General features: G+C 35.7%; 2 protein-coding genes and 2 non-coding genes across 4 annotated transcripts; 2 read left to right on the forward strand and 2 right to left on the reverse strand.

The window, feature by feature from the left end:
* Positions 1–4,174: 4,174 nt before the first annotated feature.
* On the reverse strand, positions 4,175–5,633 carry LOC113874646. The gene is made up of 2 exons (XM_027512861.1): positions 5,523–5,633; positions 4,175–5,446 (listed from the first exon to the last, which is right to left on the reverse strand). Exons 1-2 carry the CDS (start codon positions 5,631–5,633, stop codon positions 4,175–4,177), a joined length of 1,383 nt encoding a protein of 460 aa, XP_027368662.1.
* A 5,070-nt stretch (positions 5,634–10,703) lies between these two features.
* Positions 10,704–11,129, forward strand: LOC113874647. The gene has a single exon (XM_027512862.1). The coding sequence runs from the start codon at positions 10,704–10,706 to the stop codon at positions 11,127–11,129; it is 426 nt and encodes a 141-aa protein (XP_027368663.1).
* A 24,733-nt stretch (positions 11,130–35,862) lies between these two features.
* Positions 35,863–35,969, forward strand: LOC113848718. The gene has a single exon (XR_003501978.1). It is a non-coding gene; the product is annotated as a small nucleolar RNA R71 (small nucleolar RNA).
* Positions 35,970–64,431: 28,462 nt separating this feature from the next.
* LOC113848607 lies at positions 64,432–64,538 on the reverse strand. Its single transcript, XR_003501871.1, has one exon. It is a non-coding gene; the product is annotated as a small nucleolar RNA R71 (small nucleolar RNA).
* Between the last annotated feature and the right edge of the window lie 7,551 nt (positions 64,539–72,089).

Genomic DNA, 72,089 nt, shown 5'->3' on the forward strand with positions numbered 1-72,089 from the left:
ATATTGGTGCTAAACTAGTTTTATGATGCCTATATTTTATGGAACAATTGGATCAACTGGATCACCATGGTCACCAATGATTGTACAAAAGTGAATTGTTTGTTTTATTTATTTATTTTGTTCTTTTGAGTAATGAATGCGGAAGGCCCACACTGTATGATTAGGTTACTACTGAGCAGTTTTGCTCTAGCATTGGGGTGTGTATTCTTTGCAGTTTAGTACATGGCAGAGGGAAGGGACAGAATCTTCCGGAAGGCTTTGTCGGATAGTTCTTTTAATCACCCTGTTTCTTTCTTTTCATTATACTTCACTCAAACCTAAATCAATAATTCCACGTGCTCTGCTTATTTTAGATCAAAGTCTTCACATACGTCAATATTTACTGAATTTCTTCTTCTAATAATGTAATTAGTTTATCAAAGTTATCGATATTTTAAAACTTGATACAATTTTAAAACCAAGCAACACTTTATCTCATCTCTGACATGTTGCTTAAAACAAATTCATTTTATATTTTATGAAATATATTTGATAAAATTTAGGTATCCAATTCAATAAATGGTTTTATTCAACTCAATTTTTTTATTTTTAATAAAATTAAGCATGTATTACTTAAAGAAGTTTATATTGATTTATAAATTTAATTTTAACACAAAGTTAGATTAAATTTTGTATTTTATACTGTCAATCGATTAAGAATTAATGTTAATGATTTAAAAATTTTAACAATTATCAACTTTGTGATAATTTATGATTATATATGTAAATACATAATATTTTAATTAAATTCATGATTCATTATATGATACAAGTCTTTGAGCAAATAAAATAGGAGACATGAAATCTTTTTGCCATGTAAGGAAAATTAAAGTAATGTTTAGCCATTCTAAACAATACCAAAAGCCGTAGAGGAAGCACAATTGTCGAGTTTTGTAACGATGGTGGAGAAACCAAACCCTCTAAAGGACTATCTCAAGAAACACCAATCTAACCTGTCATAGGCCTCTTTTAAATCAACCTTGAAAGTCAACATTAGCATACTTTCTATTGAAATGGGACATAGCATAAATAGTCTATTGCAAAATGTTAGTATTATTAAAGCTACATCTTTCGAACACAAAACTACTTTAAAGAAGGCTAATAATACCAATAATATAAAAAAATCCCAATTTATTCACAAAATACTTTTGTAATAATATTAAAAGTCACATTACAATGACTACATTAATTTTTTGGCCTAAAATCCTTGAAATTACTAGCTTGGTCAAATTTTGGCATAAAGACCACAAGAGTTTCTGTTACGCTAGGATGAAAATCACCACAAGTTAAAAACTTTTTTTACTAAAAACAACAAATCGTAATTAAAAATATGCAAAAAATTTAACTAAAGTCGCACAGAACCAGTTAGGACCAAGAGCTCTAAGGAGTTTCAAGAAATTAAGTGTTCAAAAAGAAAACTTCAACATTAATAAGTGTTCAAGATATTTATTATTTTCTTGCAATATTCTTTCTGTTTTTTTTTTTTTCCTCTCAAGATGCTACGGCTCAGACGTGCACGTATAAAAAAAACATGTTTACCAAAAATATTTATTATTTTCTTTACACGATTCAATCTTAAAATCATTAATTATGCAAAAAGCAATAAAACATTATCCAACGTAATATAATTCTTCTGGTCAAATTGCCCTACGGGGAAAACTGTTCGTAAAGGATACAAAGATGCTCTTTGGGCTTAAGCCCAAAACAAGGACCGACAATACAGCATTGTCTAAACAAGAACTAGTTTGTGGACCAAAATAAAAAAAGATACAAGAGCTAGTTTTGACCAAGAAAAAATCGAACAAGAGCTAGTTGTTCATTTTTTTGGTCAAGAAGAGCTAGATTTTTGAATCACTAAAGGTTCTGCTCCGCAGGCCTGAGTATGGACTATAAATAAAGCTGGCCTAGGCTTCTCATGTTCTATCTCAACCCTAGTTGGGTGTTGACCCAAACAAAACCTTAATAAAGATTGCACGTTATTTTTTATACTTTATTAATTAAAATTAATTTTTACTTTAATAAAGATTTATATTTAATATTTTTTTATATATTATTAAGATAAAACTTTAATATTAATTAGAAAATAACATGAAATATATTTATAATACTGTACGAAAAATTTGTGAAAAAAAGAATCTCTCTTGGGATTCGAATTAGGACCTCATGATTTCAATTATCACTGGCAAGTGGCAAAGTAAGAGTGAAGGCTTGGTGTATGTGACATATTATATAATTTTTAGAATTACTAAGAATGTGTCATAATATATAATTGCTAGAATAAGTCTGACAAAAAAAGATAAAAATATTTAAAAAAAACTTGAGAATATATTATTTGAAGAAGAATAACACAATAGGTCAATAGCATATAAAAAAAGTAAAGTTATATAGGGTTTCTTTTTTCCCTGTTTTTTTAATTCCTCATGTGTGCTTTAAAAGAATGACAAAGTTCTTACCATTAAAGGCAATGTAGAACTTACAAATTTGACTTCCCGGTTTCCAAAAATGTTAATGGCCTTGTTCTTGAAAGTGCCAATACACAGATCACTCTTTTACCAGGTGCCGCTACACATCTCTTTCCTTTTATTTGGTCGAAATCATCTCTTTCATTTTTCTCTCCTTTTCCCTGGGCCCCGTTGCCGCGATAGTCATTTCTTTCGGCTCCTTAATTGTTCCAACGTGGCCACTTCAGTTAGCCATGGCAAAGTGTCAATTTCACTTTGTTAGAACTTAGGTCCACCAACTCCGAATGCAGCTTTCAATCATACTACATATTGGACAAATATTAGACATTCTTTTTTATTACCATTCTTTTCTATGCGTAACCATATTATATGTCTATGTAGATAATTATTTATTTATTTTTTTACAATTTGGGTATAATTTTGATTTTAAAATAATAATTTTAATACATTTGACAATGTAATGTAAGTTATACCGATAATTGTACTGTCAATTATTTTTTATTAAAAAAATACTTTTAAATCAGTAAAAGTAATAACTTTTTATTTTTGACAAAATTTACAGGAATAATTAAGATAATACATTATTTTAATTTCAGTATGAATGGTTTGTATCTAAAACAGAAAATGATGGACAGTGGTTTCTTGTGGGGCTCACACGGCATGACACGGTCGTAGTGGCAACACTTTCAACCTTCTTTTGTCGACGACACTCTTTGGAGTCAAACAAACTTCAAAGGTATCCATCCCTAACAGGACCAAGGAATGTGTAGGGTATTTGTTTGTGTCTTCCTCATTTAACATTGTTTTTTTAGGTTTAAAAAAAGCACGAGTCATTTTTCTCCTATCATATATTTGGCTTTCTGAACATTTCTTCACGAAAAAACAAAATCACAAAACACGAAGAAGAATGCGTGTAGGGTCTACATATAGCATAATTAAAGCTCGCATGGATTAACCGGGTCCATCTTAAAGCTAACCATATCTGCCAGCAAATAAAAACAGCAAAAATTATAGGCGCATCATCAGGAGTGCCAGATTCTTGTCCATCAACGTTCTTTGGCCTTGGCATACATTTTACGACTTTGTTGAGTCAGAGTTATCATTCAATCTGTTTCTCATTATTTTGAAACGACCTATTCAGGCATTTAGGTTAACAATGAAGGAAGCAAAGGGAAAGTAAATAATGGCAAATGATGATCGATTTTCTTTTTTTATTTGTGTTTTCAGTTGAAGATTAATATAATTTCTACGCGCAAATTTTATAATACTCTTTTGTAACTCTTTCTGGTTTTTTTTTTCCATCACATAACTCATCATGGAAAATGTAGGAGCATATCGATAGCCTCACTCCAATGATCATGAATTGAACAAATTATCAATCAAGAGATCTAACACACACAAAAAAGTGTGCATACCGAATTGGTTTGGTTTTCTAGAAAAGAATCAATCACACTCAAAATTCGATATGCTATCTGTTGTGTTTCTAGCATTATTACAATTGATCAACGGCTGGATAGACGGACAAACACAAATCACAAAACGTTATTTTCGCAAATATGCTGAAATATGTGTGAGGGTGGTGTTTCTTTTGGAAGTTTGATCTACAGAAGAGAAATGAATGGAGCTTTCAATGTGTTTCTATATTTGATCTCTTTCAAAATTGAAACAAGCTTTCAAGCCAGCGGCTTAAGTATATGCTGCAACTGAGATTTCTGTTTTCGCACTCTTTCTTCCAAAGGGATGACCTTAGAATCGATTTTGGCAATGCCTCGTGGCCATTCTATGCGTCCTTTCATCCCACGAGTTATGTGGGGATTCTCAGAGTCTGCAAAGTTTCGTTGCCCCAATAATTCGCATTGTCTTAAACCACTTTCACCCGAACCTTCCCCCTTATCAAATGTGGGATCTTCTTGTGCCACAGAAACACAGTGAATGCAACAACCATCGTTTTGATTTTCAAAACATAGATCTGATTCACTCTCCCATATATTCTTGTCTTGGTTAACATTAATCACCTGTAACGCTGTACTATAATCACCGGAGTTGCTTGATTGATGTAGACGTAGCAAAGAGTTATTTTTGAAGCAATCTTCATCAATACTTACAATGTGGATTGTGGATGAGGGACCAATAACATTGGGAGGGTAGTCTGGTTCAACTTGAATCACTCTCTCGTTAATGTTTCCCTTTCTTAACTCCTCATAAATGGAAAAAACATCACTTGACTTTGTGAAATCATATGAGAGTTCTGTAACACAATGAATATTGACTGATTCTGCAGCCTGTTTGATCAACTGAGCATCCCTCAACTCCATGGTGTCTAGTTCATCACCTCTTGACCTTAAGAAACTTTGGAGATGAGAAATCAACTGAATCATCTGATTATACTTATCTTCAAGAGCAAGCTTTGCATCAACTAGCTTCATTTGGATGCTCTCTTCACGCCATAGTTCCGCCATTAGAAACATGTTCCTCTCTTCTTCCATTTTCACGGAATGTCTCTGTAGTCCCTCGAGCTTGGCCCTATCTTCTCCCATTTGCATGGTTAATTGGTTGCAGATTTGCTCTAATAATTGTCTTTTTTTCTTTTCTTCCTCGTAGTTAATCATATATTGGTTTGCACAAAGCTTGGCTTGAGCCAGCTCATTCGCCAATTTGGTGCTAAGTGATTCCATCCTCTCCCTACTTCTCCTTTCCCTTGCTAACTTATCCTTTAACTCCTCTAACATTGCTTCAGTCTTATGGACTTGTCGACGCTTCCAGAGAAGCTTTTCCTCCTCAATCTTTTTCTTATAGGACTTGTGTTGGGCTTTAAGCTTGTTGATGAAGCTTTGAGCGCGAAGGAGTTCTGATATCAGAGCAGAGACAACAGAATCACCTATTATTTTTGAGCGTATCGTAACCTCTTTCTTTGAGAGTTTGACGCGTGGCGGAGAAGACTGAATCTGAGAACAGGGAGCACGAATTCGATTAGAAGATAGTAAAACAAGAGAGAGAGGGAGAGAGAGAGAGAGATGGAACCTGGAAGACACGCAAGTGCCATAAGCGTGCGGCGAGCTTTCTGGCAGAAAGGTGAGTGTTTGGGGGGCGGTGGGGGAAATTGACGGGAGAGGTGTTGGCGACGGAGTTCATTTGGTTGGAGAAGGTGCGGTCATCAACAATAGACAAAAGCAAATTGTAATTTCGGAATGTCTGTGTTGTGGTTGTGGTGTCGTCACTTTACTCACTATGCTTATTCCTTTCCATGCGCTATTTTCATTTTTCAACACATTGAAAGGGTTAAGAAAAAGTCCCTTTTGTTTTGTTACGATTGCTTCAACTTCAAACTTCACTGTACGCGGTAGCAGCCAGCGGGTCACTCGCTCTCCAATTTGTATCGTGGAATAATAATTTACTACCAAGTTCTCCGGATTACACGATTTTTATTTTTTATAAATATTATCAAATTAAAGATTAACAATTTTTTATTATATGAATATAAATAAATTTAATAGATAAATATCTTTAATTTGATATAATAATATTTAAAATCAATTTTTAAGGAATAATAAATAAATAAATCTCAATAAAAAAAAGTCACACTTTACAACAAAGATGATAATTTTTAAGAATGCTTTCACTCAAAGTTAAGAAATATGTATGTATCAAAGAGAAAAGAAGAAGAAGTAAAGATGATTACGTATAACATTAAATGAGGCATTATTTTTTTGTTTAAATAATAAAACTGATGTTTTTCAATCCTTTTAATAATTTTTTAGTATGTTTCTTTTATGTTGGGAAAGGGATGTGTACTTTAGCTGCATATGTAAATTTTCAGAGCGTTTATCTTTGAAATAAAATTCTCTCTCTTTCGATGGAAAGGCACATCAAATAGAGATATCCAAACAGGGCTTCATTGGCTTTTGGTTGCTATATGTCTAAAGGAAACTTATGTAGCTCTCGTTTTTTTAATTGATCTATATGGAGTAAATTTTGTGTACTTTTCGCATAATCTTCTTTCCCATAATTATCATGACTTGAATGTATACTGTAAACTCTAATCTATACTGCACATAAAAGAAATTATGTAACATTTTTATTACCATTTGTCATAACTGAAAATGCTTCGGGAATCTTTGAGATTATTATATTACTGTTTATCTTTTTTATTTCTATTTTTCTTTTCTCTCAGGATATATATACACTTAAAAAAGGTTATATATATATATATATATTACACGTTACTTCAACAATCAATCATTAATATTTATAATCATTTATTTGCATAAAAATAATAAATTCATATGTAAATGCTTAAAAAATAGTTTTAAAAAGAAATTTCAGGGTAGAGGATGATCCCTATTTAAAAGTAGAAAAAATTGTCAAGCTCAATAAATATTTACAGAAAAATTATATACCTATAAAATATGAAACCCTTTTTAGCTCCACTTTTCCTTAAAGTTTATATTTTTATATGTTCATTAATTCAGCCATATATAAATTTATGCGAGTCTTAATATTCCGATTTAAGTAAGGCTGCCTACAAATTTAGTTTTGTTTACTTTGGTGATTTGACAAGACAAATCTCACAAATAAAATAAATAAAAAAAACACGGGAAAAACGTGCAGCTAGACGTTTTCACTGACCGTTTTTTATATATCTGACCCAGCTTAGACATTTTCATTTTCGTTAACCCTCTTAAGTACTATTCCTATAATGTATATTGAACATTGATCGGGCAAATTCTTCTTAACGCGCTCATCATTGATGACTGAATATCAATAGTTGCGACAAATTAATACCTATCGTTTGCACGTACGTGTAATTAAAAAAATGAGAAAAAAAAGAAGAAGCTTAACACCTGTTGTATGCATTGAAGAGGTAACACCTCATCTGTCTGGATAAGAAGATTGACAGAGGCAAATGGCGAATGATGTTTTGAATTTCGATAGAAAACATTAGATAAGAATAAGGGATGATTCAATGTCCAATTATGCTTATCCATAGAAAGAGACGCGCTCTCGTTGGCGACGCAAAATACGGGCATGGTGTCATACCATACGTAGTCGTTCTCCTTTCACTGTTTGATTCAGTGTTCGTCGTGTGCCATCCGTTTTGAGGGCTAAATGTTAAAGTTTAAAATAATACTATTCAAGTTCTGGAGGAAATTTTGAAAGTATCATAATATACTAACAGTTTTAAGTTAAAATACTAACAAGGAAAAGAGAATAAAAATAGTGAGGAGATTGTCAAAAGCTCACGGTGTCTACCCGTTGAAACTGGAGATGAAATTACAAAAGTCAAATGTTACTCCATGAAATTAAATTAAGCTAAATCACGATCACATATTCTAGAATTGCAAAATGGACATCATTAGTTTTGAGAAATCAGGGGCAATCATAACATTATTTTAATGCGCTTTATAGATATCTATGGAATGTGATACGAGTTTGTTTGAAACGATCCAAATGGAGAGATAATATATGGAAGACTGAAACAAATTACTTAAAATATACTATAACAATGTAAATATTTTTTATATTATTATCTAGTTATAAATATGACATATTAGCATGAATAATTATTTTTTATAATATTTGATTTAAAATTTATATTTATTGTATTCTAATTAATTGACAGTATAAAATATTTATAGTGATAGTATATTAAAATTAAAATTTTTAAAAATTATATATTAATTTTTTATTTAAATTACCTGTATCTTTTATTAAAGATTTTTTTTTTGAGTAAGATCACTAAAAGCGATAAAATTTTATTTTCAAGTATTTAATATATTAATTGAAATTTAAATTTAAAACTATGAGTCATTTATTATAATAGTTAGACATATTAAACATTACATATTTTGTAATTTTTTTAATCTAATAAACATTATTATATTGTCTTTCAGTGAGTTAATGGTGACTTTATGAATTTAAATGTCCAAGAAAAAAAGGGCTATGTTTTCAATGAAAAGAATACGATCTACTCTGATTAATGTATGACACGTCTAATACTAAACGAAATTGCTTCATTTTCATTCCCTTTATGGCAGAAAGCTAAGATTACCAAATTTATCCGATAAGAGAATTAAGCTTAGTAGTAACATTTTACATTTTTTAGTGGAATCCTTATAAGTGAATCTTGTACTTTTAACATCCACAAAATCTATGCAAAATCATAATTAATATTGCTTATACAAGAGATGAAATACTGCAAATTCAAAAGGCAAGATATATCCAGAAACCTTCTTGTGATAAGTTAATATGAATAAAAGAAGAACTTTCATGCACATTAAGTATTGTGGGTGCCTTAGATTTCAAAATTTCCATAACAATCCACGTGTTGCACCTAAACTATTCCAATTCCTGCGCAGAGAACTGGCGTGTAAAGTCTGCAGGAATCAGTCTAAAACAACAGAAGAGCGTTAAAAAGGGAGTATGAAAATATTAGGGTACTAACCTAATTTACACACTTTTTTTTCATCACTCGCTATACACGGAGGAACTTAAAAGTCTGCCAATGAAAAAGTTGGCTCGTATTCTATTTGTTGGAGTCGTGATTCATATGATTTTCATAGATGATGGATAATAAGATGAACTGTTTTGTAATTCTTGATACCTTGAATAAGAAGTCGTCTTTCCATCGGTAAAAGATGAAGAACCACAACAAAAGCGTGTTCCCATCGGTAAAAAAGAGAAAAAGAACAGAAGCTTTCACATTTCTACCACGGTCAAAGGGCCAGAAAATTAAATAAGGGACGAAGATTCATATTTCCTCGACCCAAAAAAAAAAGCTATTTTAAATACAAATATTTTTAGGAAATATTCTCTTTCTTACTTACGTCACATGACTTTTTAGCATTTAATATTTTTCAATTTAATCTTAATTTAGATTTTAAAATTTTAATAATTTATATTTTAATTCTAAGGTTGTTATCACTTTAAAGCAATCTTATTTCATATAAAAGAATATTTGTAATTAATAATAAAGCTATTTATCTTTCTAAAGTTATGAAAATTATTTAATTTAAAGGTAACCGTATAATAGTTAAAAAAAAATCATTTGAGATTAAGGTTGACACTGTTGCATAATACAAAACTAGCGGTTGATATGCAGTTTAACACTATTTGTTTATAAATTACACTATTTGTTTATAAATTAATTTAAATACAGCAGTAATGTAAATTTGCAATGTATTTTTAGTAGTTCATAGTATACAAATTTTTACGCCGGCAATGTTTAAAAAATCAAACTCTTCCTTTATTCTCTTAAACCAAAAAATATATTCTTACAATTAAATTGATTAATATGTTGAGTCCTGCCATAAGACTGATATCATTTGTCAATGCAAGATGTAAAACGTTATTGCAAATAATGGAGCATCCCTGTCATGGAGGGAAAAAGGAAAATAATTGTTTGATACTTTATTTTGGAGTATCAAATAGGTGAAGCAAGAGAGACTGAAAGAAAAAAGCGTAAAAAATATAACTAATGATAAAAAAAAAGGGGGGGAAAAAGAGAGAGCGAAAAACAAAACAAAACCAGATGCACTCCACGCAAGTTTGCATTCTGGTTCCACAGTATTTTGTAAAGGAAAGGGCAAAGAAAACGAATTTCATTTAATTGGGAGCATCAAATTCTCTTTGTGAAATGAACAGCGATGTGATAAACACTAACTCACAGTGACACGTGGAGGTAATTAAAGGCAAAGATAGCAATTCCAAGATTCCATTAGCACACATTCACATTCATCACTTTGCTTAGCCAGTCCCCAAGATGCTACTTCACCCCTTCATTTCACACACTAGTGAAATCGGATAAAGCGTAATCGTACACGCAATACATACATTGCTAAAATCACATTTGGTCAACAAAGCCACCTTTTGGGCTGCCATGCACAAAAACGAGACCAGATCTTGCTGCCGTCGTGACTAACAATAAATTAATCACCCAATTGCGAATAACGCAAAGTTAGTATTCCCCATCAATCATCATCCTTTCCCTTGCATCACCTCCCTATATAAGTACCCCAAACCTCCCCACCTCATAATCTGTCACCACATACTTCATTCTTCTAAGACTTTAATAACACATACATCTTCATTAATCATTATATTAATTATATTATATAATATCATATATCTAATTGTTTTAAGGAATTTTAAGGTATAGATTCTGAGCATATATATATAGATAGATCTCATTCATATCTGTAAAATATGGGAAACTGTTGCAAGCCAGCATCGTCAATGGAGTGGGGCGGAGAGGACTGGACTTCTTTGACGTCTAAGAATATTGTTACGAGGAAGACTAGTTCTAGTTCAAGTTCAAGTTCAAGCAAGGTGTTTGATGAAGCTCATGGTCACGTGTTATGTCTAGGGAAAGTGCAGAAGGAGAAGATTTTAGGCACTCTAAGAGCTTCTTCTGATCATGTAAGTGGGAAAGTGAAGATAAGGATGTCAAAGAAAGAGTTGAAAGAACTATTGGACTTGGGAGGGATAGAGAACCAAAAACAGGTTAAGAAGCACGTTGGGCGAGCTTCCGCTGAGCAAGTTCTTTTCCGCTTAATGAACAACGCCAAAGATCATGATGCTCATCACAGATTCTGGAAGCCAGTGCTAGAGACTATCCCCGAGGTTAGTTGATTGATGATGATATCATATCGACTAATGGCGCTCAAGGGTTGTATAGTGTAGAAAGATTGAGAAGGTTTTTGCTGCTTCCGTGATTGTAAGTATAGAACAACTAAGAAACAAATTCAACATTTTTTTCATGTAATTTAATCCTGCGAGTGAATAAGTGATCTTGTCTTGTGTTAAACCAGATAAAAAAAAAAATTTCATATTCATGGTTCAATTATAAACCATTATATATTAACTTACCAAACTACACAGAAAAAAAGACCATATCAAAGATATTTTCATGAATCATGTGACACGAACATACAGCAGCTGTAAATATGTACGTGTGTTTGGAGTATTGTTATTTGTTAACTTGGTGGTTGAATTTCTGTTTGAAAGGAGGAGGATATTCATTATTTTTTTCCCTTTCTTTTTTAGTACTTTCATGGTGGGATAAATGCTCATATAGGATTAGACACAGGATCCAAGCATCTTTTGTGATGAAAACACGATTCAATATCCTTGCTATGTCTATTGAATCAATTCTGCAGAGAACTGTAATAGTAAAGTGACACCTAAAATATTAAACTTATATACTAAAATGAGACGTGTGTTTATATATATCTATATATTAACAGGGATGATTCCATGAGAAATTCTCACAAATGATGTGATGCACCCATTTCACCTATTTCATCAAATATAAGAGGACAAAATAACAAAAAATGTGAGTCATTGAACTTTAATTCATTAGCAGCGAAATCGAGAAACATGAACTCGTTCCTAGTTCAATTTGGTCATTCGTACTTCCCACTACAGATTACTAATTGTTCATCACTAGACTAATTGATTTCAAGATAATATATTCGGCCTGCTAAAGGTATAACAGAATGGACACAAGTATTTGCTCTGTGGAAGAAAGGGTCTAATTAAGTTTGACTCCATTATTTAGACTAAAAAACTGTAAATTTTGAATTTAATTCATTTATTAAGATTTTTTCAACTTATTTTTTATATTTTTTATATCAAATTTTTCTTGAAATATTTTTTAAGTTTTATTAATTTAACATTTAATAAATATATTTATATAAAAATAATTATATAAAAATATTTATATTGTTAAAAATGATTTAAAATAAAATCATGATGTTAAAAATGGTAGATATTTTTAAAATATTTGTTTTTATTCATTGTAAATAAAATTCTAAAAAATTAAGGTCAGTTAAGTGGTAGTTATAAGATAATAATAAATGAAACTATAATTCTTTTACAAATAAATTATTAATATTAAGTTTAGAAAATATTTACTTAATTTGTAAAATATTTGTATCTAACTTCAATTTTCATTAGAATGTATTTATAAAGTATAAAAAGAAATTAAAAGCAAATAAATCATCAAACATATCACTGTTATTTTCAAATAATAAATTAGTTTGTATATATATATATATATATATATATATTTAACACAAAGTTTATTATAAAATAATATCCTTTATTTGTTTTTAAGATAATTTATTAAATATTATAACTATATTTAATAAAATATTCTAAAGAAAAATATTTTTCTTTTGAAAGGATATCTTTTTGAAATAAAAAATTGTTAATTATTTAGAGTATATTTTCATTATTTTCTTTCTTTCTTTTTTTTTTCACATATTTAAGGAAGTGAATATATCTAAATAAAAATATAAATTTTAAAAAAATAATAAATTTTTAGAAAGATTTGATATAATGAAGATATATATATATATCTTCATTATATATATATATTCTATATATATATAAGTTTCATTATTTTAGGTGGGGGATGAAATCTCCTACATAATTGAGGCAACCTAAAAACCTTTGCAATTGGGTTTTATCAAGAATCCTGTCAGGAAATTTATCAGCAAATTCTATGGATCTACTGATAGGGATAATGGTACCTTGGTGGATATTATGTCCAAGGAATCTGATATTGGTTTGAAAGAGACTAATTTTTGATTTTGAAACGGCAAGACCGTTTTGTTTAATAACATTGATAAAAACATTTATATGTTTAAAATGTTGATCAATGGATTGAGAAAAAATTAAAACATCGTCAATGTAGACAATGACAAATTTTGAATACGGATTGAAAATGTCATTCATGATTTTTTGAAATTCAGAAGGAGCATTTTTTAGACCAAAGGGCATAACATTCCATTCGTAATGCCCAAAGGGAACAGTAAAGGCAGTCTTGTACCTATCATTTTCGCAAATTTGGATTTGCCAAAATCCCGATTTCATATCGAATTTTGAAAAGATCTTAGCAGAATTGAGTCTGTTAAGAAGATCTTTTTTATTGGGAATAGGATGCCTAATCCATTGAAGGGCTTGATTGAGGGGTTTGTAATTGATAACAAGTCTGGGAGTACCTCTTTCAATCTCAGCAGGTTTATTAACATAAAAAGCAGAGCAAGACCAAGGACTCTTGCTTTTCCTGATAAGATTCTTGTCTAAGAGGTCTGTAATCTCTTTCTGACAATAATGGAGGAGTTCCTCATTCATCTGAATTGGTCTGGCTTTAGTGGGAATTTGGGTATCTTTGAATCCTGATTCATAAGGGAGACTGACAATATATTTTTTCCTATTCCAGAAGGCGCTGGGTAGGTCAGAACATATAGAAGTTTGGATTTTGTTTAAAAGAGACTGGATTTTCTTTTGAAGTGAAAAATTACCTAATTGTTTTTCAATATTAGCAAAAGAAACTTCTTCTTTTAAAAAGTTAATCTGATTAACTTTGTTTTGAATAAAATTAATATTTTTTGTAAAGGGCTTATTAGAAAATTTGAAGGTTATTTGTTTCCCTAAATGTCGAGTGGATATACCATCTTTCGAAATTTGCAAAGGGAAAAGAGCTTTTATAAAAGGTGTTCCCAAAATCACTTCATTTTTTAAATTTTTAACAAGAAGAAAGTTTGTTTCAATCTTAAGTTCTTGATTTTCAATTACAGCTTTAGAAAGCTTATAATTAATTTTCAGTTTTGAACCACTAGCAGTGCTGAGTTTTTCAGAGGTTTTTTCAAAATATTTTGTAGGAATTAAACCTTCTAAAATACAATTTGAATCAGCACCTGTATCAAAAAGGGCCAAAGTGTCAAGAACAAAATCATCAATAATGATTCTGATGTTAATGTAAAATTTTTGTATTTTGACCTTGTTGATCAAACACATAAAAGTTTCTTCTGGATTACCAGAGTCAACCTTTACAGAATCATTATCCTCAGGAAGTTCTACTTTCTCAATGTCAGAGTCATCATCTAACTGAGAAAGAATAACTTGGTGAATTTGTTGTTGATCTTTGATTTCCCTGATTTCTTTCTTGAGATTATTTATCTCAATCTGGAGATCTTGAATAGTGGTTGGTTTAATATTAGAATTCTTTTCTAATCTTTTGAAAATATCTGTAATATCGAATTTGTTTGAAGTAAAATATTCTTTAGGTTTAGGTTTATTTTCTAAAACCTCTTTGAATTTGTTTAAAAATTCTTTTCTTTCTTGAAAATCCGAAATAGAGCTTATAGCTTCAAAAAGAAGATCTTGTTCTTTTGTCAAAACATTGATTTCTGGAGTTTCATCACTGTCAGAAGAAGAAGCTTGATCATCATTTTGAATTTGGTTGACCTCTTCTTCAGATTCTTTATTAGAATCTTCCTCTTCATCAGAGGTATTAGCCAGGAGATTATTGATTTGGTCCTCTAAAGAAGGCTCTAGATTGAGGCTACTAATCTTTTTCTTTAGCCTGCAATACTTACTAATATGACCAGGTTTACCACAATTGTAACAGGTTACGCCTGTTCTGGGTTTTTTGGGAATATTGGTAGGGATGACATTATCGACCATAATCATAATTATCATAATTGATTTCTCCAGTAGAAGAATGACTTCGGAGTTTACTTCTAATAAGATCTCCGAATGCTTTAGGAAGACCATCAAGATATTTTTCTTTCCAATAGGCTTGGTTGCAATCTTCCCTAGTAAGGACCCTAGACATAAAGGTATCTTTATACCACTTGAAATGTTCTAAGGAATCACATTTGAGTTTTGAAAGTAACTCACCAGATCTTTCTCTCCAAAGAGAAGGATCACCCAGGAAATGTTGGGATATTGTGTATAATAACGTATACACAGCATCAGGGAGATGCTCATTGTCACTGACAATGGTTTTACCTTTATCATTAATTTTAACTGCAGAGAGAATGTTATCTCTGTCAGCTTCAGTGAGATAATTATCCCACCAACCTTTGAGTTGGCCAGTAAAACCAGCAACAAGAATATAGACAATGGTGTCTTCAGGCATATTTTGGTTAGTAAAATAGCCCATAGCGACAACCGACATATTTTGAAGTTTGGCAATGATATTATATTCAGATAATCCATCGATATTCCAAATATAGATATCATTAGAATTAAAACTTTGAATAAAATCTTGTTTTTCTTCTAAAATAAGATCAGGAGCAGTAGCTCTATTATAATAAAGCTTGGAAGAATTTTTCCAATTATTGATAGGATTAATAGCTAAGACAGAGTCTGTTTCAGAACAATGTTCTGAATCAGTCTTAGAGATGGCATTGATAGTTTTGGCAAGAGACCTAGTTCTGGGTTTAGCACTAGATTCTTCAGAAGGTTGAGGAGTGTCTGGAATGGTAGTGAGGAGACTAGTAATTTTACTAAGTAACTCATTTTGATTTTCCTCATTTATTTTGGTTTTCTCTTTTTGCCTAAGTTCTAAGATTTTCTGCTTAGCTTTGGCGCTGATCTTAAAAGGTTTAAAAAGAGGTTTTTCTAGTTGTGGTTGGGAGGATGAAGAAGCAGTTTCTTCAATTTTCGTTTTGACAGGATTAACAGAGATTTTCTCTCCTAAAACCTGAAGGTATTTATTGGTATAATTGGCCTGTTCCATAAGGCCTTGGATGTCATGAGGAGTGATAGACTCATCAGCACTCTTAGATTTGAAAGGAGTGGCAGTAACAGGGTTACCGCCTTTGTCTTTCAAATTAGGCAATTGGTATTGAGATGTAGGCGGTAAATCACTTTGGACTATTTGTCCATCTTTGATTTGCCAGGTTATAACATTAGCAGAGGAGGTGCTAATAACATCTTCTTGCCAGGGATAATTAATATTATTTCGAATGGTATAAGCATGATACCAATCAAAGAATGGAATATTTTGTTTGACCTTTTCGAGAAATTGACAGAATTTCTCTTGGATAGCAGACCTGTCTTTTTGTAACATCCTAGACTCCTTATTTCTTAATATTTGCTTTCATGGGTTAGACATGAAAGAGGGATCTATTCCCGCCGCATTAATCTATAGGATTCAGTATAAGGTCATGAATTCTTGTGCCTCTAGAGTCCTTCTCAAGCCTCAAAAGGGAGAAACTACTTTGTTTATCACTGATATGACAAAGGCTAATGTTTCTCTACCTAGAATTATTAAATGGGATGAGGTTACTCTCCCAGAAAAATGGGTGATGGATAAAGCCTCACCTAGTGTTCCTCGTCCTGCTCCTCAAATACAGGACATCTCACAGGACAATTCTGGAAAGGTTGAAATAACCTTTGATAGGAGAAACTCTTTCTCCTCTAGGATCGATGCTTATAGTAATCGATCTGATTTTGTCTCTGCTAGGAGATCTTTTTCTTCTAGATCTTATGTTAGACCTGATATTCCTAGGTCTGTTAATCATGACCCCTCTCTAAATCTTCAAGGTTTAGACACTTCTTCTAGGATTCCTAGAAATGTTTATCAGACTTCTGAAAAAGAAGACGAAAATCAGAGTATCCAATCTCCAACTTACTCTTCCCTTAATGAGTCTTATGATGTTATCTCATAAATTCATTATAGATAAGGAAACCCTTAGGAAAGATTTTTACTCTGAGGAATGGAAACCTCAAAGAGAGTGGTTCTTTCAAAATTATAGGGGAAAAGACAGGTCTGCTATCCAAGAGAAATTCTATCAATTTCTCGAAAAGGTCAAACAAAATATTCCATTCTTTGATTGGTATCATGCTTATACCATTCGAAATAATATTAATTATCCCTGGCAAGAAGATGTTATTAGCACCTCCTCTGCTAATGTTATAACCTGGCAAATCAAAGATGGACAAATAGTCCAAAGTGATTTACCGCCTACATCTCAATACCAATTGCCTAATTTGAAAGACAAAGGCGGTAACCCTGTTACTGCCACTCCTTTCAAATCTAAGAGTGCTGATGAGTCTATCACTCCTCATGACATCCAAGGCCTTATGGAACAGGCCAATTATACCAATAAATACCTTCAGGTTTTAGGAGAGAAAATCTCTGTTAATCCTGTCAAAACGAAAATTGAAGAAACTGCTTCTTCATCCTCCCAACCACAACTAGAAAAACCTCTTTTTAAACCTTTTAAGATCAGCGCCAAAGCTAAGCAGAAAATCTTAGAACTTAGGCAAAAAGAGAAAACCAAAATAAATGAGGAAAATCAAAATGAGTTACTTAGTAAAATTACTAGTCTCCTCACTACCATTCCAGACACTCCTCAACCTTCTGAAGAATCTAGTGCTAAACCCAGAACTAGGTCTCTTGCCAAAACTATCAATGCCATCTCTAAGACTGATTCAGAACATTGTTCTGAAACAGACTCTGTCTTAGCTATTAATCCTATCAATAATTGGAAAAATTCTTCCAAGCTTTATTATAATAGAGCTACTGCTCCTGATCTTATTTTAGAAGAAAAACAAGATTTTATTCAAAGTTTTAATTCTAATGATATCTATATTTGGAATATCGATGGATTATCTGAATATAATATCATTGCCAAACTTCAAAATATGTCGGTTGTCGCTATGGGCTATTTTACTAACCAAAATATGCCTGAAGACACCATTGTCTATATTCTTGTTGCTGGTTTTACTGGCCAACTCAAAGGTTGGTGGGATAATTATCTCACTGAAGCTGACAGAGATAACATTCTCTCTGCAGTTAAAATTAATGATAAAGGTAAAACCATTGTCAGTGACAATGAGCATCTCCCTGATGCTGTGTATACGTTATTATACACAATATCCCAACATTTCCTGGGTGATCCTTCTCTTTGGAGAGAAAGATCTGGTGAGTTACTTTCAAAACTCAAATGTGATTCCTTAGAACATTTCAAGTGGTATAAAGATACCTTTATGTCTAGGGTCCTTACTAGGGAAGATTGCAACCAAGCCTATTGGAAAGAAAAATATCTTGATGGTCTTCCTAAAGCATTCGGAGATCTTATTAGAAGTAAACTCCGAAGTCATTCTTCTACTGGAGAAATCAATTATGATAATTATGATTATGGTCAACTTACTGCTATCATTATCCATAGCGGTATTAAAGTTTGCCAGAAAGATAAACTCCAAAAACAACTTGCTAAAGAAAAAGCTTTGAGCAAGAAAGAATTAGGGTCATTCTGCGAACAGTTTGGTCTTCCATCCTGCTCTCCCAAAAGAAAGAAACATGCCCCTAAGAAAGAAGCTGTAGAACCTTACAAAAAGCCCTATAAGCGCAGGTACAATAGAAAACCCAGTCCTAAAAAACAAGGGGATAATGTCATCCCTACCAATATTCCCAAAAAACCCAGAACAGGCGTAACCTGTTACAATTGTGGTAAACCTGGTCATATTAGTAAGTATTGCAGGCTAAAGAAAAAGATTAGTAGCCTCAATCTAGAGCTTCTTTAGAGGACCAAATCAATAATCTCCTGGCTAATACCTCTGATGAAGAGGAAGATTCTAATAAAGAATCTGAAGAAGAGGTCAACCAAATTCAAAATGATGATCAAGCTTCTTCTTCTGACAGTGATGAAACTCCAGAAATCAATGTTTTGACAAAAGAACAAGATCTTCTTTTTGAAGCTATAAGCTCTATTTCGGATTTTCAAGAAAGAAAAGAATTTTTAAACAAATTCAAAGAGGTTTTAGAAAATAAACCTAAACCTAAAGAATATTTTACTTCAAACAAATTCGATATTACAGATATTTTCAAAAGATTAGAAAAGAATTCTAATATTAAACCAACCACTATTCAAGATCTCCAGATTGAGATAAATAATCTCAAGAAAGAAATCAGGGAAATCAAAGATCAACAACAAATTCACCAAGTTATTCTTTCTCAGTTAGATGATGACTCTGACATTGAGAAAGTAGAACTTCCTGAGGATAATGATTCTGTAAAGGTTGACTCTGGTAATCCAGAAGAAACTTTTATGTGTTTGATCAACAAGGTCAAAATACAAAAATTTTACATTAACATCAGAATCATTATTGATGATTTTGTTCTTGACACTTTGGCCCTTTTTGATACAGGTGCTGATTCAAATTGTATTTTAGAAGGTTTAATTCCTACAAAATATTTTGAAAAAACCTCTGAAAAACTCAGCACTGCTAGTGGTTCAAAACTGAAAATTAATTATAAGCTTTCTAAAGCTGTAATTGAAAATCAAGAACTTAAGATTGAAACAAACTTTCTTCTTGTTAAAAATTTAAAAAATGAAGTGATTTTGGGAACACCTTTCATAAAAGCTCTTTTCCCTTTGCAAATTTCGAAAGATGGTATATCCACTCGACATTTAGGGAAACAAATAACCTTCAAATTTTCTAATAAGCCCTTTACAAAAAATATTAATTTTATTCAAAACAAAGTTAATCAGATTAACTTTTTAAAAGAAGAAGTTTCTTTTGCTAATATTGAAAAACAATTAGCTAATTTCTCACTTCAAAAGAAAATCCAATCTCTTTTAAACAAAATCCAAACTTCTATATGTTCTGACCTACCCAGCGCTTTCTGGAATAGGAAAAAACATATTGTCAGTCTCCCTTATGAATCAGGATTCAAAGATACCCAAATTCCCACTAAAGCCAGACCAATTCAGATGAATGAAGAGCTCCTCCATTATTGTCAGAAAGAGATTACAGATCTCTTAGACAAAAATCTTATCAGGAAAAGCAAGGATTTTCAGATATGCAGAACTGTACAAAAGCAATATTTCAATACCATTAGTTCGTGGCGTTGTTACAGACAGGGACGATCATTACTGATCTCACCCGAAGGGCCTGTCAGCTGTCCAGCCTATAAACCATGGTTACAGAAATTTCATAAAGGAATTTAAAGTCCAGATCCAGAAGAACATAGTTACAGACAATTAACAGTTATATTCCTACTTCCCCATCAGGCTCTGATACCAGATTATGTTAGTGGATCAAGGAAACAGAAATATGTAGATTAAAAGTGCAGAAAGGAAAGTAGGCAGTAGCAGGACTACTAAATAATATGCAGAAATTAAAAGTGCAGTATGTAAAACAATTAGCTCATAAGAAACTAGAACGGTGGTATAACCAACACAGATCTAGTGAAGGGAGAAGAGAAGAAAGCCGGAGCGACGGTAGTCCGAACATAACTGTGTGTGTACTGAGAATGTTGAACTGTGGCTGGTTTGATTTATGAAAAATTGGCTAAGTTTCTGGTGCAGGGTATTCTTGCTGTAGTGAGGAGTGATAGTTTGGGGTGCAATTCTAGGAGCAGTCTCACTGTAGCGAGATTCTGTAGAAACCAGAGTACAATTCTTACTATAGCGAGAGTGTCGTGACCAGAAAGGGATTTAAAGGGGTTTAGGATGTAACGCCTTGAATTTTGTAATATAGCTTGTTTATTAATATAAGTGTTTACGTGGACTTTAATGTGTTGTGTATCTATTATATATGTACATATATGTATGAAGTGAATGGATTGGATTGACTGGACTGGATAGATTGAATATATATATGTGTGTATGAGTATACAAGCTAAGTATGAATGTTGTTGTAGGGCATTCTCGCTGTAGCGAGAGGGCCCTAGGCGTGAGGCATGAAACTGTGCCGTTCTCGCTGTAGCGAGAAGGCACTGGAAGAAGGGTGTGAAACTGTCGCCTTGTCGCTATAGCGAGAGGTCCCTCGCTGTAGCGACAAAGCCACAGTTTGGGGTGCATTTCTGGGTGCAATCTCGCTGTAGCGAGAGGGTCTTGCTGTAGCGAGATTCTGCAGAAATCAGAGTACAGTTTTGTTTGAGTTTTTCACTATAGCGAGAGAGGGTGTCGTTGCGGCGAGGTCCCCTTGCTATAGTAAGAGTGTCGCGACTAGAAAGGGATTTAAAAGGGTTAGGGTTTGGGGGAGCTTCATTTCTCACTTTTTCTTCGAGATTTCTTTGATTCCCTCACTCTCAAACCCTATTCCACCAATTAAATTGCCTCCAAAGCCGTTCGAGAGCTAGATTGAAGGTTGGATTTGTGTTGGGAACGCTTGGAGGTTAGTTTCCATGGTTAGGGTTTATGATTTCTCATTCCACTCATTGTTTTCTCAGTTCTTATTGGGTTGTCATGGGGTTCTCATATGTAATTAGGTCAAAGTTTGTGTGAAGGAGCACCTACCTTGTTGTTTTGGTGTGTAGGTCTTCATTTGAAGTAAAGAGGGACTCTACCCTATCTCATTTTGCTTAAAACCTGTTTAATTTCTATGTTTTGTAATGTGATTGAGATAGATAATGTGTAGTGGGTATGATTATAATGATTTGAAAGTTATTTGAGTGGATTTTTATAAAGAATTGATGTTGAATGTGATGAGTGTCACCTTCTCAATAGAGGTAATTTTGACTAGCAAGTATACTAGTGTTATTGTAGCAAGTAATAAAATGTTAGAAATGTGTTTGAGTCCCAAATATCGTCCTCAGGGAATAAAGTTCTCAATTATCACTTCACAAGTCCACGATTAGTTGAACTTCACAAAATTCAGATGAAGTTTGGATGCTAAAGTAACAAATATTGAACTCAGAAAACAAAACAGAACAATGAACATGAAAGTGTGTATTTAACAAATATAGAAAATATAGCTAGGAAATTGTATCACTAAAACTTCAGTGTTGATTCAATAAAGTTCTGAATTTTCAAGTATTTAGATGGAATGACAATTAGTTTCACGTTATATTAGTCAAAGGTTAATTCCTTAACTCAATGAATTTAACATTCAATTAAATCACTCTAATTCCTTAGATCTGGTTCAATTAAATGTTGCATTAAGCATTAGAAACCAGAAGATTGCAAGATCAAGATATCTTATGCCTAAGAAATCAATAATCTTGGTAATTGATTCAGATATGAGAAACAAGTTCAACTTCCATTGATAAAAGTTCTTCTATAATTAGTTGATCAAATTTCCATTCAATCACTATGTGAACAGCAGAATGAATTACTTATTCCAATCCAATACTCAAAGTTTAGATCCAAAATCAATTCAACACTTCTATTTTAGATCCACAATCCCTAACTATGAAGAAATTAAACAGCCATTAGAAAAGGAGAAGAGAATGAACGAAGAAGAAGCATCTTCAAGCCAATCTTCAATCCAATTCCTCAAGATTTGAGGCTTGGTGTTTGTCCCCAATCTCTCTCTCAGACTCTCTCAACAACAGAAAACAAGTGGAAAGTGAAAATGAATAAAAGATCCTAAGATATCTGAGCTAATTCATATTTATAGAATTTTTGCCTTTCTGGCGTGATCACTATTTATCACTAAAGTAACCACGCAGAGGCCTTTATGATAATCTTCATGACTGGAACGATCATTTTTCTTCATGAAAGTAGCAACGCAAAGGTTCGAGGTTTGCGCGTGTTCACTTTTGTGGGCAAAAAGAGACACGCGCAGCTTTGCTATGATTGAAGTTTCTCTAGAACGCTCACTTTCATCAGTGATAGTGATCATGCGCAGATTTCCTTTCACTTTCAAGCTCTGAAACGATCACTTTCACCAGTGATAGTGATCAAGCCCAGCTCTTGCTTCATTAAACCTTGTTCCTTGATTCCATTTTTTTCTACTTCTCTTCTATCTTTCCTTTGATCTTCCAACCTCATGAACTTTGCTTTGAATTTCCTACAAAAATATGATTGAATCATTGATTTCTACATAGAAAATTCATAAATTCTAAAACAACTATGTGTTTAGAGAAAACTTTAATCATTCTATTATTTTTATGAGTTTTTTTGCTTTTTCCAACATGTTTTCTTTATCAAAGGTATTAAAACTAAGGTAAAGTACTAGTAAAATATAGATTTATCAATGAGTGGAATGGTTGAGCCCAATATAGGTGAATAGCTGTGTTTGTGTGTCCCTGAATGATGGAAATGGGTATAAATGGACATGTGTGTCGTGTGTGAGAATGAATGTGGGCACTTGTACGGTGTGTGTGAATGAATGTGGGCCTATGTGTCGTGTAATCTTAATAACTATGGATAATTGTGCTGTGTGCTATGGATGAGTAATGTGTGTGGTTAAATGTGTGTGAATGGGGCATGTTGAATGCCGTTGTAATGATGCTGTGAATGATTCAGCAATACACTGGAGGTGTGGAAGATGAAGACGATAGAAATACCTTGGGGAAGAGAGAATGGTGGTGACACCAACAGTGAGCGTGGGTGTACCACAGGCCACACACTTTCTTCCTAACTAGACCTTTGACCACTTCCTTTGTTGAGCAACTCGTGACTGTCCACGCGGTATCCATGAGGCAGGGGTAACTGGCGACTATTCATGGTGTGAAACTGTGATCACAATGCCACAGTGAGTGTGGCTAGCAGCAGTAAGCGCACATGTGTGAAATTTGGTGTAATGGGTGTACTGATTATGTTTTAAATTTGAATAGATGATGAATGATGATTGTGACTGAAATTAAGATGCTTGTTTTGTGAATGCATGATTTAAATATGTTAGTAAATTTGTAGTATTTGAGGCGAGTCTCTATGTTTGTGTGTGTTGGATAGTGTCGAGTACTCACCCTTACATTTATTTTTTAGGTGACTGATGAATCCATATTTTTACTGATATTCTAGCATAGTTCTAACACATTTGATAAGAAAAATATATGAAGAAAGCAGAAAAACTCAGAAAAAGAGAAGGAATTGAAGTTTTGTTTAAATTTGTAGCTATCTTAGCAATTGTGAAAATTTTGCTTAGGAATTAAGTTTTTAATCTTGTTTTTGAAGGAATAATTTGAGCAAAGATCATGAAAATGGAGGCTTGATGACAAGGAAGAAGAAAGAAGCAAGTCTGGACTCCAAAAATACAAGAACAAGAAAGTGCAGACTGGGCGTGATCACTATTGTCAGTGGAAGTGATCACTCCAGAGCTCAAAGAAGAAGTGAAGCCTGGGCGTTACCACTTTTATCATTAAAAGTGAGCGTTCCAGAGAGGCAAAATATCAGGAAAGCTCTGCGTAACCATTATTATCATCGAAAGTGAATGTTCCAGAGAGCCTTCAACTTGGCGAGTTGTGCATAATCACTTTTTCTCATAAGAGTGATCACGCGCAACCACTTGAGCTCTGCCTTGTTACTTTTATCAGCAAGAGTGATAGTTACAGAGAGCGGTCAATATCAAGAAAGTTGCGCGTGGCCACTTTCTCTCATAAAAGTGTTAACGCGCAACAATAAACCTTCTGCGTAGCTACTATTTTTCATAAAAGTGATAACGCACAAATCTGGAAAATTTTATAAATACCAAAAACGTTCTGAAATTGAGGGGTTCTGTTCATTTTCAGTTTTGTTAGTTAGATTCTCGTTAGAGGAAGTGAGAGAGAGGAGTGGGGATTCGAATCTTGGAGCTTCAAGCTTCGACCCCAATCGTCTCTCCACTCTCTCTCAACGAGAATTTAACTAACAAAACAGAAAATGAGCAAAAGATCCCAGTTTTCGCGCTTCAATCATGTATATATAGAAACCCCAGTTCTGCGCGTTGTCACTTTTCTTCACAAGAGTAACCACGCAGAAGCTTTATGTAGTGCGCATGTTCACTTTCAAGAGCAAGAGTAACCACGCGTAACTTGCAGAGTTGAAGGCTTCTCTGGAACATTCACTTTTATTCATAATAGTGGCAACGCAGGAGGTCAAGGGCTGCGCGTGATCACTTTCGTGAGTAATAGTAACCACGCGCAAGCTGTCCTGATACAAGTGCCTCTGGAACGCTCACTTTCGTTGGCGAAAGTGACAACGCGCAGCTCATCAGGAATGAAGTCTTCTCTGGAACGCTCACTTTCGTTGGTGAAAGTGATAACGCACACTGGCAACGTTCACTCTTGTAAATAAAAGTGATTACGCACAGGCTCTTCTTCTCCTTTAGGCTCTGGAATGATCACTTTCACTAACAATAGTGATCACGCCCAGGCTGCATCCCATAATTCTTGTATTTTGGAGTCTAACATTGCCATTCTTCCTCTTCCTTTCCATTGATAATCCATTTCCATGACTTTTGCTCAGATTATTCCTTCAAAAACAAGATAAATTCCTTAAGAACAAAGCATAAATTCTACAAATGCAAAAATAAATACAAATTGAAATAAAACTTTCAATCATTCTCTTTTTCTGAGTTTTTCTACTTTCTTCATATATTTTCCTTATTAAATGAGCTAGAATTATGCTAAAATATCAGTAAAAATATGGATTCATCACCACCCCAAACTTGAATTTTTGCTTTTCCTCAAGCAAATCAAACTAAACCAAGGGTAAGTTCCTCCATTTTCAAATTCAGTTCATAAACTGCTTATTTCAGATTTTTCTAATTTCTAATTTTGTGTTTTCTGCAAAATTTTCAATCAAGTTGTTCATCCAAATACTCATCATGATATTCCTACTGCATAATCATCATTGAGTAAGAATTGCTACCTAAGTTCATATTTTTCATCAAAATTCATGTGAGTACAATTAATCAATATGATCACAGCTCACTTGGAAGTGTTTTTCTCATCACTCAACAGTGTTTAGGTGCTGTTTTCACTCTAAATCATCAATTTCACTGCATTCTACCATATGCTTGCCCAATTTCTCCATCTCCTCTGCTTAGTACAATTAATCACACATCTAGAGGACTTTTTCAGGTTATAACAAGGCTAAGGTTAAGATAGGTATCAAAGAAAATGAAAAACAATACATGCAATTTCAAAAGATCAGAGGCATTTTGAGTGATTTGTTTTAAAACTAGCCTGGATCTGCATTATTCCTCCTTAATTCTCTCACTTATGCAGCAAACAGAATTTTTCTTGCAGCAGAGTTTTCATCTCTTTTCTTGCTTTCAGTCACTATCTTCTTTTCTTTGATATTCTTTTTCTTTTTCTGCAGCACTTTGCTGCACTTCTTTTCTTTTGAACTCACATTTTTGTTCTTTTCACAGCTTTGCTTCATAAATTTTTCATTTTGCTGCAGCACTTTTGTTCTTTCTTTCTGGTTTGTTGAACTCAAACTTAGATATTTCCCACCCCAAACTTAGAACATTGCTTGTCCTCAAGCAATTAAAATCTGGATGCCACCCCAAACTTAGTTTTAAAACTCATTCTTGATTAAACTCATTATGCCTTTGATCTTTTGAATGGTAAAAATTGGTTTTTCAGCAAGGCTTATAATGAGATAATTTCAAGAAAAGGGATGTTAAGCTCAAAAGGGTGAACTAAGACATTCAATCATAAAGGAAGGCATTTAGGCTGACTAGGATATCAATCATGGCCTCTATCATGTGGGTGAAAACTGTAACATGCATATTCAATTTAAGAACAAGGGCAAGTTCTAGAGAATGCAGCCAAATATGATTAATCACACAAGAAAAAGAATTAGACAGCTCAAATCTCACTAGGTATTTATAAGTGATCATGTGGATTAATGAAAACACAATGCACTCTTCAGAAATTTATGCACCTAGTGGCAACTGCCTCATTTTTGAAAATACAAGTGTGATCTCAATTTGAGAATGGGAAAAACAACTTAAAAAGAAATTCACACAGAATTCACAAAATTGTCAATCATTTTTATTTGATTAACAGCCAGCAATTTATTATCTATTCTAGTATTTTGGTGTTTTTCAGGAATAATTCAGTGTAATGTGAAGCTAACTCATGAATAAGAGGTAGAGAATGAAACCCCCCTTTTCATGGCAGCTTGTGCAAGTGTCAGCTTCCATGGTGTGTGAGTGTTGTGTGGTTGTGACAATTTCTGCACAAAACACCAAAAATTCTGTCAATTATCAAGTGAAAAGGGATTGAATTCTGCAGAATTAATGTGTGTTCAAAACATAATTGTTCAGAATTAGCATGAAACCAAAATATACCAAGTGTGCAAATTACAAACCCAAATTCTAAAATGAAACCAAAAAGTTTGAAACTTAATTACAAGACCATCAAGAGAAAATTTGAATTAACAGAAAAGAAAACAAAAATCCTAAACTAGTCATCTTGGGCATCCTCTTCATCAGAAATTTCATCTTCATCTTCTTCCTCATCCTCCTCATCTTCTTCTTCCTCCACCACTTCTTCAGTTGGCTGTGGAAAATGAGTCTTGTAGATTGGCAAGTCTTTAAAGACTGATGAGCGTAGACATTGAGCATTCTCGGCCAAATTTGGTGTGTGATAAAGGTCATCTTTGGTCATTCCCATCTTCTGACCAAGATTCATCAACACACATTCCAATAGCAAAGTTCCTGCCTTCAAACTGCTGTGGAGCTCAGTTTGTCGTTCAGCCAATTGATTTTGCCTTTCAACCAAAAGATGTAGGATGTCCTTCATCTTCATTGGCTTCTCCTTTCTGAACTGGGTGGGGATAGGTGCAGCTGAAGTGCAGGAGGTGGTGGCATAGATTTCCTTTACCATTGAGACAGAGATAGGGGGAGCAGATCTGATTTTCTCTTGGTAGTCTCCAACTTCAACCCCTGTATCCTCACAAAGTAAAGTGATTAATGAGGGAAAGACTAGTGAATCTCTTTTTGTTTTCAGAATATTTAAGATACATTCACTAATTACTTCCCCCACATCAATGTACATATCATTAACTATAGCAAACAATAATTCAGCCCTCTTTACTGCCAGGGTTGAGCTATGCTTGACTGGCATGAAAGAGTTCAACAGAAAAGTACTCCAGACTTTAGCAAATGGTAGCAGGTTCTTAGTGGTGATACACTTGGGTTTCTGGGTGAGGTTCAGCTGCCAAGTTGTGCTTGGCCTTCCAATTCTGTGCAGGATTTCAATATAATTCTTGTCTGGACTATTCTTAAAGTCAGTGAAGTCCATCTGCCCAGGTTGCCTTTCAGTGTAAATTTCCAACACTCGATTGATGTTGGCAGCAGTGAAATCCACCCTCATACCCTTGATCATTGTGTGAAATTTGGGAATTTGGTCTCCCTTGAACCGCATTGCATTTGCATAAAACTCCTGTGTAATTTCTCTCCAACCATTATTAGCTAAGGAGCAGAAGTTGTCCCATCCCCTTTTCTGAATTTCTTCTGAGTACTCAGGGTAGTTGCCTTCAGCAATTTCAAAGGCTCTATCTGGGACAATCTTCCTCCTCAGAATATTTGCCTTGAAATAGTTTTCGTGAGCAATACTCCTAAATCTTGGATCATGATCAGTAGGGGTAGAGGTAGAAGAAGCATTTCTTCTGGTCAGCTGAGGTGGTGAATAGGTTGCAGGTGTGGTTACTCTTGGCTGAGGAGGGTCAGCGAATTTCAATGGGTGAGGAAGGTGAGACACCATCAGTTCTTGCTCTTTTTGTGGTTGGAGAATTCCTGGCTGTTCCAGCTTGCATATTCCTGATAGATCTCCTTCTTGGAGTGTTGCTGGCAGATCCAGCTTTGGTCTTCTTAGAAGGTCCAATTGGTGTATTCAAAGAAGTTCTGACCATTTTGAAGTGGCTGCAAAAACAAGCAAGTAATTTGACAGTTTAAAATTCATGACACAGAATTGTGACAGTATACATCTCTTTACTAGATAAATTCAATCAATCCATGTGCAGAATTCCAACTTGCAGTATGTATCTTTTTACAATTAGTTGCTGTCATGAGAATGTAATCATATAAACACACAAGCACTATTGCAAATTACTAAGCAATCACAGTCAAAATTGGTTAAACCTTTAAATTTGTAGTTTAGAGTGCACACTCTCAAAGCACATCAGGTTAACGCAGAGATGCTATTATAGGTCATCAACATATTTTTTTACATGCTCTCTTAACTTTTCAGATATACCAAAACTTAGGTACAAAATTAATCAAACCATATTCAGGGGATTTTAAACTGGCCTTCATAATTTGTTCCCTCAGAGTTCACAATTTCACCAAGAATGCAGAAAAAGAATCACAATTTTCAACCACATTTCAACTACTAATGGTTCCTAAAAGAATTTATCTTCTGACAGTAAAATTCCATCCAGAATATTGTCTATTGTTTCTTTGAATCACATACAATTAGAACAATGCACTCATTCATTATCATCAAAGACTAAATATCAGCTTAATGCAGGACTATCAGTATGCTATCTGTACAATCAGGCAGTGCAATATATAGCAGTAATTCGTTCCATACAACTCAGTTCAGACATCAACATTCAAATATTGCATGCAAAGAGTATTGTCGTTGATGGCAACTGGAATATTTCTATTTCTTTCAAAGTCATGTTCCGATTTTTCGCATAATGCAGATGTGAATATGTTAACAGAGGAGATTGAATGACTTTGAAAACCTATTCACAGTATTTAAAGTTCCTTAAATTGAATATGCTCAAGATATTTCCCCATTTGCCATTTTTGACATTTTTCCAGAGTTGCAGCAAAGAAAAACCCTAAATATAATTTCGTAGAATGCAGAGAACGTACCTTGAGCTTCAGAAATGTGAATAACAGTGAAAAAGAAGGAGCAATTGCTTACTGGTTGCTTCACGAAAGATTTAAAGTCAGAGGAATTTCAGAGGGAAATGGGGATTTAGGTTTAAATGGATGTGAGCGTGGTTCCTTTATATTGAGTCTGGGGTCACGCGTGTGCACGTGCCCACTTTTTAAGTGAAAAGTGAACGTTCCCTTATTAATGAAATTCTGCGTTATCACTCTTGTCGAACAGAGTGAGTGTTCCAGAGAGCTTGGAAATTTTGGATGCAATGCGCGTTATCACTATTGCTGGGCAAAGTGATAACGCGCAAGCTTATTGCTTGAGCGTGGTCACTTTTTTCATTAAAAGGAGTAACGCGCTAAGAAATATTTCATACTTACCTGCGCGTGGTCACTCTTGATAAGGAAAGGAAGTGATCTAGAGAGTGTGTTTTTCCCATCTGCCTCTGCGTTATCACTCTCATCAGCGAGAGTGATTGTTCCAGAGAGCTGTGTTTCCCAGTCAGTTTCTGCGTTATCACTCTCATCAGCGAGAGTGATTGTTCCAGAGGAGAAATCTCAGAATTCCATCTCTGCGTGATTGCTTTCCTGCAAAAGAGTGATTCCTTTCATCAATCCAAGTTCTCCAAACTTTAATTGGCTCACTTAACAAATCATAATCATTCCAATACACACTCACCATATAAAATACCTATTTCCCTCATCATGTTCACCCTTAATTACATATGCAACATTCATCCAAGGCTGAATTCTGCAGAACATGTATTCACTCCCTACTTATGCAGTTTTGACTTTTACATTACACACTCCTATCATGAACTCTCAATTCATTCATCATTTTCGCTCCAAATTACAGATGCAACAAACACCACAGTTGAATTCTGCAGAATTTCTGCTTAACATATTCACAATGAAATTCTGACTTTTCCATAACACATTATAGCATGAAGTCCAATTGCATTTATCAGATTCGCTACAAATGACAGATTTAGCATGCTTCAAACTTTACCTTTTGCATCAAAATTACAGAATATGATGAGTATGATGCAGAACTTTGTATTTTGCAGAGAATTTGCAGAATTTGATAACTATTATTCAGACTGTACAAGAACTTTAAGCATTCTAATTAATTCCAATCTGCATTCTTGTTTCGGCCACCAGATTTATTCCAAATATCAAATTCAGCAAGGTAACCAAGATGAAAAGTTCAGACTTTGACTTCTATGAACACTGTTAATTCAAAATAATGCAGAAAACTTAAATTGGGTTAGAAATATGAGTTGCCTCTCACAAAGCGCTTCTTTAATAATCATTAGCTTGACATTAAATGTTTCTCACTCAAGAGAAACCAGTTTCATGCATGATATGTTCCTTGTAAACTCCTCTCCATGATAGATCTTCAATCTTTGGCCATTGACCTTGAATTCTCTCCCTGTTTTCAAATCTTCTATAAGAATTGCTCCAAAGGGAGAAGTTTCCTTGATTAAAAATGGTCCAGATCATCTAGATTTCAGTTTCCCTGGAAACAATTTTAATCTTGAATTGAATAATAGTACTTGCTGGCCAGGTCTGAAATCGTTTTGCAGAATAAATTTGTCATGGATCCTCTTGGTTCTTTCTTTGTACAACTTTGCATTCTCATAAGCTTGTTGTCTGAATTCTTCCAATTCATGCAACTGTAAAACTCTCTTCTTTTCAGCACTTGACAAATCAAAGTTAAGCCACTTGGTAGTCCAATATGCTCTGTCCTCCAGCTCTAGAGGTAAGTGACAGGCCTTTCCAAATACTAGCTGATATGGAGACATACTAATTAGAGTTTTAAAAGCAGTTCTATATGCCCACAGTGAGTCATCCAGTTTCTTTGACCAATCCTTCCTTGAACTGTTCACTACTTTCTCTAGAATTTGCTTGATCTCTTTATTTGAAACCTCCACTTGTCCACTTGTTTGTGGATGGTATGGAGTAGCAACCTTATGCTTCACACCATATTTCATTAATACAGCTTCAAGATACTTGTTGCAGAAGTGAGTACCTCCATCACTTATCAGCACTCTAGGCACACCAAATCTTGAAAAAATGTTCTTTCTTATAAAAGAAATCACTACCTTTGCATCATTTGATCTGGTGGGAATTGCTTCTACCCATTTAGACACATAATCCATTGCAACTAGAATGTATTCGTGTGAGAATGATGGGGGAAATGGTCCCATGAAATCAATCCCCCACACATCAAATGGTTCCACTTCTAGGATGTTGGTTAATGGCAGCTCATGTCTTCTTGAAATATTTCTAGTTCTTTGACATTTATCACAGTTTTCTACATACTTCTTGGCATCTTTGAAGAGTGTAGGCCAAAAGAAACCTGCTTGTAAGACTTTTGCAGCAGTCCTTGAACTTGCATGGTGGCCTCCATATTCTGAATTGTGACAATGCCATAGTATCTCAGCTTGCTCATTTTGTGGAATGCATCTTCTAATTAACCCATCTACTCCAATTTTGAACAGGTATGGGTCTTCCCACACATAGAATTTGCTGTCATGTAAGAACTTCTTCTTTTGCTGCCAAGTAAACCTCTTTGGAATGAATTGAGTGGCTTTAAAATTTGCAATGTCAGCAAACCAAGGCATGTTTTCCACTGCAAACAGCTTTTCATCTAGAAATTCTTCATTTATTTCCAATGATTCAGTGGTTAAACTCTCCAAAGGAAGTCTGGACAAGTGGTCTGCTACACTGTTTTCTTTCCCTTTCTTGTCTTTGATCTCTAGCTCAAATTCTTGGAGGAGTAGAATCCATCTTAATAATCTGGGCTTTGCATCCTGTTTTGTCAAAAGATATTTAAGAGCAGCATGATCAATGTATACAATCACTTTTGAACCCATTAAATATGATCTAAACTTATCAAAAGCATGTACAACACATGATATCACTTGCATCACACATGAGTTCAAAAGGTAATTTCCAATCTGGTTTTGCAAGAATAGGTGCAGAAATCAGTTTCTCTTTTAAAACAGAAAATGCATGCAAACAATTATCATCAAATATGAAATCTGCATCTTTTACAAGTAAATTACTCAAGGGTTTAGCAATCTTGGAAAAATCTTTTATGAATCTTCTATAAAAACCAGCATGTCCTAAAAAACTTCTAACTCCCTTAACATTGATAGGTGGAGGCAATTTACTAATGACTTCTATTTTAGCTTGGTCCACCTCCATTCCTTTCTCTGGAATTTTGTGACCAAGGACAATGCCTTCTTGTACCATGAAATGACACTTCTCCCAATTTAACGCAAGGTTAGTATCTTGACATCTCTGCAAAACAGTGGATAGATTAGCTAAACAATCATCAAAAGAATCACCAAAAACAGAGAAATCGCCCATGAACACTTCTATGATGTTTTCTACCAAATCAGAAAAAATAGAAAGCATGCATCTTTGGAAAGTGGCAGGGGCATTACACAAACCAAATGGCATTCTCCTATATGCAAAGACTCCAAATGGACATGTAAATGCAGTTTTCTCTTGATCCAAAGGATCCACAACTATTTGATTATATCCTGAATACCCATCAAGAAAACAATAAAATGAATGTCCAGCAAGTCTTTCTAGCATTTGATCTGCAAATGGTAGTGGGAAATGGTCTTTTCTGGTTGCATTATTTAATTTCCTATAGTCTATGCACATTCTCCATCCAGTCACAGTCCTAGTAGGGACAAGTTCATTCTTTTCATTAGGTACAACTGTCATACCACCTTTCTTTGGAATAACTTGGACTGGACTTACCCAATTGCTGTCAGAAATAGGGTATATTATTCCTGCATCTAACAGCTTTATGACCTCTTTTTTAACTACCTCTTTCATGGCTAGGTTTAACCTCCTTTGTGGCTGCACAACAGGTTTAAAATTCTCTTCAAATAAAATTCTGTGCTTACAAAATGAAGGATTTATACCTTTCAGATCTGCAATACTCCATCCAATTGCAGATTTGTGTTCTCTCAAAATTCTGAGCAATTTTTCCTCTTGTTCTTCCTTAAGTTCATTATTGATGATGACTGGATTTTCATGTTTCTCATCCAGAAATGCATACCGCAGGTGTGAAGGGAGTTGTTTCAGTTCTAGCTTTTGCTTTTCCTCTTCTTTAGCGTCCTTTTTCAGCTCTTCTTTCACCAAATTTTCTGCAGGTTTTTGCATCGGTATAGCTTCCATTTGCTGCTGCATTTCCATGATATCTTCTTCATTCAAAGTTTCAGATTTGTCATTCCTTGCAGATATTATTTCTTCTAACACAGCAGTTTCATCAAATTCTTTCATATGGTGTTGTGTAATAAAAGCATCCAGTATATCTACCTTCATACATGTATTATCTTCAACTGGATATTTTAAAGCTTCAAACACATTAAATATTACTTTCTCATCTTGAACTCGAAGCATAAGTTCACCTTTCTGCACATCTATTAAGGCTCTCCCGGTTGCAAGAAATGGTCTCCCTAGGATCAAAGGAATGTTAGAATCCACTTCCATGTCCAGAATCACAAAATCTGCAGGAAAAATGAACTTGTCAACTTTAACTAATAAATCTTCAACAACTCCATATGGATAAGTGTATGATCTATCAGCTAGCTGCAGTGTAATGTTGGTGGGCTTCACTTCCTCTATGCCAAGTTTCTGCAGAACAGCCAATGGCATCAGATTTATGCTTGCTCCCAAGTCACACAATACTCTTCCCACAGTGCAGTTTCCTATTTCACAAGGAATGCTAAATGATCCAGGATCTTTCAGCTTTTGAGGAAGCTTTCTCTTGAGAATGGCACTGCACTCCTCTGTCAAAGGTACTGTTTTGTCATGCTCTAGCTTTCTTTTTCTGGAAAGTAGTTCTTTCATGAACTTTGCATATGAAGGCATTTGCTCCAAAGCTTCTGCAAAAGGAATGTTAATTTGTAATTTCTTAAAGACATTCATAAACCTTTCAAATTGTTCCTCTTGTTTAGGATTTTGGACTCTCTGAGGATAGGGCAGCCTCTTGTATTTTTCTGGGTCTATTGGCTTACAAGCTTCCTCAAAGAGTTGCTTTTTGGTTTTCCTTTCAGAATTCATAGGCATATCTACTTTTTCTTCTGAATGGTCTTTCTTCAATAGCTTAAAATTTCCTTGTTGCAGATCTTATTCAATGTTTCTTTCTCCTACATCATTTACTTTCTTTTCTGCTGGTTTAGGGCTTGCAACTACAACTCCACTCCTTGTAGTTATGTCTTGACATTGCTCTTTAGGATTGATTACTGTATTGATTGGAAATCTTCCTTCATCCCTGCTGGATAGTTGTTCAGCTAATTGTCCAATCTGTGTCTCTAGTTTCTTCATAGAAGCTTCTTGGTTTTTGAAGCTTGTTTGAGTCACCTTCATGAATTGCAGCATAGTTTCTTCCATCTCAGTCAACCTCTCATTCATAGGTCTGGAAAATTTCTGATTTCCTTGTGGTTGAGTGGATGAATTCCTCTGAAAATAAGGCTGTTGTGTTGCTGGACTTGCATTAGAAAAAGGCAAATTTGAGTTAGAATTCTTTGCAGCAGAATATTGATTATTCCAATTAGAATACTGCTGAGTTCTATTATTCAAAAATTGAAATCCAGGGGGATATGATGGCTGTTGTCTCTGAAAATTATTCATATAATTCACTTGCTCTTGTGGTTCACTTGTGGATGCCTCACATGCACCATTTGCATGGTTTCCTCCACAAAAATCACAACTTAGCTGACTGGTAGGCATACTCCCTGTTTGCAGATTGTTGATTTGTTGTGTTAAGGCAGCTAATTGTTCTGAAAACAAATGATTTTGTAGCTGATTTTGTGCAAGAAAAGTTTCCAGAACTTTAGCTTCATGACCAGAGTTTCTTCCTTGATTCCTTGAGTTTGAATTCTGATACATTGAAGATGCCATCATGTCAATAATCCTCTGAGCTTCTTCCAAGGACTTTGTATTTAATGAACCTCCAACAGCAGCATCAACCATTGTTCTTGTTACTGCATTCATCCCATTATAAAAAGTCTCTAATTGCATCCAATCTGGAATACAATGATGTGGACACCTTCTAAGCAGTTCTTTGTATCTTTCCCAAGCTTCATACAATGATTCTCCATCTTGCTGAGCAAAGGATGTAATTTCTCCTCTCAGTTTAGCAGCTTTGGATGGAGGGAAGTACTTGGTTAAAAACCTGTTCACAAGTTCTGTCCAAGTTGTAATGCTTCCTTGTGGTTGAGCTTGTAACCAGCATTTTGCTCTATCTCTCAAGAAAAAAGGAAATAGTCTCAGTCTGATGGCTTCTTCACTAACCCCATTTATTCTTATGGTGTCACATAGCTGTAGAAAATTTGAAATATGTAGGTTAGGATCATCAGAATTTCCACCAGAAAATTGATCTTGTTGGACTAAGTGTAATAAAGCAGGTTTAATCTCAAAATGGTTGGCTTGAATAGTTGGCCTGATTATAGAAGAGTTAAAACCTTGCATGTTAGGAATTGCATAGTCCCCTAATGTTCTAATTCTATTTTGTTCTGCCATCTCTATTTCTGAATTTAGTTGTCTCAAAGATGTAGGTGTTCTTTTCACTCTAGGATTGTTCTGAAATTCTGGAGAATGGACAGCTTCTAATTCACTATCACTCCCTATGACTTTTTCTGCTCTAGACTCTTTTCTCAATCTCCTTAAGGTTATGTCTATGTCAGGATCAAAGACTAGAGTTGATTTGTTTTTATTTTTGCCACGCATATACAAATCAAAATGAAGCAAAAGTAAACTACAAGTTAGTATTCAGAACTGCACCACGAAAATTATGCAGCAAATATCAGTAAAAGTAATTGAAACACACGCTTAAAAGTTGCAGAATTATGCAGAATGGACAAAATGTCTAACTACAGACTAATACTATAGAAATTCAGAGAAACAAAATACTCAATCTAGCTATTCTTATGTTACTAATGATATTGAAACTCTAATTCCCCGGCAACGGCGCCAAAAGCTTGTTGTTTGCAATCTAAACACTAGCAAGTGCACTATGATTGCAGCAAGTAATGAGTAAATTTAAGATCCGAGTATCGTCTCCACAGGGAATTAGGAACACAATTATCACTTCACAGAAAAATAACCATTTGAGCCATACGAATTTGGGAAGAGAGGTGTATCATATAAAAGTAATAATCAGAGTAATCAAATGTAAAGAACTTGCAGAAAAACAGAGTACAAGATTTGTGATGAAATGAAATAGCAATGAAGGATAGTTAGGAATTTACATCACAAGAATATCAATATCAATCCAATTAAATCCTCTGAACATTCAAGCAATTGAATAATTGACAATCAGTTTCACATATACCTAGCCAAAGGTTAATTCCTTAACTAATTGACCCTAACAATCCACTAAACCTCCCTAATCCCTTAGGTGAGATTCAATTTCAGGTTGCATTAAGAATTAGAACTATAAGATTGCAGAATTAGGTCTCCTTATCCCTAAGAAATCCCTAAACTCTGGTTGCCAATTCAGATCGGAGCAAACAATCCAATTCCCATTAGTAAAGATTCCTCTTGATTAATCAATGAATTTCCATTCAAAGATTGCATGAAAAACAGAATTAACAACTCAATTAATCCAAGAACTTAAAGTTCAGAAGATAAAGTCGAATCAATACATCAATTCGAGTTCCATAAACCCCTAACTATGGGAAATTAAGCACACATTGCAACAAAAACAGAGAAAGAAGAAGAAGAAGATGAAGAAGAATGCAGAGCAGCCATGGCCACGAGCTCCAATCCGATCCCTCTTCTTGGAGCTTCAAGCTTCGACCCCAATCTTCTCTCCACTCTCTCTCAACGAGAATCTAACTAACAAAACAGAAAATGAGCAAAAGATCCCAGTTTTCGCGCTTCAATCATGTATATATAGAAACCCCAGTTCTGCGCGTTGTCACTTTTCTTCACAAGAGTAACCACGCAGAAGCTTTATGTAGTGCGCGTGTTCACTTTCAAGAGCAAGAGTAACCACGCGTAACTTGCAGAGTTGAAGGCTTCTCTAGAACATTCACTTTTATTCATAATAGTGGCAACGCAGGAGGTCAAGGGCTGCACGTGATCACTTTCGTGAATAATAGTAACCACGCGCAAGCTGTCCTGATACAAGTGCCTCTGGAACGCTCACTTTCGTTGGCGAAAGTGACAACGCGTAGCTCATCAGGAATGAAGTCTTCTTTGGAACGCTCACTTTCGTTGGCGAAAGTGATAACGCACACTGGCAACGTTCACTCTTGTAAATAAAAGTGATTACGCACAGGCTCTTCTTCTCCTTTAGGCTCTGGAATGATCACTTTCACTAACAATAGTGATCATGCCCAGGCTGCATCCCATAATTCTTGTATTTTGGAGTCCAACATTGCCATTCTTCCTTTTCCTTTCCATTGATAATCCATTTCCATGACTTTTGCTCAGATTATTCCTTCAAAAACAAGATAAATTCCTTAAGAACTAAGCATAAATTCTACAAATGCGAAAATAACTACAAATTGAAATAAAACTTTCAATCATTCTCTTTTTTTGAGTTTTTCTGCTTTCTTCATATATTTTCCTTATTAAATGAGCTAGAATTATGCTAAAATATCAGTAAAAATATGGATTCATCAATTGTGCAGCCACTTACACTTGAACTAAAGCCTTTGCCCAAGCACTTGAAGTATGATGAATCCATATTTTATTAAATTTTTACTTGTCTTTTTAGTGTTCCTTAATAGAAAAAGTAGACTTAGGAAGTGTAAATAACATAAAAACATCATTTTGGTCAAATATCATAGGTTTCTTAGTTTTTGGTTAATTTACATTGATTTACATAAATATCATAGGTTTCTAGACTTATTCCATGGATTTTTATCATCTGAGAAAGTTTGAGTTGAGAGTGACCACTTTGGATTCCATAGTGGACACTACAGCAAGCTAGATCCGAAAGGGCAGACCAAAGTGATCACTCTGATTCCATAGTAGACACTACAGAGATGCCAGTTTGAAGAAGTGATGCGCGTAGCTACTTTGGTTCCATAGTAGACACTCCAGGGTAGACCAAAGTGATCACTCTGATTCCAAAGTAAACACTCTAGAGAAGGCCAAAGTCACCCAGTCTTGCGCATAGCTACTATGAACCCATAGTAGACACTCCAGAGAGGGTCAACAGCATGGTGACCTGCGCGTAACCACTATGAAACCATAGTAGATACTATGGGAGTATTGCGTGTCATCACTATGAAACCATAGTAACTACTATGGACAACGACCACTTCACTATAAATAGATTTTTGGAAATTAGGGTTACAAAAACTTTTGCAGAACTGATGAATTCATTTATTATTATATTTTTACTTGCCTTTTTGGTGCTCCTTAATAGAAAAAATAGACTTAGATAGTGCAAATAATATAGAAATCACATTTTGAGTAAATATCATAGGTTTATTAATTTTTGGTTAATTTGCATTTAATTACATAGATATAGATTGCAATTTTAATTATCTTGATGATTTTGCAGAATGCCCAAGTTAAATTTGAGAAATCTTGGTCCTTGGATGAAAGTTGCCCCCAAAGTAGCCACTTTTGGGAGCAAAAGTGGCAACTACAGCAAGTCTGGGCATTAAAAGTTCCAAAGTAGCCACTTTCAAGACCAAAAGTGACAACTCCAGAAGTTTCAGGGACGCTAAATTGGAAGCATGATGCGCGTGGTTACTATGGGCTCTCAAAGTAACCACGCGCACCAAAGTAGCTACTATCAAGCCCAAAAGTGACAACTCCAGAAGCTCCAGGGACGCTAATTTTGAAGCCTTCCTGCGCGTGGTTACTATGGGCTCTCAAAGTAACCACGCGCACCAAAGTAGCTACTTTTAGCACAAATAGTGGCAACTCCAGAGAAGCGGCAATCCTTCCATCATGCGTGTAGACACTTTCAAGGCCCAAAGTGGACACTTTCAAAGGCAAAAGTGGACACTTTGGTGACATGTCATCCACTATAAATAGATTTTAGGAATTAGGGTACGAGACTTTTGACACTTTACACAATTTTCTTTGCCAAATTGGGATAATTTCTTACGACATTGGAGTCTTGGGTGACAGCCAAGGGTCCTCTATAGGTTTTAATTTCCAATTTCTCTTTTGATTTTTGTTGAATTTGCATTAATGATGTTTACGTTCTTGCATTTCTTTCTCTCTTTTGTGAAGCCCATCCACATGGAGGGCTAAACTTCCTTGTAATTCCTAGTCAATGCACATGAATCTTGAATTCTTGGGATTAATTGCAATACAAATCTTTCTTTTCTTGAATTTATTAACCCCAATCTCTGAATGAAATGGAATTTGCATGAAGGGAACATTGCTTAATGAACCCTAATTTACCTAACGAAATTCTAATTCAAAATTGCTTAATTTTGGTTAATCCTTGAGGTTGCTTAATCTTAGGGATAGAGATTGGAGCCCATTAAGATGCTTAATTTTAATTGGGATGTTAAAGTTAGTCTTCGCTTGTTAGATTAACTTAATTTAAGGGAAAGAAAGGGGATTATTGAATCATTTGGAAGAATAATGATAGAACTCATTGCTTGACTAGGGATTACTCATTTTAATTGATTGAATTTCATTAATTTACATTTCATTCTTGTCTAAAATCCAGAAATTGACAAACCACCCCCCCCAATTTACTTGCTTTAAAATACATGTTCACACTTGTTCGATGTATGTTCTCAACCAAAAATTCCTTGGAGACGACCTAGGATAACACCCTAGTACTGCATTCATTTCTTTGCATATTTGATGAGGATTAACGACAATCTTTTGCATGACGAGTAGCTAAACTCGTTTCATCAAATTGGCGCCGTTGCCGGGGAGTTTTTGGTGCTGAACTTATGTTGAACATGCTTGGTACTCTGTTTTTGTGTTTTGCATGTTAGTACGTTTGTTTCATTTTGAGTTTCTGTATTGTGTTGATAGTCATACAAATTTTATGGTTTGTTTTTGCATTAACATTGCATGATTTTCTGCATCATTTCCTTCATTCAAGTGCTGAAAATTTTCAATCACTCACTTTCAATTTTCTGCACTCATTTTGCTGCATATTTCTCTGTTTTTTCTGCACTTTTTGCTGCATAATTCTGCAGAATTCTGCAGAGAAATTTTAAATTGTTCTTGTCATTTCATTTACTCAATTTGCTTTCAATTTAGTTAGTTGATATCTAGTGCATGACCCGATCAAACCCTAGAGATTTGTATCCATTAGACCAGGAGATTGATAGGACTTTTTATAGGAACCTTAGGACACATAGGGATCACTCTGAACACTCTAAATCATTATCATCACCTACTGCATCTTTGCAATCTGTGACACCAAATTCTATTTACTCTTCTCTATTTTCACTTAACTCTAGTTTTGGAGCAATGGCAGGTGACGAGAGGACTCTTAAGGAGCTAGCTGCACCGGATGTCACATACCAAATATTATGCATCCAATATCCAGATGTGGATGCCCCTTTTGTTTTAAAAACTGGATTAATTCACCTTCTACCTAAATTCCATGGTTTTGCAGGTGAAGACCCTCACAAACACTTGAAGGCCTCATATTGTTTGCTCCACCATGCGACCTCAAGGTGTCCCAGAGGAGCATGTCAAATTGAAGGCCTTCCCTTTCTCATTAATGGACACTGCAAAGGACTGGTTGTACTACCTTCCACCGGGATCAATAACAAGTTGGGACAACCTCAAAAGACTCTTTCTAGAGAAGTTCTTTCCGGCCTCCCGAGCTGCATCCATAAGAAAGGAGATTTGTGGAATTAGGCAGCTAGAAAGAGAAACTCTCTATGAATACTGGGAGAGGTTTAAAAGACTATGTGCCAGCTGTCCCCACCACCAAATTAGCGATCAATTGCTGATCCAGTACTTCTATGAGGGATTACACCCAATGGATAGGAGTATGATCAATGCAGCGAGTGGAGGAGCTTTGGTAGACAAGACCCCTGTGGCAGCCAGGAACTTGATAGAAAACATGGCTGCCAACTCCCAGCAATTTGCAACTAGACAGAATTCTTGTGTTACTAGAGGTGTGCATGAAGTTCAAGCTACAGAACCAAACAAATTGGAGCACAAGATTGATGAGCTAGCCTCCATAGTAAAGCAATTAGCTGCAATGCAAAAGAGTGCTGTCTCTGCAACACCTCCACCACCAGTTCCAGCTACACTTTGTGGAATATGCTCAGCTGCAGATCATTATACAGACAGCTGCCCCACATTGCAGGAGTCAGATACTCCTGAAGGTAATCCCCAAGCCTATGCTGCAAATATTTACACTAACAAATTTCCTTTTCAGCAGCAGCAGCAACAACCAAACTGGGATCTTTCTTCAAACCGGTATAACCCGGGCTGGAGAAATCATCCAAACTTGAGGTGGGGAGGAAATTCCAACCAGCAAAATCAGCAAAGTAACAATTACCAAGCTGGTCAAGGTAGGCCGCATCAACCACGCCAATGGAATGATCAACAACATGGGCAACAACCTCACCAACAGCAGCAAGCATCCTCATCCCAAGCCTCTTCTTGTCAGAAGAATGAGCCATCATTGGAGGAGCTTGTGAAGCAAATGGCCATGAGCAACATTAATTTTCAACAGTGAACAGAGGCCAGTATCAGAACAATTGAGAACCAGATGGGACAGTTAGCTTCCTCTATAAATCAAATTCAGTCCCAAGGTTCAGGTAACCTCCCAGCACAGACAGTCACAAACCCAAAGAATGTCAGTGCAATTACTCTGCGGTCTGGGAAGGTAATGCAAGAGCCTGAAATGCCTAGGGAGAAGGAGATCCCAAGCCCTTTGGTTGATGAAAGGGAGGAAGAAAATGCACCCACCACTCAAGAAGTGGTAGAAGAAGCTGAAAGGGAAATTCCACCACCTTTCCCTCAAAGGGTTATGATTGCCAAACCAAGTAAGAAAGCTGAGGAGAGTGACAAAGAAATCTTGGACACTTTCAGAAAAGTTGAGGTAAACATACCCTTGCTGGAGGCAATTAAACAAATACCCAAGTACGCCAAGTTCTTGAAAGATTTGTGTACACATAGAAGGCGTCTGAAGGGTAATGAAAGAATCAACATGGGTAGGAATGTTTCTGCACTTTTTGAGAAACAAAGAACCACAATGCCTGAGAAGTGTAAAGACCTAGGAACATTTACTATTCCATGCATCATTGGTAATAATAGGATAGACAATGCAATGCTAGATCTAGGAGCATCCATTAATGTTATGCCATTGTCTATTTTTTCTTCTCTATCTCTTGGTCCCTTGCAGCCCACAGGTGTAGTGATTCAGTTGGCCAATAGAAGCACAACACACCCAGCTGGACTTGTTGAAGATGTGTTGGTGAAGGTGAATGACCTCATATTTCCAGCTGACTTCTACATCCTTGACATGCAAGAAGAAGAGTCACTCAAAAATTCTGCACCTATCATTTTGAGAAGACCGTTCTTGAAGACTGCAAGAACGAAGATTGATGTACATGCCGGTTCACTCACCATGGAATTTGGGGATAACATTGTGCACTTCAACATATTGGATGCCATGAAACATCCGATTGAAGAACATTCTGTCTTCCATATTGACGTATTTGATGCATTAGTGGATGAGAGCTGGACCGAAATTTTGAGAAACTCTTTTATTAACTTTTCCCATTATGTAGATGCTTTTGTTTGTGAATCTTATGAAAATTCTTTATATGATACTTGTGCTGAAAATTCTGCTTATTTGAATGAAAGTTCTAAAAGTTTTAGTGTTGATGAAGTTGATAATTCCATAGGGGTGGAATGTGAAGTATTGGATTTAGCAAATACAGTTGAATCTAACCCCTTTGATTTAAATGTTGCAGAAATTTTGTCAAATGAAAATGCTAAATCACTTCCCTCTATAGAGCAACCTCCCACATTGGAATTAAAGCCTCTACCGGAGCATTTGAAATATGTCTATTTGGAACCAAATGAAAAGCTCTCAGTTATCATCTCCACCAAGCTTGATAGTGATCAAGAGGAGAAGTTGCTAGAAGTGATCAAAAAGCACAAAAGAGCCATTGGGTGGACACTTGCTGATATACCACGAATTAGTCCCTCCATGTGCATGCATAGAATTTTGTTGGAAGAAGATGCTAAACCGATGAGACAACCTCAAAGGAGGGTGAATCCCATCATCCTAGATGTGGTGAAGAAGGAGGTCACAAAGTTGCTTCAAGCTGGGATCATTTACCCAATCTCTGATAGCACTTGGGTTAGCCCTGTGCAAGTGGTCCCCAAGAAATCTGGACTTACAGTGGTCAGGAATGAGAAGAATGAAATGATACCTACCAGAGTCCAGAACAGCTGGAGAGTCTGCATAGACTACCGGCGGCTGAACCAGGCCACAAGGAAGGACCACTTTCCACTACCTTTCATTGATTAAATGCTTGAAAGATTGGCAGGTAAATCCCACTATTGCTTTCTAGATGGTTACTCTGGTTATTTTCAAATTTGTATTGCCCCTCAAGACCAGGAGAAAACCACATTTTCATGTCCCTTTGGCACCTTCGCTTATCGAAGAATGCCTTTGGCCTATGTAATGCTCCTGGCACATTCCAGAGATGCATGTTGAGTATTTTTTCTGATTTAGTGGAGCATTGCATAGAGGTATTCATGGATGATTTCACAGTTTATGGCACCTCCTTTCATGCATGTTTAGTCAATTTAGAAAAGGTCTTGAAGAGATGTATTGAAACTAACCTTGTACTTAACTTTGAGAAATGCCATTTCATGGTAGAGCAGGGTGTAGTTCTAGGACACATAATCTCTGAAAAAGGTATTGAGGTTGATCCTGCAAAATTGGATGTTATTTCACACCTTCCTTACCCCTCATGCGTGAGGGAGGTTCATCCTTTTTTGGGCCATGCAGGATTTTACAGGAGGTTTATCCAAAATTTTTCCAAGATTGTAATTCCTCTTTCAAAGCTGCTGCAAAAAGATGTTGAATTCGACTTTGATGAGGACTGCAAGGAGGCTTTCAACTTCCTTAAAAAAGCCTTAACTACCACACCAATTATCCAACCTCTAGATTGATCAATACCCTTTGAGCTGATGTGTGATGCCTCAAATTATGCAGTGGGAGCTGTCCTTGCACAGCGGGTTGGTAAGGTCCCTCATGTCATTTATTATGCTTCTAGGACCTTAGACACTGCACAATCCAATTACACCACAACTGAAAAGGAATTGTTGGCCATAGTGTTTGCATTAGATAAATTCAGATCATATCTGTTAGGATCAAAAGTTGTGGTGTTCACTGATCATTCTGCTTTGAAGTTTTTGCTAAAAAAGACAGATTCTAAACCCAGGCTAATAAGGTGGATGCTCTTACTTCAAGAATTTGACTTTGAGATTAAAGACAGAAGTGGAGCACAAAACTTGGTGGCAGACCATTTAAGCAGAATAGAGGGAGTCCCTGAACTCATTCCCCTCAAGGATGATTTTCCTGATGAACAACTCTTAGAGTTGTGCACATCCCATGTACCTTGGTATGCTGATTTGGTTAATTTTTTGGTTTCAGGAATTTTCCCTACAAATGCATCAAAAATTCAAAGGGACAAAATTAAGAGCGATGCCAAACATTATGTGTGGGACGACCCTTACTTATGGAAGTTCTGTAATGATCAAGTGATCAGAAGATGCATCCCTGATGAAGAGATCCCATCCATATTGCAGTTCTGCCACAATTCGGTTGTGGGAGGACACCTTGGACCTCAAAGAACAGTAAGAAAGGTGTTGGACTCAGGATTATACTGGCCCTCCTTTTTCAAGGACTCTTGGCGAACATATTATGTCTGTGAGAGCTGCCAGAGGTCAGGAGGAATGATCACCAAGAGGCAGGAAATGCCTCAGCAACCTATCCTATATTGTGACATCTTTGATGTCTGGGGTATTGACTTCATGGGTCCCTTTCCCTCTTCTTTTGGTTTCTTATACATTTTACTTGCTGTTGACTATGTTTTAAAATGGGTAGAAGCTAAAGCTACCAAGACTAATGATGCTAGAGTGGTTGCAGAATTTGTTCGCTCCAACCTATTTTGCAGGTTTGGCATCCCACGTGCCATCATTAGTGACCAAGGGAGTCATTTTTGCAACAAGACAATGGAAGTCCTGCTGATAAAATATGGAGTTCTGTACAAAGTTTCCACAGCCTACCACCCGCAAACAAATGGCCAAGCAGAACTTTCCAACAGAGAAATAAAGAAAATACTTGAAAGAGTTGTACAGCCCCACAGAAAAGATTGGAGCCGCAGACTAGATGATGCCTTATGGGCACACAGGACTGCATTCAAAGCACCCTTGGGCATGTCTCCTTACAGAATAATCTTTGGCAAGGCTTGCCATTTACCAGTGGAGATAGAGCACAAGGCATACTGGGCAGTGAAGGCTTGTAATATGCACTATGACTCAGCTGGAGAGCAAAGAAAGCTTCAATTGCAAGAGTTGGAAGAGTTACGTCTAGAGGCATATGAAAATTCTAGAATTTATAAGGAGAGAACCAAGAGATACCATGACAAGTTGATAGCCAGGAAAGAATTTTGTGTTGGTCAAAAGGTGCTCTTGTTCAACTCCCGCCTTAAATTCATGCTTGGAAAGCTTCGCTCAAGGTGGATTGGTCCATTTATAGTCACACAAGTGTTTCCTAATGGTGCAGTGGAAATCAAGAGTGAATCCACTACTAAATGTTTCACAGTGAATGGACATCGCTTGAAGCATTTTTTAGAGAACTCAGTTCCTGTGGAGGAGATTGAAGAGATGGATGTGTATTGCCCCATCATTCCCTCCAACCAAGACCCTTGCCATGAGTAAATCACTTCGAACGTCAAACTAATGACGTTAAAGAAGCGCTCTGTGAGAGGCAACTCACAAGTGGATAAGCAATTTTGTCGTTTCATTATTTCTCCTTTGCATTCTTTCAATTACATTTTTGTCTTCATTTGAGGTGTAATGAGCTAAGCAATTTCTGATATGCTTCAATTTTGTGTAAATAATTCTTTGTGGATGCACAATTTTGTAGGAATTCTAGCAGCAGCACCACTTTGGGCACTCATTCTTGCTAGATGCAATTCAACCTTCATGAAAGTGGCCACTCTCGTAGGCTATAGTGACTACTTTGGCTCAAGGTAAGCAACTCCTTCTCTGTAGTTCCCACTTTTAAGAGTGGGAGTGACCACTTTGGTGCCCAGGAGCTCAATCATTTGCGCGTGGACACTTTGAAGCTCCAAAGTAACCACGCGCAAATCTCCTTGCATTGTAGCCTCTCTGTAGTTCCCACTTTGAAGCACCAAAGTAGCCACGCGCACTTGTCCCACAAAATAACTTTCTGGAGTTCCCACTTTGAAGCTTCATAGTGGCTACGCGCAATTTGGAACCAAATTTTGGCTTTTTAGGTGCCCCACGTTACTTGTTTAGGATAGGCACGTACACCATTTGCACTATTCCCCTTGGGCCCAACCCATAGTAGGCACTAATTCCCTTCAAAGTGAACACGCTCACTATTTCACACACACACCTCCCACTTCACGACGCATTCACACCGCCCAACGTCCAGCACGCACCATTTTCATGTCACCCACTCACACCCACTCACTCCTAGGGCCAAAATGCACCTCCCCTCACCACACCCAAGGCTTCAAACAAGGTAATTCTCTCAATTTCTCTCCATTTATGGTTAGGGTTCATAGATTCCCCAATTTGGGGCTTTTCAATTTTACTTGTTTTTTCTTGAAATTGAGGTGTAATTCTTGTACAATTGAGCATTCTTACTTGAATTAGAGAGGGAGAGGTCACTAAATTACACCCAAAGGAGCGTATTAATCCCATTCAATTGAGCATTCCCACTTTTGGCCCCAATAGTGGCCACGTCCACTCCCTCTTTGCCAAAACTCTCATTTGTTGTTTTTGTTATGCTCCCCTCCCTCATTTTTATTCTCTAAACATGCCAATAGTGCTTTTAAACTTCTTGTTCATGTGTGTTAATGCCTAAATTTGGTTCGTGCCTATTTCCATTTAGTTTTGGCCCCTCCATTTTGCTGTTTTGCTTTTCAATTCCATGCCATTTTACTTTTGCTGCACTTGATTCTCATGCATATTACAAAATTAACCATAATTGTTGCTCTTTCTGGGTGTTGAACATGCTTTTCGTGACTTTAATTTCATTAATTGCTGCATTATGATCCTTGAGCTTCAAAGCCTTAAAAGTCATATTCTACTATCCATTGGATTGCTATACATAGTGTACGTATGTCACACCATTCTTTGTGCTTAATTGCTCTTGTCTATCCCATTTGAGCTCTATGTTTGTAGGCTATGATTGAAATTGATTGCCCTCTGGGTCATATGTAGCACTATACACCCTTTTGCACACACATCACTTAAGATGATATCAAATTATTTTGCAGCCCCTACACTATTCATTCACATATTCTCTCTTCTCTGCAGATAATGTCGGGCAATCCTAGAAGGAACACACCTAGAACCAAGAGAAGTAAGACAGCTGAAGCCTCTTCATCACAACCCCCTCCTACTCATGATCCAAGGTTTAGGTCCCCAGAGCATGAACAATATTTCAAAGAGAACATCCTGCGGCGCCAGATCGTTCAGGACAGGAATTTTGAAATCCAGCAGGGGACATTTCCATAGTTTCAGGAGGAGATAGACAGACGTGGCTGGGGACTTTTCACTTCTTGTGCAGGCAATGGGTGGAAGGACATCACCCAAGAATTCTATGCTAATGCCCTGCGCCTGGAAGATGACACTTACCCTCCCAGGCACACCATGGTCAGGGGTAAGCAAGTTAGTTTCACTCCAGCCACCATCCAGAGGGTTTTAAACATCCCCCCTCTGCAGAAGCAACCTGGCCAATTGGATTTCACTGCATTCTCCAAACGAAAGGAAAAGGATTACCAGCCTATACTTCAAGCAATCTGCATTGAAGGAGAAAATTGGGAATTTGATTGTAAAATGCAGCCCAAGAATCTGACCACTAAACACCTTCTCCCTCCTGCCAAGGTGTGGAGTATCTTTGTTGTCAGCTCATTCATGCCAGTCATCCACACCTCCACCATTGCAGTAAAGAGGGCAGAACTCATCTATGCTATTCTCACTGGCATGCCCATCCATGTTGGGGAGGTCATCAGCAGCGCCATGCTGGAAGTCCTTAAAAGGAGCAGAGATTCTTTAGCTTTTCCCTCTCTAATCACTATGTTGTGCCAGGATGCAGGTGTTGATTTTGGAGACTACCAGTAGAGAATTAGAGCACTTCCTCCCATTTCCACTGCCTTGGTAAATGACCTATTTAAGCCAAAGAAGTCTTCAGACCCCGGTCTCACCTTGCCACCCGAATACAAGAAGGAAACCCCTGCAACAATCAAGGAGCAGCTGCAGCAAATAGCACAGAGGCAGTCTGTCATCCACTCTGGTCAAACCAGCATGCTCCTCCTCATGGAGACCATGATGCTGAACATTGGCAAGAAGATGGGGATGACTTCAGACCAGATATATCAGGCCCACCGTTTCCCTGCCCCTTTCCTCCGAGCTGCTGTTCAGAATGACTTGCCCCCATTCAATCCCAATGCTCCCAGAGATGTCCGCAACTCCAGTTCCTCAGAGGAAGCGGAAGAAGTAGATGAAGATGAAGGCGCCACCTCATCCACCTCTTATGAAGATGCCATTTAGTACACTTTTCATGTTTTCTTTTATTTCTCTGCTTGTACTTATTTTCTTTTATTTTCCCAAGTAAGTAGGAACCACTTGTCCTTTTATTGTCTTTCCGTTCCTGCTTTCATGTTACTTTCCTTCAAACAGTTATGTTACCTCCCTTTTCGTTCTTTTTCTGAACTCTTGTTATCATTGTGCAGAGATGCCCTCAGTTCCATCAAGAGGAGCATCATTTTACCCTGAACTTTGAATACACCATCTATAAAAGGGGGGTGAACTCTTTGTCTCTATTTTGTATTTATTTGTAGCTTACTTTTCCTGCACAGTACTAATAATAATAATAAAAAAAAATATTTTCCTTATTTCATTTCTTCTCTTTTCATTTTAATCTAGTTCTCTTTCGTATTTTGCTTTTATGCTCTGATTGAATTTCCCATCTAACTCCTACTCATTCTCATTTTTGTACATATTTACTGTCCCTACCATTTTGAACATAATTTCTTGTCGGGTGAATTGTGCTCTCATTTTGCAAGTTATTATCACTTTTACCATGGTAGTGAATTGGGCCTCTTACTTCTTTTTCTGTGTGCATATTACATGTATTGCTGCATTCATCCTCTAGAACTTGCCCTGTTTCTTAATTCAATATGCATTGTGCAATTTTTCATCTAGATGATTGAGGCCTTCTTTGCACATACCTTTCCCCCCACCCTTGCACTTCACTTCCCTATTCCCCACTTCTTGCTTTTGCCAAACTTAGTCAACAAATATATTTCCCTTTCCTTAATAGAGGTATTTCTTTTGAGTTGCCTCAAGATTGAGTGCAAGAAACTAAGTTTGGGGTGTTGATTATGCTTGTAGTTGCTTGAGGACAAGCAATGTCTTAAGTTTGGGGTGGTGGACAGCATACATGTTCATAATACATGTCAAAAAAAAAATTGATTGTCAAAGTCCTTGATATCACAAAAATATGAATGAATGAAAAAGGAGAAAAGAAAGAAAGAAAAATATAGCAAGGCATTTGATATGAAAAAGGATCTCCACATAAGGCAAATAAAAAAATTAATGTGGTGAAAGAATGCTTTAACCTCTTAAGCTACATCATTTAAGGCATTCCACTCTAGTTGTTGCACTAAATCACTCAAAAGAACTCCCTCCTCTTGAGTACCTACTTGATCTTGTCACCCTCCTTGGTTAAAATTTGAGCCTATCCTAATCCCATTTGTGACCAACAAAGCCCTCATGATAGGTGGTTCGTTGTATCTAGGCAAAAGAGATTGAGAATATGGGCAAGCCTATGGTAGGGTGAGGCTAAATGCATGGATTGAGGGAAAACACTTAGCCTGAAATGTTGTTGAGTGATGAGTGAAACACCACCTTGTGAGATCGATAGTTTCTTTGCATTATGTGAGTCACATGAAACCTTGCTTGATTCTTTTGTTTCAATTTAGTGGGACTTTGAATGGAATATTTGACATGAATATGATTCCTCTGTTGAATGAGTCTATGGTTGTGAAGATGTTGGAAATGCTAATTAAAGCATGAAGTTGGAATGAAAATCTCTTAATAAAAAATTTTGGATAAATCCAACCCTCTTCGTTTGCTTTGCTTGAATTTTGATTTGCTTGAGGACAAGCAAAAGTTTAAGTTTGGGGTTGTGATGAATTCATTTTTTATTATATTTTTACTTGCCTTTTTGGTGCTCCTTAATAGAAAAAATAGACTTAGATAGTGCAAATAATATAGAAATCACATTTTGAGTAAATATCATAGGTTTATTAATTTTTGGTTAATTTGCATTTAATTACATAGATATAGATTGCAATTTTAATTATCTTGATGATTTTGCAGAATGCCCAAGTTAAATTTGAGAAATCTTGGTCCTTGGACGAAAGTTGCCCCCAAAGTAGCCACTTTTGGGAGCAAAAGTGGCAACTACAGCAAGTCTGGGCATTAAAAGTTCCAAAGTAGCCACTTTCAAGACCAAAAGTGACAACTCCAGAAGCTCCAGGGACGCTAAATTGGAAGCATGATGCGCGTGGTTACTATGGGCTCTCAAAGTAACCACGCGCACCAAAGTAGCTACTATCAAGCCCAAAAGTGACAACTCCAGAAGCTCCAGGGACGCTAATTTTGAAGCCTTCCTGCGCGTGGTTACTATGGGCTCTCAAAGTAACCACGCGCACCAAAGTAGCTACTTTCAGCACAAATAGTGGCAACTCCAGAGAAGCGGCAATCCTTCCATCATGCACGTAGACACTTTCAAGGCCCAAAGTGGACACTTTCAAAGGCAAAAGTGGACACTTTGGTGACATGTCATCCACTATAAATAGATTTTAGGAATTAGGGTACGGGACTTTTGACACTTTACACAATTTTCTTTGCCAAATTGGGATAATTTCTTACGACATTGGAGTCTTGGGTGACAGCCAAGGGTCCTCTATAGGTTTTAATTTCCAATTTCTCTTTTGATTTTTGTTGAATTTGCATTAATGATGTTTACGTTCTTGCATTTCTTTCTCTCTTTTGTGAAGACCATCCACATGAAGGGCTAAACTTCCTTGTAATTCCTAGTCAATGCACATGAATCTTGAATTCTTGGGATTAATTGCAATACAAATCTTTCTTTTCTTGAATTTATTAACCCCAATCTCTGAATGAAATGGAATTTGCATGAAGGGAACATTGCTTAATGAACCCTAATTTACCTAACGAAATTCTAATTCAAAATTGCTTAATTTTGGTTAATCCTTGAGGTTGCTTAATCTTAGGGATAGAGATTGGAGCCCATTAAGATGCTTAATTTTAATTGGGATGTTAAAGTTAGTCTTCGCTTGTTAGATTAACTTAATTTAAGGGAAAGAAAGGGGATTATTGAATCATTTGGAAGAATAATGATAGAACTCATTGCTTGACTAGGGATTACTCATTTTAATTGATTGAATTTCATTAATTTACATTTCATTCTTGTCTAAAATCCAGAAATTGACAAACCCCTCCCCCCAATTTACTTGCTTTAAAATACATGTTCACACTTGTTCGATGTATGTTCTCAACCAAAAATTCCTTGGAGACGACCTAGGATAACACCCTAGTACTGCATTCATTTCTTTGCATATTTGATGAGGATTAACGACAATCTTTTGCATGACGAGTAGCTAAACTCGTTTCATTAAGAACCTTTTCCTTCAGATATTTTAGAGTTTTTAGGATACTTTTGGAGAGCCTAGGTCAGCCTTGGGTGACAGCCAAAGGTCTAACCTAGGGTTTGATTTTCATTTTCTTCTTATTTCTCTTTGATTTTTCATCTTGATGTTATTGATTTCTCTTTACTTTCATTTTGTAATTGTGAGACCCATCTTCATGGAGGGCTAAACTTTCTTGTAATCCTTAGTGAGTTCATATGGATTCTTGAATTCCTTGGCCTTTGAATGTTAATACAAATTGTGACACCCTATTTACTAATCTGCCACTTACACCCGAACCGATTCATAGTATCCTAAAAATATGGGTATATACATGGTCACTCTAGCGAGCGTCCCACCCATCCTCAGCGATGGGGCCTAGGGTCAAGCGAGCCATCCCCTTGAAGACGTACCTCCGGCTCTGAGGATTGAACGTCCATGTTTCGTCGCAGCCGGTCTCTATCTAGATCGTTGCTTGATGGGGTTCCATCTAAAATACATAACATGTAGCAAGATACAATAGAGACAAACAAAAAGAGGGTGAGTCCAATAACAAATGACAAAATACACAGTCACATTAATCACAGGGAAATAACTACATAAACACGTGATTTCTTACGTGAAAATACTTGCAGGAAGGAAAGTAATTATCATAATCAAGTTACCAATGCTACAATTACATTGATGAATGCAATGCATGTCCTTCCTAAATCTAATCTCCCTTAATATTCAACGTCCCTCCAGTCGAGATGGTTGGAGGACTCCATTCCCTATTGTACAACACCTTTTCACTTTCAGTTTAATCACTTAACCCTTGCTAGCAGGGTAGCGTTCAGGAATGGGCCTACCTTAACCTTGGTAATGTGTGCCTACGTCGGGATTAGTAAGGGTTCCTACAGCGACGTGGCCTAACAGAGGTAAGCTACTCCCCGCCCTTTAGGCCATCCCCTCCCTTAACTACCCCCAAGGTTCTCCATGAACCTGGACACCTGCATTCCACAGTGTGCTATTTTGAAATCTTGACTCCTTTCCAACCTTCCATGTGATCCATGTAACTTCCCATGAATGTATATGTGATGAATCCACATTTTACTAAATTTTTATTAAAAAAATAGACTTAGATAGTGTAAATAAGATGAACATTCCAATTAGGCTAAATAATATAGGTTTCTTAGTTTTTGGTTAATTTACATTGATTTAGATAGTTTATTCTACATGTTTTAATCATTTGAATAATGTGGCAAGAATCCCCAAGCCTATTTTGAAGAATTATTGGATTTTGAGGAATTTGAGGTGAAAGTAACTACTTTCAAGACTGATAGTAACCACTATAGCAAGCTACTTTCAACAAAGGGACCAAAGTGATCACTTTCAAAGTTAAAAGTAATCACTCCAGAGAGCCCAGAATCCACTAAGCTGCGTGTAATCACTTTCAAAGAGTGCAGAATTTCAGGAGCTGCGCGTAAACACTTTCAAAGTTAAAAGTGATCACTCCAGAGAGCCCATAATTCACTGAGGTTGCGTGTGTTTACTCTGAAGATTCATAGTGATCACTTTAGAGGGTGCCTACCTTAGTATAAATAGTTTTTTACCAAATTAGGGTAGGGACTTGTTACATTTTTCATACCTTTTCTCTTCCTTACTAAAATTAGGACGATTTTCCAGAGCTTTGGACAACCTTGGGTGATAGCCAAGGGTCCAACCTAGGGTTTGGTTTCTCATTTCCCTTGCTTTTACATTAATGCCAATGAGTTTTTTGCATTTCCAACTTGCATTTTTGACCGCCATTTCCATGGAGGGCTAAATTTTGTGTAATCCTTGGTCAGTTCACATGGATTCTTGAGTTCCTTAATTTTAATGATAATATAACTCCTTTCTTTACATGAATTACTTCTTCCTTGTCTTTTGAATTGAATTAATGGTGAATGAGGGGGATATTGCTTAATTAACCCTGATTCATTTTAAGGAGATTCTAAACTAGGGTTTGCTTAATCCTAGGTTTAATTCTAAGGTTGCGTAATCTTGGGATGAGGGATTAGAGCCTAACAAATTGCATAATTTCGTTGGGACCATAAGGTTAATTTTTGCTTGTTAAATTAACCTAATTCATGGGAGAGAGGATGAGTGTTAAATCTTGAGTGGAATAAGGATAGAATCTATGAGGGTAAACCAAGGATTGCTACTTTCTATTATTTTAATTAATTAAACTTATTTGTTTGCTGTTCTTTATATTGATTTGAAACCACAAACCCCCCTTTTTAATTATTTGCTCAGTTAATGCCTTCAACATGTTTAATGAAGATTAATAGCCAATGTTCACGGGAGACAATCTAGGGTAACCCTAGTACTACATTAAGTTGTTCAAAATTTTGATGAAGATTTACGACAAATCTTTTAAACATAACGACAAATCAATTTGATCATCAATATGTACACACATCTTAATTCAAAAAATATATATTTCTCTATTAACCTCCAAAACTCAGATGTAACCAACACGACAGTCCATAATTGTAGTCCATCAAAACACAAGGAACAATAAAATACATTCAGACTCTCAATTATAGGAAATCTCTAGCATCACAAACATGAATCATCCATTCCACTCAGCAAGTTGCACAACAACATATTTTGAGAAGCACAACTATTTCTACTTCATAGGTAAGTCTCAGTTTTGTTCCAAAATGATAATACATATTAGTCAAAATCAATACAGCACAAAAAATATATACACGTATCTTTTAATATGCTTTTGAGGCCAAACTAAAACCACTCATTTGATTTGCATCAAAATTCTGAAACGTGTAAGGGAATAAAACCAAAACACCATGTGCCATTAATCAAGAGAACCTTGGTTTGCATAAATTGGCGAGAATTAGTTGATAGGTAATGAATAAAATAGACACTTACAACCTTTCGTGAGAGTTTTGTAAAAATAGCAAGATACGTGGTCAGGTACGTGACCATGTATCCGCGTGTGTACTTTTCAGGTTAACAAAATTTTAGTAAGTGCGGGGACAGAGATCTACACGGCCAAGTACATGGTCGTGTACATGCGCACGTACTTTTCTGGTCAAAAGAAAATCTTACAAAACATGGGACAAAGATATACACGGCCAAGTACATGGCCATGTACATGCTCACGTACTTTTCTGGTCAAAATAAAACCTGAAATCAAGGATATATGGAAATCACCTACTTGTTAATAATACAATCGTGATCCTCCAATTTAAGTCAAAGTAATTGCATGGAGGAAGGGAAGATGAATAAAGGTGCAGACTTTTCCACATTCAGTGATTTTCACATTACGGCTGTGTTCTTTGGAAAATTTAAGTCTTGTATTACTCAATAAAATATTTTAATATGATAGACATTCAGAAAATACACATGCAGTCTATCGGATTACACTCAGGATTCAACAGAACCAAGGTACCCCCAAAAATGTAGACATGCACACATGAACTTACAAAATACACTAGGACTCCCCGCTACCGTGGTTTATCTGCATATTAAGAGAGGATGAAGGTGAAGGGATTTCTACAAGTAGCAAAGTTTTAACTGGAAAAATAGCAGCTCGTGAGTTGGTCTTCAACAAACAAGGAGTTTAGAGTGAGTGAAGTACCTTTAGGTAATTGGAATTTGAGAATAGCGGCTTCAGTCTCACAGTATTCTCATTCTCCCTCTACAAGGTGGTAACGAAAGGAAAGTGGTACATGCTAAGCTAAGTACCTATTGTATATTTGTGCCCCTTGTAATTCAAAATCTATCCAATTTGCCAGTAACTTCCTTCTTTCCTTTCCAGTTGAAATGTCACTTTTGATGACAATTCAGGTTAAGCAGGTGCCACCTAATCGAAGCATTTAATGCAGTTGCGTCTCTCTCTCTCCTTCCACTGTAGCTTTTGAATTTGATGATCCTCTCTAATAAGTTAACTTGGCCTCATATAACCCTCAGCCCAACTTCTGTCCAGCATGGTTCATTTGTTATATAATCTAGTCGTGGAAGAGTTTATGAATGGAAAAATCTAACGCAGGCCAGCTAATGTGAAAGATTTCTATGAAATTTACACCTTATCTAATATATTGTGCAGAGGCCATGTAGAATTTATTTTGCAATTTTAGGTGTGAAATTTCAGGAAGGCACCAAGGGTCCTTGGCTGGGGAATAAATAAAAATAAAATAAAATTAAGAGGGAAGATTACATACAAGATCAAGACAAGCTCATCGTCTAAGGAGAGATGAGAGAAGGGTCCAACATTCACATGAAGTACATAACCAAGGCATAAAATATATTACTAAATACCTTCACATATACTTAGCAATTGAATAATTGTTGCAGCAAAATGGTCTAATTCTAAGTATACTAAGATATAATAGAAATAAGAAATAATAATGGTAACAATTACGCTGTATACTAGGGAAGCAATCCATGTCAACAGGTTATGACACATAAAAAGAAATGAAGACAAGTAGGAGGAAAAGAGAAAGGAAAAAGAAAAGAAAAAAAAATTTTCCCTTCAAAATGTGTCAAAAGTCAATGATTAGAACTCTGGAATTATCCTAGTTTTCTCAGAATGTTACACAAATCCTTTTCTTTCATGAATTTCTTCTTCCTAATATCTTGAATTGAGTTAATTGTTGAATAAGGGAGACATTGCTTAATTAACCCTAATTCATTTTAATGAGATTCTAAACTTGAATTGCTTAATTATGGGTTTATTTCTAAGGTTGCGTAATCTTGGGATGAGAGATTGGAGTCCATTAAATTGCTTAATTTGTATGGAAACATAAGGTTGATTTTTGCTTGTTAAATTAACCTAATTCTGGGAGAAGAGGAAGAGTATTAAATCTTAAGAGGAATAGGGATAGAGTCTACATGAATGAACTAGGGGTTACTACATTTTATCGATTAAACTTTGCAATTTAATTTTCTTCTTAAGTTGATTGAACTTGAAATCACAAAACCCCCCTTTTTACTTGCTTTCTGAATACATTGCACACTACATGTTTGATATTTGGTTACCTATCCAATGATTTATGCGAGACGATCTAGGTTAGCACCCTAGTATTACATTAATTTTTGTTTATATTTTGATGAGGATTTGCGACAAATCTTTCGTTCATCAAAGTATGAATTTTTAGAGGCTGATGACAATTTGTCTGTGATAATTTCAGTAGATTTGAATGTTACACAAGAGGAAAATTTGCAGTAGACTTTAGCAGCCTATAAGCAAGTGATTAGGTGGCCTTTAAAAGACATTCCAAGGGTTAGTCCATCCATTTGTATGCACATAATAATGTTGGATGAAGATGTCAAACCTACGAGGCAGCCCTAAAGAAGACTAAATCCGACCCTCCTAGAGATGGTGAAGAAAGAAGTGAGTAAACTGTTAGCTACTAGCATGATATACCCAATCTAAGACACTGAGTGGGTAAGTCCAATACATGTTGTACCTAAGAAGACTGACATAGTAGTGACAAAGAACCAATTTGATTAGTTGATTCTGACTAGAATTCAAAATGATTGACGAGTTTCTATTAATTATAGGGAGTTAAATTAGGCCATTCGCAAAGATCACTTCCCCTTACCTATCATTCATTAAGTCCTAGAGTGGATAGTAGGGAAGTCCCATTACCAATTTCTTGATGGATTTTCTAGTTATTTTCATATACACATAGCCCTAAAGGATCAACATAAGACTACTTTCACTTGTCCCTTCATTACATTTGCATATAGACAGATGTCATTCAGACTGTGTAATGCACTTAACACCTTTCAAAGGTGTATGATGGGCATATTTCTAGATTTCCTAGAGACTTCACTTGAGGTTTTCATGGATGACTTTACTGTTTATGCTTTCTCATTTGGTGCATATTTAGATAGCTTGTCTAGAGATTTGGATAGATACATAGAGTCCAACTTATTTCTGAATTATGAATTATGAGAAATATCATTTTATGGTAATTGAGGGAACTGTGTTGGGGCATGTGGTGTCAAACAGAAGCATTGAGAGTGATATAGCTAAACTTGATGTAATTGTTTCTTTACCTTACTCACTTGTATGTAGAAAGTGTGCTTCTTTCTTGGTCAAGCAGGTTTGTATAGGTGCTTCATTAAGGATTTTAGTAGGATTGCATCTCCTTTGTCTAGCCTCTTACAGAAAGTTACAAATTTCAATTTTTTTTTTATCAAACTTGCAAGGATGGTTTTGATGAGCTGAAAAAGCACCTCACTTCCACTCTTATTATTCAGCCTCCGAGTTAGGAGATTTTGTTTGAGCTAATCTATGATGCCTCAAACTTTGTAGTTGGTGCTGTCTAATCTAAGTTTTGGTTTCAAAAGGAAAAAAATAAATAGCAAAGTTATGCGTCCAAACGAAAGATATGTAGCAAAGTGCTGCAGAAAAAAAAAAGAAAATTAATGACAGGAATGAAAAGAAAATAGTGAATGAAAGAAAGAAAAGAAAATTTGGAATTCTATTGCATGAATGAACATTGTTGTTGATTTTAAAAAAATTCTATTTGCTGCATAATTGAGGGAATTATTGAAAAATAATGCAGTTCCATGCTAGTTTTAAGTTCATTCACTCAAAATGTCTCTTTTCTTTTGGAATTGCATGTATTGTTTCCCATTTTGTTCAATACTTACCTTAACCTTAGCCGTATTATAACTTGAAAAATGTCCTCTTGATGTGTGATTGACTGTATTAATAGAGGAGATTAAGAATATGGGCAAGCAAATGGTAGGGGGAGGTAAAATTGATGACCTTGAGGGTAAACACTCACCTTAAACACTTATGAGTGAGAGGGAAACACTTTGTTGTGAGTGGTAATGATATCTTTCATTGATGTTTCACATCTAGCTTTGCTATTCATTAGCTCAAATTTGTAAAATTTTGCATAAAAAGATTTGTTTGAGTGTGACTTTCATTGTGACTGAATGCATGAATGATTTGTTGAAAGGATAATTTGAAGGAATGAAGAACTCTGTACAAACTGAAAATAAAATATATGTAAAAAGATTTTCATTATTGTTTTGATGATACATTGAATCCCCCTTGGTGTGTTTTGGTTTGCTTCAGGACAAGCAAAAATCTAAGATTGCGGTGGTGATGAATGCAGATTTTACTAGGTTTTTATGTAGTTTTCTAGGTTGTTTTTGATAGAAAATGTAATTTGGAAAGTGAAAAATACACAAAAATATATAAATGTTCAATAAAGTAAATTGTTGTTTAGTAATTCAAATTATGTGAATTTGATAGAAATCTGATGCAATTTTGTTAGTTTTGCAAGAGATTCTAGGCTAAGAGTCTTGAGGATAAGGATTGAAGAAGAGAAAGTAGAAGAAAGTAGCAATTTTGGAGACAAAGAGCAAAGAATAATAAAGCTAAGGGCTGGGCATTATCACTATTTCTAAGGAAAATGATCATTCCAGAACTTAAGTTCAGAAGCTAACCTGTGCGTTATCACTATTTTTGAGGAAAGTGATTATTCCAGAGCTTAAGTTCAAAAGTTAACCTGTGTAACACCCCAAATTTTGTAATATAGTTGATTATTAATAAAAGTATTTGCATTGACTTTTCTGTGTAGTGTATTTATAATTGTAGATGATTAGATGATTGGGATTAGACTGAATTTTGGCTAAGTGTTCTAGTGTAGAGTGTACTTGCTGAAGCGAGAGATGTCTCGCTATAGCGAGAGGACCCTGGGAGGAAGGAGTGAAACTATCACCTTGTCGCTGTAGCAGAAGTGTTTCGCTATAGCAACAAAGCCACAGTTTGGGGTGCATTTATAGTTGCAGTTTCTCTATAGCGAGATTCTGCAAAAATCAAGGTGCAATTTTCTCTAAGATTTTCAATGCAGTGACACCCCTTGTCGCTGTAGCGAGAGATGCCTCGCTAGAGCGAGAGATGCCTTGCTAGAGCGAGAGTGTCGCGACCAGAGAGGATTTAAAGGGGGTTAGGGTTCGAGAAAGGGTATTTCTCACTTTCCGATCAAAATTTCTTCAATTCTCTCGACCCACAACCCTATTCCACCGATTAAATTGCCTCCAAAGCCGTTCAGAAGCTAGGTTAAAGGTTGGATTCGTGTTGGAAACGCTTGTCGATTGTCATATTTTAATACATCTTTCTCTCTATGTTTTTCGATTTAATTGAGTCTTTTTAGTATATTATTTTGATGTGTTAGTTTAGATTTGTGTTGGTAAGTCATTTAGGATTTAAATTTAAATCTTTCTTAATTCCCGCCATAAATTCTTGTTTTGACACAGTTTCTTGAAAAGACCATATCTGGAGCTACACTACTCGGAATTGGACAAAATTGGTGTCCCTGGAAAGATAAGAGAGATATCTACAACTTCTCTGTTGCAAGAAAAGCCCAGTTCGAACATCTTCATGCCCAAAAATGCGTCACAATGTTGCGGTCCTGCAATGAATTTTTCAGAATTTGGTTTTATTGTTGACATTACTTAATTAGGGTTTTAGGAACCTTGTTAGGAAGCTGGGCCTTAATTAAGCCCAATTATTTTGTCTTTAAATAGGGTTTATGATTTCGCCTGGGGATATTCTTCCCTCTTTTTTGCCTTAATTTTCAGAATTTTAAATAAAAGCTTTCGTAAGGATTCCTCTCGTCTCCCTCTCTTTTATTTTTGGAAACTTCATCCCCTTCTCTAATTGGTCGAGCAACATGATTATGAAGCAAGGCTAATTCATCAACCGGTTCAAGGTTTCAAAAACTACATTGCATTCGAGTTTCAAAATAGGTTTTATCGAATTCCTCCTTTCCTTCCTCTTTTCTAATTAGGTTAATTACGTTTTTCATGATATGGAATTTTTGTTGCATCCTAAATAGAAAGAATAGGTTAATTTCAGATTTGAATTAATTGGATTCACCTAATTTAATCAATAAATTGTTCTAAATTTTGTTAAAGCATTGGGTTTGCGATTGCGGTTCTTGTTTTGATGGAATTCATAATCTAGATTTAGATTTTAGGGTTGTTGATGCGCATTGAATTAGTGTGATTGGAAATTCGTTGGGATCATATTTGTGTGAACGACGAGAATTACATTGTAGGGATTGAGATCTTGAATTGGTTGAATTTCATAATCCTTAATTTTTGTTTTTGTTATTTTGTCGTTTAAATTCAAAACAAATCCTCCCCCAATCTAATTTGAAATTGCATGATGGAACTAAAAATAAAATGCATTTTATGTCCTTGAGAGATGACCTAGGTTTGCTTCTTGTATTGCACAAATTTTTGAGAAAATCTAGCTTGTTTGATACCATTGCAACGTGGTTATCACTTGTAGGTGAGTTTTAATGGTTAGGGTTTTGGTTTTTCACTCTCCTTCCCTGTTTTCGTGATTCTCCTGGGTTCTCATGTAATTCTTCCATGTATTTAGGACGAAATCCGTGTGGGGAGCACTTTCTTGGGTTGATTTGCGTGTGGGTCTTCAATCTGAGGTAAGGGGGGACTCTATGCTATCTCATTTGATTGAAAATCTGTTAATTGCTATGTTTTTGTAATGTGATTGAGATAGAGAGTAAGAATGAGTGTGTTGATGGAAATTATTGTGTGTTTGAATGTAATGTGAGTTGATTGTGACTGGGTTGACATACCCTTGATTGAAATGTGTGTGATTGTATCATTGATTGATGATTGAATAATGTAAGTAGTTCAAAATGGGTATGGATGGCATGATGAATGTAGTTAAATGTGGAAAATGTAGCGTGACGAAATAGGGACATATGTGCCGAATGTTGTGAATGAATACGGGCATCTGTGCCATATAATATGATTTGAATATGGGCCTGAGCGCCGTGTAATATGATAAGTCTGTAATTAGGCCCTCTTTTACATTCCATATATTCATATTTGACCTTTATTTTATTTGGGTTTTACACTAAATTATATATTAATTATGCAGTTTGGTATAAAAATGCCGCAAGTATACTTTGGGTGTGTTTTGGGCCCAAATTGATAGAAGATTAGAGTTTTGCAGCAGTCAGTATGCCCCGGACCCTTTCAACAAGCACGGGGGTGCTTCGAACCCATGCACAGTCGTGCTTAAGGCCTTGCACAGCTGTACTCATCTGCGAGAAGCCCAATTATCAAGAATCTTTAGGGTTTTTCAAACTCTATTAAAAGGAGATCTCAGGCATCGTAAAAGAGAACATTTTTACATCTAGTCTTTGGCTTTTGAATACACCTCTCATCTCGTCTCTCTTGCACGGGATCCTTGGCATATGCTTGGCGAGACTTGGAGTTTCAAGAGATCGTACTTGAAGACCGGGAACACATCACATACTCTAGTTTGCTATTTCTTTTGATTATGGCTTTGTTTATAATTATTTTAGTTCTTTTCTTTAGTATGAGTAACTAAGTCCAAAGTTAGGGCTATGAGAACTATTGTTCATGAATTTATGGAATTTTGACATTTGAATCTAAATTTGATTTTTGTTTTTGATTAGATTTTATCCTATTGCACTTCTTTCTTAATCCTAATTAATTATATCGTTAAGCAACCGTACCTCGATTAATTAATAATCTATAGGGTAAAACGAGACAAAGGATTAGGTGGACCAAACCAATCTTTCTCTTCTAATCGTTATTAAATTAAGAAGTTCATAGGTTCCTTAAGCTTTCTTAAATTGATGTCTTGCATGATCATTGGGGATGTTAATTTAGAGAAAAGAATATTAATATTGCATGACCATTGGGTATTAATAGTATTCGTATGAATGATTGGTAATCACAAGGAGATCGAATTTAGAGTTAAACAGGAAAATAACATAAAGGATTAAATGAGAAAACCCATATGCCCTAGGTTCCTCTTCGATAATTTTAACCAAGACGTGCATTGTATTCCTTGCTCTTAGTTTATAATTAATTTTATAAATTCTTGTTTTAATTAATCTCATATCTTTGAAGCTTAAAGAATTGAATTAGGAAATTCTTAGTAATTGAAAAACAATCCTTGTGGGACGATATTTCGGGAACTTAATTTAAGAACCTTTTATTACTTCTCAATGGGTACACTTGTCGGGGATTGTTTTTTTTTTCAATATTAAGAAAGTCTCAAATTTAGTTGATTTGAGCAATTTGTGTTTTATTTTATTTTAATTCTGTTTTGTTTATTGTTAAATTTTTCTTTTATATTTTATAATTTTCGTTTTTATTTTATTTTAATTTTTTAATTATTTCACAATTTCTTTTAAAGTATGCTCACTCGTTCTAAGTACTCTACAACTTGTTTATTTGATCTGGAGATTGAAAGAACAGTTCGTAGACAAAGAAAAGAAGTGAGAGAGCAAAGAATGACAGAGGGAAGGAGATCAATTCAAGATTACATGACACCCACTGCTAGAGGCACTCCTGGAAGCATCGCGACACCTAATGTGGAGGCAAACAATTTCAAATTGAAACCAGCACTCATAACCATGGTCCAGAACTCCATACAGTTTGGGAGCATGCCTAATGAAGACCCCAATCTGCATCTAACAAAGTTCCTCCGATTATCGGACACCATAAAGTACAATGGAGTCTCCAACGATGCTATTCGATTCTGACTTTTCCCCTTCTCAGTATCTGAAAGGGTGAATGCATGTTTTTCCTCACTCCCAGCTAATTCCATCAGAACTTAGGAGGATCTCACTCAGCAATTCTTGGGAAAGTACTTTCCTTCATCAAGGTCCTCTAAGCTTATGACGAAGATATGTTGCTTCCAATAGCATGAAGCTGAATCTTTATTTAAGGCATGAGAGCGATTTGGAGAGCTTTTGAGGATATGTCCTCATCATGATTTTCTGACATGGAGAAATGTGCAAATCTTTTACAGTGGCTTGTTAATCATTACCAGGGCTATAATTGATGCTGCAATAGGAGGGTCCCTCATAAGAAAAGATCCAGATGATGCATACAAACTAATAGATGAGATGGCATCTTCTAGCTTTCAGTGGCACACCGCTGACTCATACGACATTAATGAAGGCTTTGGAAAGCAGTCCACTAATGAACCAAATGGCAGCCCTTAAAAAGCAACTAGAATCTTTAATGAAGTCTCAAGACCAACCTGTAAGAGCTCCTACAAGCCTAGAATCTACGCAAGAGGAGGTAAATTTTATGGGAAATCACAGTTCAGGATGGAGGAGTAATCCTCCTAACTCTTGAGGGAATGGCTTTGGAAGTCAAAATTCAAGTGTTTATCGCCCTCCTCATATGCAAGGTCAGGGAGCAAGACCAGAAGGAAAAGAAGTTCCTAGATCTCAATCCAACTTTCAAGAACAGATGATGCAATATGTGCATTATTTTGATAAGAGGATGACAAAGCTTGAATCCAAATTGGACCAACATATTAAGAGAACCGATAAGAAGTTCGCAGAGGTCAAATCTGAAATACAAGCCAACTCTTCTAAGATGAGTGCACAGTTAAAGCAAATTACGAACCTTCTGAGTCAAAGAGTGATGGGAACATTGCCATCTCAGCCTGAACCTAATCCAAGGGAGCAATGCAACGCCATCACCCTTAGATGTGGAAAGAAATTACAAGAATCGCAGAACAGAGGCACATGCACGCCCATGCTTGTTGAGAAGCACGCCTATGCTGATTCTACATGCACACCCATGCTTACTGATGAGTACGCCCCTGCTACAATAGAAGCACGACCGTGCTTATACAAGCACGCCCATGACAATGATCAAAGCACGGTTGTGCATCACTATGAGCAAGACCGTGCTTTAAGCAAGGAGCCTGAAAAAGAAAAGAAGGAAGAGCCTTTTGTTCAACCAAGGCCCTATGAGCCTAAGATACCTTTCTCACAGCGGCTGCAAGGTCACCCTCCTTATGATGAAGAGTTCCACAAGTTCTTAGACTTATTGGGCAAAGTACACATCAATATGCCTTTCATTGATGCTATCTCGAAAATGCCCAAATATGCTAAATTTTTAAAGGAGATTTTGACCAATAAAAGAAAGTTGAGAGCACATGAAACTGTGAAGTTCACCCAAGAGTGCTCAGCTATAGTCCTTAAAAAGCTTCCACCTAAGCTTAAGGACCCAGGGAGTTTTACTATTCCTTGCACAATTGGAAAAACTCATATTGATAAGGCTTTATGTTATTTAGGAGAAAGTATTAATCTTATGGCTTATTCTGTTTTTAGGAAGCTTGGAATGCATAAACCTAAGCCGACCTCCATGTCACTTCAGCTAGCAGATAGGTCGATCACATACCCCAAGCGCATTATGGAGAACGTACTTGTAAAAGTTGGGGAGTTTATATTTCCTGCTGACTTTGTGGTACTTGACATGGAGGAAGATGATGATGTCCCCATCATACTAGGGAGACCGTTCTTGGCCACTGCTAGGGCCATCATAGATGTACAAGAAGGGAAGCTCACACTGAGGCTAGATGATGAGGAAGTTGTATTTCAAGTTTTCAATTCTTTCAAGTACCCTTTTAGCCAAGAGTCTTGTCACTTTATGAGCACTGTAGATGTTGCTTCTCGATGGGTACACTTGCCCTCCGAGCATAATATGAATGAATATGGGCCTATGTGGCGTGTGATGTAAATGAATGTAGGCTATGTGCCATGTATTATGAATGAACGTGGGCTGTATGCCATGTGCAAGTATAAATATTGTGTGTGATGAAATGTGTGTGAATAACACATGTTAAACGTCATTGTAATGATGCTATGAATGGTCAGAGATACACTGGAGGTGTGAAAGATGGGGACGATAGAAATACCTTAGGGAGGAGAGAGTGGTGGTGACATTAACAGTGAGCGTGGGTGCACCACGGACCGCAAACTCTTTTCTTGACTAGACCTCTAACCACTACCTTTGTTGCATGACCCGTGACTGCCCATGTGGTATCCGTGAGGTGGGGGTAACCAGTGACCATTCATGGTGAGAATCTATAATCACAGTGCCACAGTGAGCGCGCTTGTATGAATGTTTTGGTGCTATAAGTGCATCGGTTATGAATGTAAATGATATGCGTAATAATGCTGTTTATGATTATATTGTGTGAAGTGTATTAGAAATAATGTGAATTATGTGCAAGGTGAGACTCTATACTTGTTTGTGTATTTGGTAGTATAGAGTACTCACCCTCACATTCATTTTTCAGGTAATCAAGACGATTAGCACCGGACTCAGTGAAGGGTTGGATGGAACTGCTATAGGGCTTAGAATGTTAATTTCAAATTGTTGTATTTAAAATGGTCCTATAGCAGTTATTTGATATAAACCTGTAACCCTTTCCCTATTTCGAAATGAAACTTTTATTATTCTGAATTTGCGAAAGTATTATTTATTTGAAATAAAATTTAAGGTGTTACAACCTGTGCGTAACACTTTTTCCAACAATAGTAACCACGCCCATGAAGAAAGGCTCTATGTTACACTATTACAAACAATAGTGATCGTTCCAGAACTAGGGTAAGAGGACTAAGCTGCGCGTAATCACAATTTCTGACAAAAGTGAACATGCCCAAGTCTGGGTAGAAGGAATAAGCTGCGTATGATCACTATTTCTGACAAAAGTGTACATGCGCAAGTTTGGTAGAAGAAATAAGCTGTGCGTGATCACTATTGCTAAGAAAAGTAATCATGCGCATGATTAAACAGCAAAACAAGTTGTGCATTGCTATATTGTCAACAAAAGTGGTTGTTCCAGATGTGAAGACTACTGGAAAGTCTTCTGCATGGTTATTTTATGTTATAAAAATAACCACGCCAGAAAGGCAGGAAATATATTAATATGAGATTAGCTCAGAAACTTGGGATCTTTTCTCATTTCTTTTCATTTCCACACCTTAGGAGAGTTAAAGAGGGAGATTGGGGGCGACTTCCAAGCTCTAGACCTTGAGGAATCAGGCTAGGGATTGGATTTATGAAGAAATTTTGTTGCTCCTCTTCTTCTACTCTTTCTCTCTTTTTTTCTTTTAGGAACATGTTCTGATATCTTTTTGTTATGGATTGATGGATCCGATTTTGATATTGTAAATTGATTGTGATTCTGGATTTTAAGATCTTGATTGTATTGAATGTTTAATTCTTTCCTTAATGCAATTCTTGAATTAGCTATTCAATTGAATTGAACCTAGAGGATTTTCATAAATGAAAGTTGAGTTAATTTCTTATATCTGAATTGAATGTCAAGGTTATGGATATCTTAGGGATAAGAATTCGTGATCTTGTGATCTCTTAATTTCTCATACTTAATGCAATGTTTGATTGATTTACACCTAAGGAATTAGGGTAGTTAATTGAATATTAGGATTATTGAGGCAAGGGATTGTCCTTTGATTAAATAAGTGAAATTGATCATCAATCAATTAAGGAACTTAGAGTTCAGATCTACTTCAGTTTTGCACTTGATAAAGAGGTGAAATCAATCCTAACTCCATTCTCACATGAATTCATTTCTAAATTCGTCACTCTATTTTGCTATTATTTTCTAATTTCCACATTTTATTGCTTTTATTCTCAAATGATTCAAAATATCTCCAATATTTGTTTGGCCATCTAGTTATTGATTTGTGATGTGGTAATTGATAGAATTAATCTCTGAGGATGATACTTAAGATTCAAATGAATTTCAAATTTTATTACTTACTGCAACTACCTAGTACACTTGCTAGTTAGTGTTCTCTTAGCTTTGTGACAGGTTTTTGGCACCATTGCCAAGGATTATTTACTTTCAATATCATTAGTAACAGAGAGATAGCAAGATTAAGCATTTCTTCATTATGTTCTTCTAACCCATCCATAATCCTTGCTTAAGCGCGAGTTCTATAAGAATGCTATAAAAAACATTTCTCTGTTATATTTGTTTAATTTTTCTATGAGTGATGCAATCAAAAAAGAAATTAACAAAATGAAAAATGCACTTAAAAGATAAAAACTAAAGATTAAAGAATCGTCACAGTTGTTACGCATATTCAAGTCTTTAATAGAAATCAATGTAGGATCCTCATCAAATAAAACACACCAAAATACAATCCTTAATTAAATAAAAACACTAAGTACATCACAATTCGATGCAAAATACACTTTTTCCCCTACCCATACATTGTCCACTTATATCTTAAGTCATTACGTCATTCTTTTCTAGTCCTAACTAGTATTCCTTTCATCTTTTAGATTAACTAGTTGCAATGACTGAGAAAGTCTTCAATTTCTTGGGGTGTCATGTAGAAATATGTAGCTATCTCAATGTTTGATAACATACTTGGGATATCATCAATCGCTCCATTAGCCAATGATGCAAGCTATATAAAACGCTTCATCCAATCTCGATATGTAACGCCCCGAACTTTGTAATAATATTTTAATTACTATATATGTATATATATATATATATATATATATTGTGCTTGTATGATTGAGTATGTGATGATGATGTGTATTGGATGGTGGTGTGAATGTATAAGGTCGATATATGCGTATACGTGAGATGCATGTGGATGCTGATTGTGCATTGTGATTGGATGTGCTGAACTGGTTGAAAATAGATTAAGTGGGTATTTCTGGGGTGCTCTCGCTGTAGCGAGAAGGTACTGAGAGAAGGGAGTGAAACTGTGGCTTTCTTATTGTAGAGAGAGGGTCTCGCTGTAGCAAGATTCTGCAAAAGTCATAGTGCAGTTTCCTCTGAGATTTTTGCTGTAGCGAGAATGTCACGAAACCTTGTGTATTTAAGGGGTTTAGGCTAGGGAAAACACATTTTCCCATTTTCTCTTCGTTCTCTCTCATTTGTTCTCTCAATCCTTAGCCTTTTCACCGATTAAATTGTCGCTTAAGCCTTTTATGCTCTAGATTGAAGATTGGAATCACGTTAAGAGGTAAGTATATTGAGTTAGGGTTCTCGGTTTCTACCCTTTCTTCATCTATCTTGGTTTCTCATGGATTATTCCATGTGTTTAGGGCAAGAATCCGTGTGAAAAGTGTTTCTACCATTTATTTCGTGGTGGGTCTCCATTCTAAGGTAAGGGAGAGTAAATCTTAAACGCTAACCTCTCTTGGGTAGTTTAAAATGGGAACACTACAATTTCAATAAGCAAACGTTGCTTGGGAGTAGTTGGAATGATGCCAAACCTTAGTATACACGACTCTATTATTATTATTGAGAAATGTGAGTGATGAATTGTAAGATTTGAGCTGAGTCTGAGGTGTACGACCTCCAGCATATTGTATTGATTGTGTGATGTGTGAAATGGTGTGATGATTTTCTGTGTTAGATAAATATTTAATAATGATTGAGCTATGTTGGCATTGGTTGAACTAAGTTTTAATGAAGAGTGTTAGAGTATTGCGAATGAATGAGTTAGTTGATGATACTTGCATGAGGAATGATATAATTATTGTATATGTGTTGTTTAATAGTTGAAGTATGCCAAATAAGTGAATCGAGGATATAATGCAAGTGTTTGAGTGTTTTTAAATAAAGAAGGATTTTCTGTGTAATGAGATTATAATGCCACAGTGAGTGTGGCTACATGCAGTGAGCGCACGTGTGCATGAAATACTAGTAAAAGTGATTATAATATGAGAGTCAGAATAGATGACTGGATGTGATTGCAATACAGGTATTGTAATACGACCCAAAGGGTATACTCATAATATATGTATCGTTGTACACCAAGTTATTTGGTAAGGACGCACGTATTATGATACATTGCCCTATTAAAAAAAAGGTGTGGAAAAGAGTGAGAAATGTTAGTGGTGTGTTTGGATCGCTACAAAGATACACTGGGGGTATAGAGTTCGAAGAAGATTTGGGATATTTTGGGAAATGAAGGTGATGAATGCTAGTGTGAATAGTGCACAATAATTTGTTGAAAATGAAAGCATTCATAGCCACACACTTATTTCCTGACGAGTCTCTTGACTATACCTTTGCTAGAAGGGGCTGGGTCGACACATGTGTATCCGTGTTGCTGCGGCTAACTGGCGGCTATATAAACTGTGAAGTCCTCAAGGGATCCCAGGGGCGTTGAATGTGAATGTGAAATAAGTGTGAAAGTGTGATATGCATGAAGTAGTATAGAAATTGTACAGTTGTAATATATGCATCGTAACATATCGATTAATGTTGTTATGATATATATGTGTTGTAATACATCGACGGGTATGATTAAGACACGTGTTGTGACGTATCGATTGATGTGGTATAATACATGTATTATTATGTGCAAGTTAGTAGACAAACGCATGTTATGAAAGTTTGTGAATATGATTAGTTGCCTATCTTGTGTTTACTATTCTGTGATAGTGAATTGTATGACTTAAGTGTCAGTGTTAGCTCAATCCATGTCAAAAAGTATTTTTAATGATATATATATATATATATATATATATAATATTTATATATGATTATTTTTGCTATGTTAAATAAGAGATTTAGTGGGGCGGGAGATACTCAACCTTACTAATATTTTCAAGCTAGCTTAGTGGTTAGCCCATTCTTGACCACTTTTTTACCCAATCTAAAACCTCAGCAAAAATCAGTGATCGGACATTTAATCTCACTTGACCTTTTAATGATATCATCTGTGAGCCATATATAGACTAATTGTGTTAGCCTATTTAACTTTCAGAAGTAATTTTCTTCTCAACTCAACTTATCTCACCTCATTGCTACTTGATCCCACATTAATTTTCATTTTTTAAAATACTGAAATAACTTTGTGATTCTTAACCTATAAATAAAAGAAAATAATGAGAAATTATTCAAAATCTTGTATTTGTTTTATTGATATAAGATCCCAATGTGAAAAGGACCAACCTTGATTCTAAATAGATGAATTTATTCATATAAGAATTAACATTGATTCTAAAGAAGATCAATAATTCACAAGGTGTTTGTATAAATGAAACAAACATGTGATGAAGAACAATATGAATTATTATTCTTTTAATGAATCATTACTTTTTCTTTAAATGAATTGATACCTAAAAATGTTTCATATGACAGTGCAGAAAACATGCAAATCATTATCCTTGACCTTCTTCAAAATCAATTTTAAAGTTAGAACAAGTGTTACAGGGATAATCATAAATATGATCCTTGGATAAATGACACGCAATGATATGTGAAATGACAATGATGTAACAAAACTAAAATAGAGAATCATGTGAATCTTATTGTTTCAAAATGTAGCAAACATACTCCTTTTGTGTCCTATTTTGGATCACCCATGTAACACCTTAAATTTAATTTTCATAAATAAGAAATTTCGTAAATTTTTGAGATAATAAAATTTCCATTTTTAATTCAAGTTTCACTAACCATTTCAAATAAAGGAAGAGCTTACAAATTATATCAAACAGTTGCTATAAGACTTATTCAAAT

The sequence above is a fragment of the Abrus precatorius genome, unplaced genomic scaffold, assembly GCF_003935025.1.
Source record: "Abrus precatorius isolate BTA unplaced genomic scaffold, Abrus_2018 Scaffold8, whole genome shotgun sequence".
NCBI classification, from domain to species: Eukaryota; Viridiplantae; Streptophyta; class Magnoliopsida; order Fabales; family Fabaceae; genus Abrus; species Abrus precatorius.

Coding starts and splice junctions, on each gene's coding strand:
- LOC113874646 (XM_027512861.1), bottom strand. CDS start 5,633: ATGAACTCCGTCGCCAACACCTCTCCCGTCAATTTCCCCCACCGCCCC. Junction 5,447..5,522: donor GGCACTTGCGTGTCTTCCAG/GTTCCATCTCTC, acceptor CCCTGTTCTCAG/ATTCAGTCTTCTCCGCCACG.
- LOC113874647 (XM_027512862.1), top strand. CDS start 10,704: ATGGGAAACTGTTGCAAGCCAGCATCGTCAATGGAGTGGGGCGGAGAG.